This window comes from Ictidomys tridecemlineatus, chromosome 4, assembly GCF_052094955.1.
Source record: "Ictidomys tridecemlineatus isolate mIctTri1 chromosome 4, mIctTri1.hap1, whole genome shotgun sequence".
Classification (NCBI taxonomy): domain Eukaryota; kingdom Metazoa; phylum Chordata; class Mammalia; order Rodentia; family Sciuridae; genus Ictidomys; species Ictidomys tridecemlineatus.
This window is the reverse complement of record NC_135480.1, coordinates 194,029,885-194,101,973: the sequence shown is the minus strand read 5'-3', so window position 1 is coordinate 194,101,973 and position 72,089 is coordinate 194,029,885. Positions and strand designations below refer to the sequence as shown.

At 41.3% G+C, this 72,089-nt stretch overlaps 1 protein-coding gene across 3 annotated transcripts; it reads right to left on the bottom strand.

Annotated features, from left to right (window-relative positions):
• Nucleotides 1–57,266: 57,266 nt before the first annotated feature.
• On the bottom strand, nt 57,267–70,275 carry Tlr4 (toll like receptor 4). 3 transcript variants are annotated; one of them, XM_013356765.4, is made up of 4 exons: nt 69,886–70,275; nt 64,668–64,834; nt 64,511–64,554; nt 57,267–61,308 (listed from the first exon to the last, which is right to left on the bottom strand). In XM_013356765.4, exons 2-4 carry the CDS (start codon nt 64,809–64,811, stop codon nt 59,046–59,048), a joined length of 2,451 nt encoding a protein of 816 aa, XP_013212219.2. In that variant the 5' UTR covers nt 64,812–64,834; nt 69,886–70,275; the 3' UTR covers nt 57,267–59,045. The 3 variants fall into 3 exon arrangements, with proteins under 3 accessions (XP_013212219.2, XP_040142145.2, XP_005320949.2); XM_040286211.2 differs by having other exon boundaries at nt 57,267–61,237; XM_005320892.5 differs by lacking the exon at nt 64,511–64,554 and having other exon boundaries at nt 69,886–70,274.
• Between the last annotated feature and the right edge of the window lie 1,814 nt (nt 70,276–72,089).

Below are 72,089 nucleotides of genomic sequence, written 5' to 3'. Positions count from 1 at the left end.
GGAGCCATGCGTTTTGAAAATGCTCCATCATGCTGCCCATTTTGCAACTGGTACATTCTTTAAGGCTCATCCAAAAAGCAATGGGACCCCCAAATCTGGATGGGAGCAAATACCTGCTCTGATCCTTCTGAAGGAGGGGGTTCCTGTGTGTAGCACCCCAGCTGATCCTGATGGTTCTATTTAGGATCTTCAACTGCAGCGAGGATCCTTGAATGAAAGAAAAAGCTAGGCTAGACTTGGAGATCACATGAAATCTAGCATTTTATGCTTTCATACGACAATCAATGATGAGGCGATATCAGTTTTTAAAGTGTCTTGCCATTGGCTAGTGTTTTGCAACATCATGTGCATTTGCTCATGCAGTCTTTTGATGTCCTTAGTGCTGTGGATGTGACCATCTTTCTTTGAGATGAAGCAGCTGAGATGCTGGGATATTATTTACTTCTCTTTTGTCCTAGCTCCTCATTTTGAGGGTTTTCTTTCCTCTATCATTCACTTTCTCCGACAGTAGAGAACGAAATTGTCCCCATCCCCTAAATTCAGAACAACTTCCTCCTGAGAAGTGGAAACGTCTTCCTGAGATTGGAAGTTGAAGGGCTGCAAACCCTAGCCTGACAGGTGCCAAGAAAGCTGGGAGCAGAGATCGCCCCCTGCCCAAGCCTGTTTAGTAGAGGCTAATTATTTTGATCAGCTTCTGCATGGCTATGACAAAAATAGCCCAAGAAGAACAATTCAAAGGAGGGAAAGTTTGTTTTGTTCACAGTTTGAGGGGCTCAGTCCATGGTTGGACAACTTCATAGCTCTGGGCCCCAGGTGAGGCAGAGCATCATGGGAGAAAGGGCATGGAGGAGGAAAACAACTCAGGACATGGAAAGCAGGAAGTAGAAATCTAGCATTTAATGCTTTCATTCGACGAACTCACCAGAGACAAAATATATACCCCAAAGTCACACACCCCCAGTGACCTACTTCCTCCAGTCATACCTAACCTGCCTATAGTTATCACCTGGTTAATCCATATCTGTGGATTAGTCCACTGATAAAGTTTTACCTGTCCTAATCTAACCCTTTCCACCTCGGGACATTCTTGCTTTGTCTCACACGTGAGCTTTTGGGGGACACCCCACATCCAAATCACATCCCTAACTAAATCTGCATTTATGTGTTTCCTGCCTTTTGTCCTGTAGCCTCCTCTTTAGGTCAACTAAAACCATCCATGTCTTTCACGTAGCTTTTATATCTGTACATTTGGAACCAGGGAGAAGCAAACTACCTGCTTCTTTCCAGTTTGATCAAATGGCATAAAGCTCACTTTTCCTTTTTGCAACTTTTGTCTTTTTCTTAATGAGCGCAGGCTGTGGAATCCAGCCAGCTGGAATCCAGGCAGGGTCCCGGGGCTAAGCTGCCAATAAAAAGATGGTTAATGTTCACAAATATCTCATCCTTCCCTTCTATTGCACACGTAGAAAGACTAGCTTCCCTGGCCCCTTCTATTTAGGAAAGGCCATGCTACTAATTCTGGGCAATGAGCTGTTAGCAAAAGGTATCTAGGGACAAAAGCAATTTGTTGCTGGTATGAGGTCTCCAGCACTCCTTTTCCCTGTTGAGGTCACGTGTTCCCTTCTTTCCTCCTGGGAAAGTGAAGCCACAAAATCATGTTGCCCGAATAGTTAAGCTACTGTCCTAAAGAAAGGAATAGAAAGAGCAAGAAACCTTTGAGGTTTTAATCCTAAAATTTCTGGAGTTCATGTTCATTTATTAAAGTGAGGTAACCCATTCTCCTCCGATAAATGTAGATGTTGCTATGAAGTATTGCAGACCTATGCTTTGGCTTCTGAAGCCTTCCTCAGGCAGGGTTTCTGTACTCTCCAGAGGCTTGTTTTTTTTTTTTTTTCTTTCCCATTCTCCACACTTCTTGTTCTGCTGGTGAGCTTCTCTAGACCATTAATCATGGCTTTATAATCATCTCTGGAGGTGCACTTAAAATTCAGTCCCTGATCAATACTCCTCTTCACTGCCCCAGTCCTACTCCTCTCCTCTGAATCATTGAAACACACTTGGTGGGCTAACCCCCAGGTGGTCCCCACTCCATGCTGCTGTACTTGCTAGTTCCCCATCCAGATCACTCAAACTCACTGACCTAGAAATTGCAAAAAAAGACCAGAGTCAAAAGATCTGTTAAAAATTTGAAGACCTTTGGTGCTGGAAGAAATATCCAGTGGTAGAATTAAAAATATAGAGGATAAACACCACCAATCAAATTCCTGCATGTCCTTGATAGCAGAGCTTCAAGATGTCAGTCAGCTTCCCACATAAATATCAGAAAGATGGGGATATAATTATTGTATCAATAAGGCACCATGGAGGAGGTACCCTTTGGACTGGGCTTGTATATGGAGACAAGTAGCATCCTGGTAATTAGGTAAAGTGTGACTATAGGCCTGGGGCAGCCATCATGCGTTATGTTCACTGTCTCTGAGAGATTTTTGTTTCCAAAGGGACATAAATAAGTGCTCTCCTCCAACAGCAAAGAGAAACCCAAAGCATTGGAAAGTCTTGCAACCAAAAGTCCACATTGTTTGCCAGTTGGTAATATCCTCTAATGACTGCTGCCCATCAGGCATGCAACTGAGCTTGTGACACAAGCCAATCACTGGCAGACAGAGAATGGAAGAAAAAGGGAGAAATATCTCAATTTAGAAGTCCTGGGGAAGGCTGAAATACTCTGATGAGGTAGAGAGTGATGGTAGCTAGGACCCATTGCTCAGCTGCAATGGCCTCTTGAGCCTCTGGGTAACTAAAATTAATTCAGAGAACATTGTCAATGAGAATCTTGGGGGATTTTCTGGGCCAGTGGTGTATCCTGTAAATGAGAGTCAGGCAAAAAGTCAGGTTCAAGCTTAAATCATAAAGGAAGAAATCTTCATGGAGATTTTATAAACACCCGGTGAAACTACAATATTAGTCCTCTGTGTGTTACTATTTTGGGTAGAATAGTTTTTGCACTGTGTATTTGAAACTAGTATTAGCATGTAGGAAAGGTATGATTTCACAGCAGCGGGCACCTACATCTTAGCCCTTTGTACTAAATATGTACTTACTTAGTTGTTTGTGGATTATCATTCCCAGGAGAATGCAAGTGCCCTATGGTGAACCATTTGGTTTTGCATCCTCAGCACCAAGAACAATGCTTGCATATGGTGGCCACTCAATGTTAAATGAGTTCCTAGGGACAGGAAAGGTGACAGACAAGTCTGATACTGTGACCGTTTTCCTACTCTTAGGAAGGTACCTCTAACCCTATAATATCATCTTTGAACCCAAGGTTTGGTTTCTAGCTACACACATACAATTTCATATTTCTATATGGAAAATTTGACTTCAGACAAATTTGAGATGCAATTTCTATTTAATAGTGGTGTGGCATTGGCTTGTCACTTAGTGTTTTGGAGCTTTTTTAGGAAAAAAAAAATTTTCATTTGTTGTGAGGATCCAAAAAACCATGAAGGTATTTTGCTGAGAATGAGGTGGTGGCCTCCTTCATCCAGTTGGAAAAAAATCCAAGATTACTTTCCTAAGCTTGGATAAGAGAAGGAAAAGGACACGAAAAATAAGAACAGATTCAGAAAAAAACAAGGGAATAAACAAGAAAAAGAAAGAGTCTAGGAGACAGAATAAAGAGAAACTTTTTGTTGTTGTTCTTTTGTTTTGGTGGTGGTGCTGGGGACTGAACCCAGGGCCTTGTGCATGCGAGGCAAGCACTCCACCAACGGAGCTAAATCCCTAGCCCCAAAGAGAAACATTTTTGAAAAGAAATTTTAAAATGAAACTAGGAGAGAAAGTAGAAGGAAAAGGATGGGCCATCTAGGAGGTGTTAAAAAAAAATCAGGAAAAATGAAAAAGGAAGGGAGAAGGTTGAGGAGGAGAGTGGGGAGGGGAGAAAAAGGTAAGAAGCACAGGAAGCAGGAAGGAAAGGGAAAAAAGAGAGAGAGAGAGGAAACTAGAAAATAGCAAGGAAGAGAAAACTGAAAATGACGGAAAGCAATTGGGAGAAGGGGATTATGCGATGAAACTCTCTCTGGTAGAAGGATCCCAGGATCCCCTCAGTAACTTCAGGGTGCAGAGGTCACCAGCCCCCAGATCCAGCCTGTGAATCCACTGCAAGAGCATCTGCCCTCTCTCGGGCCATCCTCACCTTGGCCAGCCCTCCCACAAGGAGCTGTAGCCAGCCAGGGTCCCCAGAGAGGCTGGCACTCACCCTCCTGAACTAATCCTTCATTTCATGCTCCTGGCCTCTCTGATTGGGTCTAACAATTAGCGCAGCCTTGGCTGGGATGCACCTCGGTGTGGATGATGTGGCTGCCGCAGACACCATTAGCCCTGACTTTCCGGGGATTTATTCAGCCTATTATCATGACTCATATTCTAATAATTAGGTCTGTCTTCCAGGGGCTCAGCAATTTGCTGCTGGCACCCTTGCTCCTTGCTTCCTCCAGAGGCTCCTTTTCCTCTTCTCCCCTGGAATTTCCTGGCTTTCCTCTTGGCCTCAACCAGTGTTCAGGAGGGGAAAGGGAGTGACCGCTGTAACTTCTATCTTGCAAAATAATCTCAGCCCTCCAACCCCCCCCCCCCCGCCCCCAGACCAAGACTAAATTCAAGCAGTGAAAAAGAGTACAGTCTGAAGAAAATGGCCTTATTTTCTAGGGAGAAATGAGGGGACCCTCACACCTGCTCCTAAAGATCCGAGACCTGGAAAAAAGTTACTTTTCTTTTTTACCTTCCTTAATGTAACCTAGAGTCTCAGTGATGGAAGAGAACTTAGAGAGAGCCTCAGCACACTGACAGGGACACGGAGCTTCAAAGAGGGAAAGAAAGGTATGCTCACATGCACATCAGATCTTAAATTTGTACCTTCCGATTCCTCTTTCCTCTCCACCCTTTTAATTTATCAATTCATTATTACATTCAAGTGAGTCCTTGAGACTAGATCCAGGGCCTTCTGTACTGGCAGGCATCCTGTTAGCTGGGCCTCCACCTCATGTTGTCCCACTTGAACCCTGTACCCATGCACCAACATCATGGACTTGTCCCGTGTAGCGAGGTATCTCTTAGACTGGGTTTGTCAGCATGATTGGTCTTTCTCACTTGGTAGCCTTGCATCAGTACGTGACCTGGCATAATGCAGATGCTGAATCAGTGTTTGATGAAGGAGGGAACAAATGGTATCAGAGAACACCACCAACTCAGGAGACTGAACTCTGTCCCAACTGCCTTTTGAAATATATCTAAACCTTTGAGGGCAAATGCCATTCCTTTGTCCTGATGCTCAACTTCCCCGTGCTACTTGTGTCATGCATGCCATCTTCCTCTCAAAAAAACTGATTCATACTGATGTAAGTTGTGGCAATTACTTGAACTTCGAGGTGAAATTACAAGCCTTTGGACCTTTGAGGGCTGGGTGACCATTATCAAGGTCTAAAGTTTCCTTTGTCTATTTCAGTGATGACTGAGAGTTCTCCTAGGCAAATTGGTCCAAATGCAGCATTTAAGAGATCATCACTGGGTCATTAAATTGCAGGCCAAAAAAGGGAAGAGAAGGAGCCAGAAGGGTGTTTACCTCACCTGCCGACCTGATTTGAATGCCCTGAGATTTCTTGAGCTCAAAGGTGGGAGGGGGCACTGGGAAAAAGATCCCACTCCCAAGACAAAAACAGGCAGTGGGCTGCAAGATACAAACAGGAAACCATTTCCACCAGGTAGGCTATAAATCCAACCTTTATTACCTTTTATTATGTTGTTTCAACAGACTCTTAAAGACAGCACAACGGTCGGCTGATAGCTGCACTAAATCTCTTTCATTTTCTCCCCATATTACTTTCGCCTCCTGGATTTTTTTTTCCCTCTCTCTCTCTCTTCCTGAGTCAAATTTTATTGGTCTTCTCTAGAGGATGGTGGTAGAATGGAAACATTGTTTATGACAGAGGAACAAAACCCAACAACCCCCAAACCCCAAAACCGTAAGTCGCCATGAATGTGTGTGACCTATATATGTACACATTTTTATTTGTGTGTTTAACATATGCACACACATAAATGAGCACACACTACACATATAAGGCAGAAAAGAAGAGGAAAAGCACAAGTCTAATTATGGAAAAATGGGGGCCAGGGTGTCTATGTGGCAGGAATGAACATAAGAACAATTTACTGCCAAATGTCAAATGCTGAAATGGGATTAAAATAAACTAAGGATCACAATTTTTTAAAACTCCACTTAAAGAACAGAATTCTATTAAGAGCTAAAAAGAGATCCCAAGAATACTGTGAGGTAGTGAAGTGAAGCAGAGAGAGGAGGAGAGAGAGAGGGAGATAGAAAGAGGGAGAGGAGGAGCATAGAGAAGAAAGAAAAGATAGGAGGAGGAAGGAGGAGGAGATGGAGCGGTTAAGGCTCAGATCCTAGGACCCGACTTCATGGATTCTAATGGAAGCTCTGTCCCTTGCTACTGTGTGACTTTTATTGTGTACTTAACGACTCTTTGCTTCTGTTTCATCACTTGTTAAACTACACTAATAATATGCTAGAGAGTTGCTGGGGATTAAATGAGTTAATTTAAGCAAAATGCTTAGAACAGTCCTGGGCACATAGGAGAGTTTGACTAAAAGCAAGTATTATTGTGATTTAAATGAAATGGCACATGAAGGACAGGGGTACCTGGTGGGAGTCATCCAGTGGCGATTCTCATTCAGAAGATAAAGTCCTTCCTTTGCTAGGGTTAAAGTCTGTCAAGCCTAGACAATGCATTACAAGAAAATGGAATTTTTATCTCCCATACTCACAGGGAATGCTTCATTACCAAGTATTTGTTTTTTATTTGTATTCCTTAAGCTTCAATATTTTGTTCAGGTAGAGTACCCCATCAAATTGGTGCCCAGAACTTTTGAAGTTACCATATAGGAAGCTTTTGTTGTTTCTAATGAGGAAACCAATTCTTCAAGCCTTGTTAGAATTACCAAACAGGGTTTCCTGCTGGGTAGCTTCATTTACTTGGCATCTCCTACTGAGAGACACCGGTACTATTCATGGAATGGGGAGCAGAGAAGACAGCTAAATGAGAAATACCCACTCGAATGCTGAAATTTGTGACCAACTTCCAGAGAACAGGAAAAAAATTATTTGTTTGTTTGTTTTCAAGCAAAATGAGTTTTAGGAGTTAGGCAAATTCATTGCATTTATATATTCTGAAAATGTCAGAGTTAAATGATGAAATCTAAGACACTCTATAATGACAAAGCTCCATTTGATTAATAGCCATTGCTGAGAGCAATGAGGAGATAATGATTCTCAGGTTACTTCTATCTCAGTAGCAAAGTGCTGTAATCCATTAGTGATGTCTGCCATGGGCAAGGAGTTGGGCAACATTCGACCAGCTTGCCAGGCACATTCTCTTCCTAATCTAGTCCAACTTCCTAATGTTACAGATGTTCTCAAATTCTCTACACTGGGAAAAGAAGGATTTAGACTATGTTCATTTTTTAAAAATTTCATTTTAGTACATTCAAATTTACTGACATATGAAGAACTGAATATAAATAAGAATGATTTGTGTATTCTTGGCAAGCAATTGGATATGGCTAAACAGATTTTATGAACTCCTGGATAATGTCATTCCACGAATAGTTTAAACTGTCTTTTCCTTATTCCCACTGGTAACTTTGTGTTTAATCTTTACTGCCTAGAAAACCTATTAAAAATAGGCTGACACTTGTTAAAATCTTTACTGGTTCTAAAATATTTTTAAAGTATACAGATAAATTGGACTTTACTAAGAGTTCATAAATAAACCAGACGTGCAAAGAAAGCATGTATGATCAACATGGGCAGCTTTCTAACAGTTTTAACTTAAATAGGAGTTTTTATGCTTGTTTGTTTGCTTAGTTTGTTTTGTTTTGAAGTGGTTCATGGATTCATGGATTTTTGTTATTATTTTGGTTTTTTCCCTAACAGTAATACTAATGATAGCTATTACGTGTTTATGTTTTAAAATCTGGGGATTTTGAAACCCTCAGAATATCATTTTATGGTATAATGCTATCACTTTAGCTCCATGAAGGAAGTATGTAAAGAATTTTTATTCCCATTTAACAGAGGAAGAAATTGAATTTCAAGATAATTGGTTAGAAATACAAATTAAACCCCTCATCTTATTTGAAAAGGAAATCAGAAAATCAGTTAATTGAAAATTAATCAATTTAATTAATTGAACAAATTAATAAATTAATGTCAATGTCTTTATCTAAACTTCCAGCCTCCTATTTCTCTTCCACCATCTCTAATATCCCTGGACACTTAAAAGTTATAATTGCACATTATTAAATACTAGGTGAATGACACAGAATTCTAGAACAAACAAATGAAGAAAGTAACTTCCAGAGACAGAATCAGAGAAGATCCGTGGATAAGAAGGACGTGGGTTGATACTCAACTTAAGATAAACAAAACGAAGGAGATAGGGAGGTAGGGATAAAAGATTCCCCCAAAGTTTCCTAACAGTAATATAAAATCCTTACCTTGAAATTCAGTAGGAAAAGAGATACTGCACAGTTCTTTGGAGTTAAACAAAGACACGTCATTGGAAGGCTATCTCTAGCTTCTGTTTGGTTGTCATTTCTCTAACATGTGATCACCAATGTGAGTCCACCGTGGGTGCTGCCCTTGCTCAGACAGACAACATGGCTTTTAGAGACAAACAGACCCATGTCTTAATCCATTCTTCTTCACTGGCTAGGTATGTAACCTCAAAAGTGAAATTCACTTTCAGACTTTTCTCCACCCACCCCGTTTCTCCCTTTTGCCTAATCTTCCTGGAAAGAATAATGATTTCTACCACTCTGGGGTGGTGCAGGCTCATCACAACCTATGAAGGGCACCTGGAATATACCTTCTGCACTTGTTCTTCTCATTTCTTACTGTCAGAAGCACCTATCTGACTCAAGAGGAAGAAAACATTTGACTTTCCTTAAGTAGAACCAAGCCTGCAGATGAACTGATCAGTGTCGAAAGCCCATGTGAGTGGACATGTGACACAGGGTGGGACATTCCACCAATTTCTAAATTGTTTAGCTGTAGATTTAACATAGATCTATAGGAAAGCATGGAAGTGATTCTAAATTAAACCAGCCAGGTAAATTGCTCAGCAATTGTGATGCCTTACCATTACCACCAAAAAAACCCAAAAGGTTAGGTCCCCAATAGTTATTTGTGTCATGAGAGTGAGGCCTGTACCACAATGTAATATGTATGAAAACAGACCATTCTTGTTAAAGTAGACACTATTTCATAGAATAAAACTAGATTCATATAGACTCAATGATGAAAACTGGAAGTTTAGGATTTCTGACACATACATCTTTATTATATCTGTACCCATGACTGATATAAGTAGATATGTATATATTCACGCATTTATTTTTCATATGTAAGCAAATCTATCTACAATATCAAAATATTTTCTCAATAAAGATCTTTAAAGGATAGATAAGAAATAATATAATTAGCAAATAGCATACCAAGTATCTATATTCCATACATATAGATACTTCTAAATTACAGAGAAATCATTTCCACTACTAAGTGGTCAGATTATTTATTGCACAGATTTTACAATGTTGTATTATTTGCTAAATAAAATTTTTAAATAATGTGTATGAAAGCTTATTTCAACCAGCAAGCAATTTAGACAGGTTGGTCACCACTATTATTCAATGTTCTTTGGGTATGAATGTCTAATCAGATGTTAGAAATAAATTTTCTCTTTGGAAACATAACTTGTTGACCTGTCATTACTCATTAACACCGTAATTTAAAGGGATTTATCAAGCATCCTCAAGACCTAAGTAGAAACTGAAAAAACAATATAATGTCTCTTGGGGAGGGTAGATGGAACATAAAAGCTACCCAGAGAAGGTCAAGTGGCTAGTGGGGCTGAAAGTTTGTAATGCAATTGATCACATGATAACAGAAAAAAGGAGTTAGTTCTGGGGACAGAATTATATGGTGGCACAGGCGACTACAAAGTTTCTTTCATTTATTCAATGTATATTTGGATCTATATTTTATAGCAGTATACATGTTTATATAATAGCATTAGAATGTAACAATAGCAAATGTGAAAAGTGGAATCTTCCCAGACACAGTGTCACACGCCTGTAATCCCAGCAACCCAGGAACCTGAGGCAGGAAGATCACAAGTTCAAGTTCAGCCTCTGAAATTTAGCAAGGACCTGAACAATTTAGTGAGAACCTGTCTCAAAATAAAAAATAAAAAGGACTGAACACGTAGCTCCATGGTTAAAGCACCTCTGGGTTCAGTCCCCAGTACCAAAAAAAAAAAAAAAAATAGAAAATAAAAGCAGAGTCCTTGCTTCCAAAGATTATATCTAATTCAATCTTGCTAAAACTGTGGCCCCTTTACCCATACCATCATCAGTATAACTTAGAAACTTTCCAAAAGGAAGTTCTGAAAGCCTATTTTGGACCTACTAATTTGGAAGCATTGGGTTAGGACTCAGTCATCTGTACTTCAATCAGCCTTTTGGGAGATTTTTGAAAACCACTGTTCTAATGGGAAGTGTTCTGTAACTTCAGACTCTCAAAGCTACCCTGGAACAGAAAGTGTGGATGGAAAGGAGAACTGAAAATGGCTGGAAGATTATTGATGCGATGTCTTGATTTCCTGCACATCTGCTTCCATACACAGGTCAGCTGGTACTTCCATGATATCGTCTGCTGCAAACGTTTTTGCTCACTAGAATTACTGAAGAGCTGTTCATTCATTCACTCCTTCATATAGCCATTCTACAACTATTAGGTACTCTTCCAGACATGCAGATGGAGGGATAAAAAATAAAACAACAACAACAACAAAAAATAAGCATGATCCTTTCTCTTATGGATTCAGAAATGGGATGTCAGAATATTAACAATAATAACAATCAAAAACAATAAAAACTTAAAAAAAATATATTAGGAGACAGAACAGCCTGCATGTGTCGGGTATGTTGCAACTTAATAAGAGTCAGGAAGTACCTTCCTGAAGAAGTGAGATTTAAACTGAGCTCAAAGAGGAATAGACATTAACTGAGAAGAGACTTATCTCCGTGTGTTTGATAGAAACCAAAGCATGCAGCCTGAGAAAGGAAAGTGACCAGGGGAATTTCCATTTAAGATGGTCACCTTGGGTGCAATAAAGTCAACGGACCCCAAAAGAACAGTGGGAGCAGGGAGACAGGTTGAGGGTAGGTAGTGTGGAGGGGGGTGCCATAACTTAAGTATCACACTTAAACCGGACAAATCTCTGCATCTGGAGCAGGTCTTCATGGAATTACTTCCCATCTCTGGAGATCCTCCGCCCCCTAGGCTTGACAAATGGATAGAAACGGGGGTCATTCGCCTAAGGAGTACTTTTCAGTGACCTTGGGCAGGTCCTTGCTCAAAAACCTCTTTTCCCTGTACCACTGATCCACCCTTTTTTCCTCTGTGTTGCCTTCCACTCTTCTTTTAAAGTGCAAATCCCCTGGGGAAGGAGAGCTCTGAACTGTCTTTAGAATGCTGAGTGCATCAGTTCCTTCCTGACAGAGGCAGGTCACAAGTTTCACTGGTTACCAGGCTGAAGCTCCGCTGTGACCCTGGTTTCCCTCTAACCCAGGTCAGGACAGGGCTTTGATGTGACTGACACTTCTTACCCCACACTTGGCCTCTCGTGACTGGAGGTTGACACCTTCCCCAGCCCTCTCCCCAGGGTGCCTCATCATCTCTCCCAGGAGCTGACAGCTTCTTGGCATTGCTGACAAATGACTCATTGCCAGCCACATAAAATGGCTTCAATCTTCTCTTTTTTGATCTCACAGATTACTGCCTCCCGCCCCCTGCTTTCTGACAACTTCACTCTAGCAGTGCTTTATGTTAAAAACCACACTTATTATGCCAGAGTGGGTTCGGCTCAATTAGAGTTCAGTTTCCATCATCCATGCTGATATGCCAGCAATGGTCTGGTTGGCTAGATGCTCCTGGAGACCCGTGATCTGCACATTGAGAACCTATTGTTCTCTCTCTTCTATTTGGGGAAAAGGATTCCTTTCTTTTGCATTCTCTTCGTATTTGATTGTGGGGTACCAATATGAACTCCACCTAACTCCCACCAAGGTGCTAATTCCAATTCTTTCTGCACCCCTCCCTACCAACCAATCACCAGTTTCCCTCTTGCTTTTGCCATCACCCCAGAGCTCATGCCCTGCTCCTGGATCCACAGTACTGTCATCCTGTTTTACAATATTGAAAAAAATCCTCCAAGACCATCTATCTTCAGACATGTCCCTTCCAAAACAGTCCCAAATTAATTGTTCTAAAAGGCAGATCAACTGCACTGACTGCTCTCAACCCTTTAGTAGCATCCCACTGACCTTGAAATCATCTTCCATTTGGAATCAAGGTGCTCTCCCAATGCCTGTCATGCCTTTCTTCTTCAACCAATGTCACCTGTATCCTCAATATACCCTACTCCTGGGCTCCTACAGCTCTTTCCTCAAATTCATTCTTGCCTGGAGTACCTGGTTTTTCTTTTCTTTCTCTAATACCTTCTCATTCTGCAGGTATCATTTCATCCTGGGAACTCTTTGATTGCTTGTCCTTCTCAAAGAGATTAAGGCCACTTTTCAGAGACTCTGACTTTGCTCCTCATCCCTTGGCGTGTATCTCATTAACATATTTGTTCTTCAACTTGTTTTCTGTCCCACTGAACTATAAGCTCCTCCAAGGCAAGAATGGTGCCCCAGGCAACTCTGTACCCCAGAGACATATGCAGGAAAGGGTAATTGATAGTGGAACCCATCTTTCAGCCTGCAGCTTAGCTTTGATAGTGGCTAGTGTGAGTATCATGGCCTTCCACATGTGATATGTTTAGCATTTGCCATCCACTGAATCTTCACAACAAACCTGTAAGAAATTCATTTTAACTGATTTTACAGATGAGAAAACTGAGCCTCAGGGAGTTTAAGTAGCATGCTTATTTTATGTAGCTACAAGAAGGCAGTGAATGCTAGCCGCAGGACATCTACGTAAATTCATATGAAACAGTTTAAGAGTTATAGAGCTAGGCCATCGAGGATCAGAAGGAATTTGTTGGTTTGGAGTGAAATGAGGTATGTGGGAAGGTTATTCCAAGAAAAAACAAGGAGCATGCTCCTAAACCTCAACCTCACTGTGAACAAAGGCCCAGGGCTATGGGGAAGGAAGACAACTAAGAAAAATTCATACTGAGTGTATCTCTACCAACTGCCAGGTGTGATCTGAGGCAGTTGCCCGACTCACCTTCCTCATATGTACAATGAGAATAAAAGTTCCACGGTCTTTAGGCTACTGTGAAGGTAGAATTTTAAAGATAGAAATATAGATACAGATAGGTAGGTAGACAGATATATAAATAAATAGCCCAAGGAACATGCTCTGACAAACAGCAATGTGCAATATACAGTAGCTATTTCTATTATTGCTATTCCAATTATCTATTGGTATGGAAGAAACTGCTCCAAAATTTAGTACTGATAAGCAACCATTTTTCTTAATACATCAGAGAGTTCCACTTGGAGATTTTTTTTCTGACTCATGGGGCATTAACTGGAGTCCTATACCAAGAGGACTTCTTCATTCACTTGGGATGTCAATTGTGTAGGAAGGGATGCCATTCTTCAGTGAGCACTCAGCTCAGGCTGTTGAAGCAGAGTGCCTAGAAGCCCAGAAAGCCCAAAGTAGTGTCTCCAAGGGGCTGGGTTTTTCCATAATTGAGACTAGTTTCCCAGGGGAGAAAGAGGTCTGAACAGAAGCCATAAAGCTTCATAGGAGATAGCCTCAGAAGGCATAGTAAGTCACTTCTAGAACAAGGCCTTGGGCAAATCAGTCACAAGGTAAGTCCACTTTCAAAGAAAAAAATAGGGCCTGATTTTCAATAGGAGGTTACTTAGGAATTTGCAGCCATCTTTGATTCTACACAACTGATATTGTGAGAGGTGCTGCTAGTACTTTGGGGACATTTAGAAGCAACAGTAATAGATATTCCACTACAATGAGCATCAGATTGAGGGATAATCTAGTGAGAAATGACCACACCAGTGTGGTCAAGTAGAAGGTGAAGCCACATCTCATCTCTCCACAGCACCCCATAAAGCTAGTGGGAACTAAGCAAGTAGATTTCCCAGCCCCAGAGTGCACATACAAACCAGGACGTCAGGAGCTACACTTTTAGCAGTTGTTGAGGATGCTGGGAGCACCCCCTGGGATTTCTTTTCTGACTCATCTGAAATGCAACTGCTGGCTCTTCCTGCCTCTGTCTGTCTCTTTCCTGATGGAGGTCACACTGAGCTATTTTTCTAAACTGTAGAGGTAAGAGGATGAAAGGGCTCAGCTATCTCGGTCATCACGAGCCAGAGTTACTCATGGGGAACAAGGCAGGAGGCATAAAGAGGACACAGCAAAGCAGATGTTGTACATGAAAGATGCTTTCTAGCACAATGTAGTTCACATTGCTTTCCTTACTGACTGTGCTCTTTTTTTATTTTTTTTTAACTGTGTGAGTTTTGACACAAGATATGTATGGCCTCTTTTCTCAGTTCATTGATCTGGTAAAAAAAAAAAATTCACTTTGAGCTGACCTGTTCTTACCTGTTAATTCTATTAATGTCTCTCTTATAAGCCTACAGTCTAAGAAAGACCTAAATAATTGAATGGCTTCTCCTGTTCTTCTTTTCTTCTTATAAATTTCTGACACCAATAATACACCCAAAATTAAATACACATAAAGTCCATTCACAGCCTCATTTTGATATACACTCACATTTTCTTATTCCATATTATGAATGATAATGTTCCCTTAACTTTCAAACATGCCCTGTAAACTCTACATCAAAACATACCACCTGCAGATATACATATGAACATATAAATACATCACATTGAATTCCCCTCTCAAAAATAATACGCAAAGATATCCAACCACTCTGAAATGCGTGTGCACACATACACACACTCATCAGAACACAGATGCCCTCAATTTCTAAATGCACATTTTCAAATCATCATTTAAACCCTCTTCCTCATACTGACAGCACATACTCATCCACACATAGATATTAACAGACTCTTGGATCCACCAACATGCAAAACAGAAATCAATGAAAATGATGGCAGAGAGAAAAGGAAAATACACAGAGAAATGTAGACTAACACATTTCTTCAACTTTCCCAACACTGACAGCATGTCCCAGGAGGCTGCAGATAACTCAGGGACACACAAAAAAACACCTAAGTTTGAATGAACTTCTTCACAGGTCCATACACATGCTACAGAAAAGTACCAGCAATGATTTTTTCCCCCAATGGTAATAAAATCGTGCATCAGTTTTTAAAACACAAAGAATACAACATATAGCATACAACACAGGTGGAATATAATGAATGAAAAACACATGCATGCATAATCAGGCATACAAACATACCTGTACCTCTAACTATTTATTTCTCCCCTCAACTCAAAGCCCAGACTTGATTCAGAAGAGCATCAGTACAGAAATCTCTCTAGAAACAGAGCGTCCTCTTGTTTTTAAACATAGACTTCCTAGTGCAGATAATCACCCTCCCTAGATGGCCCCTGCCTCCCTCCTGGCCTGGAGTCAGTGTCCTGGCCACAAGCATGGCCTCTGGAAGCACTCTCAGTCCTTTAAGTGGTCCTGATCTGGACAGAATAATAGCTCTGGAAATATCAGTGGACAAAGAAATAACACTTAAGAAGGATGGCTGCTAATAAAGAAAGCAAAGGGCCATGGGTTTAGTGAAACCCGGTCCAAGAGTCGGGACCTCAGTGCTAGTCTCACCTGTGCTACAAATTTGCAGGGGGCTTGGAACAAATTTCTGTCAGTCTCTGGCACTGGTCTGTTCACCTGCAAAATTTAGAGGTTTGGATTTCATGTCTACCATCTCAGATCCCTAAAGCTAGAGTTCAAGTATGAGAATATTTCTGAACCAGAAAACGCTAGCAGATAAGAGCACTTTAGATTTTTTAAAAGGCACTGAATCTTTCTGCCTAAGTACTGTAAGAAAAACCGTGCAAAATTTAAAGTCAAAAAAAAAAAAAAAGACAACCCTCTGTTCGAGTCCTTGCTCTCCCCAGAATTAATTAATGATTCTATCAATATTTACTTAGCAGCTACCCTATGCCAAGTGCAGTGCTGAGTACGGACTCAGAGACTCTTCTGAAACAAACTCTGTCCTTGCGGTTCAGGTGGAGAGAATGACTTCAACAAAGAATCTGGGTATCGATTTTTTCAACACCATGGCAGAGGTATTATTGCCGTGTTTGCATATCTGAAAAATCAACCCCCATCTTCTTTTATCACATCATCCCGCTTCTTACCCTGGCTTGCACACATCTCCAGAACACTTGGGGCAAGCTCCAAAGCCACTTGCAACTCACCCATGCTTTGGCACCGGGGCTCGACTTCTCATAGGGCAGGAAGGGCTGCACAGCCCAGCGGCCTCCTTGAGGCTGTGCGGTATTGCACGGCGCTGATACTTAATTTCATTACTTTTATTCATCCAGCCTTGGGTACTTCAGCTCGTTGGGTTCCAGCCGCGAATAATTGGTAGAGCTCCCACTGATTCCTGATTAGCTGCTTTTGATTAGGGCCTAATGACTTCATTCGGCCCCTAATTCTGGGGGATGAGTTGCAAAACTGCCAGCAAACTGCTCAAACAGAATTCCATTTTCCCAAGCCCTGAAGCCATCACGGAAACTCTGCCTCCACTCGTCCTCCCTCCCTGCTTTCTCTTCCTTGTGGCCTAAGGACCAACCCACACAGAAGCAAGACAAAAAGGAAGACTGTGACCCAGCTCCTGGCTGCTAGAGCAGATGTCACAGGAAAAAGACCCAAAGCCAAAAGCCTGCCTGCTAGGAGGAAGCCACCCCCTATGGCAACAGCTCCAGCACTGCACCCCGAAGAGAGACAGAGCATCTAAGAGTTTCCCTGGAGTCTTTGCCTTCCAGGGTGGTAGCTTGCCTTCTTTGGCAACATGATCCACACCTGAGCTGTGACTCGGCTTTTGGCTGCAAACACCTGGAAGGCTTCAACTGGTGACCCACAACAAAGGTCACAAGATACTGTGAAAACAGCTTCCACCCTGGGATGCAGACTGATTGTTACTGCTGGTCCCTGACACTGGCTTTGACCTCCCAGATCACAGGCCCTGTCATACTGTACTGAGCAGCAAGATGGTCTGAGAGGCAGAATCTATGCCCATTCATGAGGCTGGCTCTCCCTATCCCAGTGAAGGACAGGATTCAAATACCATGTTTAATATAAAGCTTCCCAAGATTCTGAAGCCCACCTCAGAAGATTCTTGTTTAATTCAAGGTTTAATTTTACATATGTATTTATTTTTTGAAAGTCCACTGTCTACCACAGAGGTAAATCCTTTGAATGATAGGTCAGTACACTATAGCAAGTGTTTGGGATGTAATGGGAGATAATATAACTTATATGTTTATGTAGGTACATTTGTATATATATATAATTTATGAATATATTAAAATGTAAGCATTTAAAATGCTAAAAAAAGAGAAGTATTCTTCCTTCTCTCATCCCTCAAAGTCAACTTCTCCAAGAATCAGCTCTTCTGTTTCCCCTTCAAACATTTTTAAATGAGGAAAGTGAAATTTAACCATTACCCTTTTAGCAAAGTTGAAAAATGCATCTGGCAGGTCCTCAGAATCTGGTACCCACCCATGCCTGGCCTTGACTTCTGAAAGGCCGTTCCTGAGGCTGGCTCTCCCTATACCAGTGAAGGATAGGATTGCATTTACATTAGCTATATACAGTTTCTATCCCCCTGTATGTGAATTCATTATATTTGTGGGCTCTGACAGATCACAAAGACCTCCTAAGTCAAGCAATTGTCATAGCAGTACAATATATATGTGTGCACATGCATTGCACATAATATATATATATATATATATATATATATATATATATATATATATATATACCCTTCAAGACAACAGAATGAAAAAGCATGCGCATCAAAGTCAGAGACCTGGTCTCCAATTCCATTGCATTACAACCGATGAACATTGGGCACATTACAGAACTTCTATAACTTCAGTTTCTGTGTCAAGAAGAGACTGATTACATCTCCTTATCAAACTTTTTCAAGGAATAGGTAACATAAAGAACTTTTAATGTCTAACCTAGAGTGGGTGTTCCATAAATAGAAAATCCTGCTATATTTTCCTTCTGTTTGCTCTTTTATTTCACTTAATAGAGAGCATTGAGGCCTATGACCTCATCAATCATGGATATATGAATGTCCATCTCCAAACAATGTGACTGGTGACATAGTAGATGTTTAATAAACTATCATGAAGAGGAAGAACAAATGGAAGAATGAACAGAGAGGAGTTCAGTTAGTTAGTTCTGTCAATGAAAATGATAACTCTTGATTAGGGCCTTGGAGAAGGATGGAAGCCGTTTCAAGGTAGAAGAAGGTTATAAGAAATTGAGTCAAATTCACTTGAAACTCTTCTTAGGACAAGCTACAAAATGGGTTCATTTTGTGTGATTCCCTAGAACTCCCCAGTGGGCAGACACAACCTATGATGAATGAGTGGAGGTCACACATACCAAGCACTGACTGTCCAGAGAAACAGAGGTGAAGAGCTTGCAGCTGAAGCTGGCCAACGACTAGGCTTGCTTGGGCTCTTCTGTAATCTTCAGCCTGCATTCCAGCTCTACCCGTCCCTCCCTGCACAAGTTGAGCAAGTTGAGGTGGCAGTAAATTAATGAAACGTACCAAATTGCATTTTCTTCAGTTTGCTGAATTAAAGTTTCTCTTTTACCAAAAGAAATTAGGGGGAGTCTAAGCAAGCATGATCCCTGGGGGAATTATTGATGCACTCTTAGCAAATCAGACATTATCTTTGTTTGTTTGTTTGTTTTCCTTTTGTGATGCTTAGAGATGGGTGGGGAAACAAAGCATCCCTGGGAGGATGGGAAAAAAAATAGAAGAACTTGCTGCCTATAAGTTGACTTATGTGAAATCTCCAACTTTATGAATCTACCATGATGCAAGTCTTCTTCAGTACCATTATTTATAATGATTCCTATCATTTATTGCATTTGCAAGTGCTAGGGACTGTGTTAAGAACTTTACACACATTTTAAAATGTAGTCCTTATAACTACCCAGGGAGGAACACATTATCACCTCCAGGCAACAGATTAAAAAATAATAATAATAACTTTAGTTCAGAAAGGCCAGTTAACTTGCCTGGTGTCACACTGCAAACTGCAAACTGGTGATAAATTATGACTCTAACTGGGGTCTCTACAATTTCAAAGCTTGGGTCCTGATCCTTTCACCTTATTTCTTTCTACTCAGTGGCCTGGTGTAAGGCTCTACTAGAGAGCAAAGTGAGGGCATTTGCTCAATGATGAAACAAACAGAGGACGGGAAGAAGTTATGTTTGTCTATATCCTACTTTGTGATCCAGCAAATTTGAGGCAGCTTTCCAAAATACCCACAGTAAAATTGAAAATTACAAATATAAGCAACATAAAAGATCCAGAACAAAGTAAAAAAAATACTGGAACTGAGATAAGCCATGAAAGTTATTAAGTTTAAACAGCTTTGAGCATCCTATCTGCTAAAGTGAAAAGGGAAAGAAAATTGGTTGTTTGATGATCAGAATTTACAAAGAAAAAGCATGCCAGTTCTTCAGAGGAAGCACAAGCTATCACCCATCAAGGATGACAGTATAGTCAACAGACAAGCTTTAAGAATTTACTACATGCCAGTCACAGAGCTAGAAGATAGGAATGTGTTAGGGGAATGAAACAAGCCTGGTATCTGCCTCTTAGAACCCACAAGCCTAGTATGAAAATGACACTGAAAAAATACATATAATATATATTATATATAGTATATGATAACACAATATAATATATCATGTGAATATATTAATATTAATTATAGTATAATATATTATATTAAGATATAATGTTATATAAATATATTAATTATATTATAATATGTATAAAGATATAATATGTATCTATTTCAGCTATCCAAAGGAATGTCAAATAATAGTATTACCTAACCCAGACTAGTAGGACCTGGGAAGATTTCCTGGGCATTTGCAAGTTCCTAGAGGTGTATGAGAGCATATTGTGGCAAGAGTCAGAGTCCAGTATAGCTTTGGCAGAGGAATAGAGACAGAAAAAGGGAAGGATTAGGATACATGGAACCAGGCTATACTGGAACCCTCTGCTGGGGAACAAAACCCATTGTACACATCTCCTGGGATTAGGGTAAGAACTTGAGATCACTCCTAAACTGACTGTTTAGACCAAGGGGATTCACAAACACTATTCATACAGGACTCCTATTTTTTATACCATTATTTACCAGCTCACAATTGCAGAGTTCCTCCCCTTAGAATGGCGATTCTGCCAGGAAAGAACCTTGGAAGAAGAATCAGTTGAACTGGATCAGAGAAGGCTTCTTAAAAGAGATAGAATTGGGGCTGATGATGACAACAAACCAGGGTCCATTTCAGAAGTCTGGAACACTGCATCCAGAAAGCAAGTCAGCAGCCAAAGAGTGGCAGGAACTCAGTCAGTCAAACTTAGAGATGATGCAGAAAGAAGTCTCTGCTTAGTTAGTAGAAATAGCACTAGGGTATTCAAAAAGCAGTCAGTATGGGGCAACCTGGTAAGCAGTTCTAACCACACCAATCAGCAGTCTCATGTTCCAGAAAAGGAATCTCTGAAAAAAGGAGGCAGACTCTGAGACTGCAAGCAAGGCTCAGCCCTGGGGTAATGTCAAAATGGGCAGGACATTTAGAACCCAGGACATTTGGACAATATCTCAGGTCCCAAGTGATGGTCTTTCTCTTAAGAAAATGCAGGAGCCCTATAGGTAAGTCATAAGGGAACAACGTATAAATTAAATGTTGGTTGCCTTTACTCTTCCACATCCCTGTATTTTGTCATCTATCAAATAGGTTGAGGCTGGGTCTGTATATCAGCCTTCACTTTCCCCAGGTGTGTGAAAAGGACTGGCAAAAGCAAGAACGGGCTGGGATATAGAGATGTGTGGAAATGCATGACTGGTTGAGCATATCCATGAATTTAGGGAAGGGTAGAGAAATAAGCAGAGCAGTTTCACATGAAAAAGAATGGTGGTTCTAGGAGATAATATTGGAAAGGCTAACTAGGGTTTCAAGCTGTTAAGTGCCTCGAATACTTGGCTAAGATGCTCCAACTTTATCCAGCAGGCAATACAGAGCTAAGCTGAGTGTCTGAGCAGGGCTGGTAGTCATGTGCCTGGACCCCACTTTGAGAGTAATCTGGTGCTGATTTGCACAATTGGGACTGGACAGGAAAAAAAGCTGGGGCCATGATTTCCTACAGAACTCAAATAGCACACACTAAGAGAGAATTCTTCTGAAAAATATTGGCAAGGACCTGGCACTAGAGCTTGCTGTGCACCGTTGCTATTTTAAATCCTTTTCCTCTTCTCATTTGCAATTCACCCCACAATTTACAGAATTTCTTATCTCTTTCAGGAGATTGTCTTATGAGAAACTAATGTCCCAGAAGGTGGACTGCCTTAAAGTCTTCCTTAAAATTCTCTCTGTGTCATTTTCTGTTTCCCCATCTTAGACTGAGACAAACTGTTGCAGATGAGATTCTTAACTTCCCTATTCCTTCTAAACTGCTACATGGAATGTCCTATTAAAGCTTTACTAAAGTAACCTGTAAGGAGCTTGATCTCAAAACTCCATCCTTGGCAAATTTATATCCCAACACTATAAATACTCATAAGATTGAGTGATGATGAGAATAGTAATGTTTCTGCCTTTGAATCAGATGTTCTGGACTTAAAATTTGGCTCTGCAGCTTTTTAGTTGTAGGATTCACATTCACTTAGGCCTCAGTTTCTCCCGTTGTAAAGTGGGAATGATTATGTCTTGTCTGAGAGGATCAGTTTGAGGAATGAATAAGATAATGCACAAGAAAGCTTTTTATTTTTTCCTTTTAATTCAAAATGCTATTCCAAAGACAAGGTGCCGCAGTCTTGGCTGGGCACAGAATCACAAGCCACTCACCACCTTGTAGATTCAAACAGCAATTCTTTATTCCCGAACTCACACCGGCCTCTACAAACACGTGCTGGGGAAATCCAAGTTCTGCCGCACAATTCACGTCCCAAATACTTTTTCAATTCCACGAGAACTCAAGGGGAACTCAAGCAGCAGGAACGCGCCCTATTCCCAGCAGGAATAACCTTCAACCTGGAACTTCCCTAAAACCCCAATTGTCTTAAACCTGGAAAGCCTTAAACTTGTCTTAAACTTGTCTGAAACCGGGAACGCCCTAAACCCAAGGAGCAGGATACTTCCTCAAACCTGCAGGATACACCTTAAACCTGGATCCAACCTGGTCCTTGATCAGGGTCATCTTTCTCAAAGACACATGCAATGTCATAGCAAATTTCCAAGGCAAGTCCATTTAACATGGGTACGCTGGCAAGAAAATTTCGATGCGTCATTCCTACTTGGCAATGGCCCTCAGCAACAAGGAGCAATTGCATCATTATAGATCTTTTCTTTTGGGGGTCTGCATATACTTTCAAACCCTGGTGGAAAGCCTCACGCCTCACAAGGCAGGTTTAGGCTCATTGGAAGGGTTTGTTGACCTTCTCAATGACTATAGGAAACCATAACTGTCCCCTCCTTCTGCATAGACTCTTTTCTCCTTTGAAACACAGGTGACAAAGAAGAGATGGGAAAAGTTCCTCAGATAAGTCCCCGCTTGCCTTACCCCAGTTGTAGATGGCTAAGGGGGAAATTGCCCCTGTTCTGGAAGCTTCTGCACAGCCTCATCCTTGAAGCCTGGGGGAGAGGGAAGGGCATGGCCTCCAGATCCTGTTTTCTGGCTATGTCTAGGAGGGATGTTGTAATCTGTTTTCCCAAGGTGAGGCAGCTCCGTCAGAAGATCTGAGGGGGGTCTTTATCTTCCAGTGACACACACTAATCTGTCTGCCACAGGTAACGATAAGGGGATAATAAGCAAGAAGTGAAGGGGAACTAGTCTTTTTAATGGACAGGAAGCATACGCTCGGGGTCATGTCCCTATTCATGTCTGGAGAAGAGGGACAGGTGATGCATCATCCTTTAAAGTGCAGGACAAGAGAGGCACATATAGGAAGGCCAATCCAAAGGCTCAAATTCAAGTTTCGGCTTGTTCACGTCTAAGCTGGGTGCTGAGATCACTTTCCTTCCTGTGCTTCAGTTTCCTGGTCCATAACATGGGAATGCTAATGTAGTGATGCAAGTTTCCTGATGTCATTGGATTGTCAAAAATTCAATAAGGTAAGAGGTCTGACAGTGTGCACCTGGATACTTTCCATATGCCTGCTTCATCCCATACCCCTGATGCTATCCCACTCCCTCCACCAAAACTGACTCCTATGTGCAGCTGATAGATATGCCGATCCTTACTGCTGAGTATCTTGGTACAGCTGGTTCATACTTCACACTTCTGATGAAACACAGTTGCCTTGGGCATTGTGGGCAGCCTTCTGATGTCTTCAGTTCTTTAGTTCCTATACTGAAGGGGGTTCTTCACAATCCCTGCAAAGCTACATAGGATGAGAGGGCAGGTTTGTGGAGACTGAATGAGCAAGATTCCTGAGCACAGCCTCAACTCCATCCAACACAGACCCCTTGTCCCTTTTATGTATTGTATTTCCTAACAGAATGTCTACTGAACAGAGAATGGTTGCTATGGGGAAGAAAAGGAAGTAAAAAGGTTATAACACTTTAAAACTATCTTAGACACACAATGTAGGAGAGGGTCAACTTAAAGTAAACCTCTCTCCAGGCCCACCAGTAGCTTGTCCTAAACTTAGAAGATCCAACTTACATATAGTACCAGAGATATCTGTGTAGATATTATATTTTCACCATGAGTCTAATAACTTATTACACATTTCATTCCCTTTGGCCCCATCAATTAAAGACTGAAAATGGGACGAATGAATGAGTGAATGATTGGAGAAATGCATGGATAAATGAAGGAAGGATATATTAAGTGAATGAACGATTGAATGCGTGCAGGAGGCATACTGCAAAACACCAAAGTCCAGCTCAGTCAGTGAATCCGTCAAAATGGGGTTCAGGACAGGTCCAGGAGAATTATGCAAGCAGGGGAGGGCAGTGCTAAGGGAAAAGGAGAAACTCTCACAGAAGTATTTGAAGGCTGAGGACACAGGCCTGAATTATAGGACAGGGGAGATGAATGCAGAGATCACGGCTAGGCTGCTTCACATGTATCGCAGAGATAAATATACACAGGCAGAGCTTTCAATCCTGGTGAAGAGGAAGGGAGGGTGGCAGCTACAGCATCCTGCTTGGAGCCTTTGGCACAGGCCTCACTGTGGGCTTTGCTCCAAACTGTGTCATCAGGAACAGGATGCAGGTGATGAGAGAACCACAGGGCCCAGGAAGATCAAGGCACACGCTTTTATGCCTCAATTAAAGTTCTGCTTGTAAGGCTTTCAAACACAATTTAGCCTTTCTCTGCTGGGCTGGGCCAGACACAAAGACACGCACTGGGTCTTTTTGGAACACAGAGCCCATGAGTGTCTATAATTAACAGTTCCCTCCTGCTAAAGGGGATAGGGTTTCAGTATACAACATGGTGTGTGTGTGTGAGAATGGAAAATGTACTATTCACAGGGTACCAAGTGGGCTGCCTGCCCAAGACTGCCTGTCACAGTCTGATAAGGCTTCAGGACACGAAAGTCGGAGGTAAGGAATTATGAGATAGAGTTCTAACCAGAAGAGAGAGGAAAGAGGAAGGATTCGGAAGACAGCAATTCACTGTGTGTGATGTACTGGAAAGAGCATCCCTTGAAGTCAGAAAATCTGCATTTTCTTGGATTCTGGTTTCCCTGCTCTCTGTGTTGCCTATGAATTCATAGAGATCTTTCAATCCTGTTTTCATATGAGATGGGGAAGACCAAACCTCCCTAGAGATTTTTGCATTCCCTTTCTGGGAAATTTTATTTCAATTTGTTCTTCTGGGCTCACACTGATTCACTGATAACCTTCTTATGGAACTCTGAATAAGTAATGATCCTTCCAAACAAATCATCTTTGAGTACATGCATTATCTTTCTAACCCAGTACCATCTGCTAAATGGCTTTGTATGCCCTACGGGTAGGACCATGCTTCTATAACAGAAGCTGGAGGTGCCCTGGCAGGACAGGGATAACTTAGAAGAAGTTGGGTTTTTAAAAGTACAGGTAAGGATGATCAGGCAATTGTACCAAAAAAAAAAAAAAAAAAAGGGGGGGGGTATCACAGGTGGGAGTCAGTGTTAAGGAACTCAGGAGAGATTTGGGTACTGTCATACCTTCAGGTTTAGTGCAAGGAAGGACTGACCCAAACAGGAGTCAGAGGTTTAGTTCCCTTAGCATTATGCCCTCCGGGTTCCACAGTGGTGGTGGGGTTGAAATGAAAGGATTTCCTCACCTCGAAATATGTCAAGAAAGTAGATCAATGTTAAATGCTTTGCCACAAATAATAGTAATATCCATAAAGTAGGTGGGAGGAGGAGACTTTGAGAGGTGATGGATAAGTTTCTGACCTTGATGGTGGTGATGTTTTTTGCAGGTGTTTATCTATCCCCAAACTCACCAAGGCATTTATATGAAACATTAGTAGCCTTTTAATGCCAAGCACACCTCAATAAAGAGACAAAGAGAATAAAATGAGCCAGAAGAAACAGGAACACATTTAAGGCAAAATTCCACCCTCTGTTGACGCAAAAAAAAACCAGGGTGGCACCTTCACAACATTAAGTGACCTGCAGAAAATGCAGACCCCAACTGTCTGGTTGTAGGTCAAGTTTTCTCGCCCCTGGATTGCACCACCGCACCACCTCCTTTCCTGTGGCTTGGAAATTCTGATCATTCAACCCAGGGCTAAAGGCCTGGGGAAAAGCAGGAAAAAAGTGAGGGCAAGGTCGCGGGGTGGCAGCTACTCCCTCCCTCCTCTGACTAATAGACACTTAATTTCTCCGCCTGGAGCAAGGTTTGAACTATCCCGTTTAATTTTAGACATATGTCTGTATGGTTTTTCCCTCCCACATTGAATCACTAAGTAAAATGATATCACCGAGTTTTGAGGGCGAAAGGGAGAGAGAGGGGAACAAAAAAGGAAATATCCCAAAGAAAAAAATTTCACTATTTTCACTTCAAATGCTCCATTCATCCCCGATGGCCAGTGAGAACTCCAGGAGTCAAGGCTTCCTCCGTAAATAAAGGCTTGCAAGCGTGCGCACGAACACCAACCAGAGCTGACTTCCTTTTATTCTCTCGGAAAAGCAGGCGAGCACCACCGAGGCGGGCACGTGTGCGCCAGCAGGTCCTCCCTGAAAAGCGGAGCTCGGTCCCCCAGTGCAGAGTCACCGGAGCCCACCCTTTCAAAGACCCATTTTGAAAGCAGCCGGCAGCTTAAAAGGCTGCTCAGAAGTCCTTCGCGGGGCCTCGCGGGCTGCAGGATCATGGGCGCCGCGCGCTGAGTCCCCGCGGGGCTGCGCAGACCTGGGGACTGCTCTGCAGCCTGGTGGCGAGTCCAGCCCGCCGCCAGTGCAGCCCTCCACTGCTCCAGGCCCGGGCGCCGGGAGCCTAGAGGGGCGAGCCTGACAGCCCAGGATCAGCTCCGCCACCAACAGCGGTGTAGCAAAGCTGCCCGAGGGATCGCCAGACATCTCACTGAGCTTTCAGTCTTCTTTTAAGTTCACTTACTTCAAAGTTTTCCATTTGAAGCTGCTGAGAGAGCCTGATAGATGCAAGAGAAGAAAAGAGCAGTGAGGAAAAGGAAAACACTTGGAGACAAAAAGAAAAGAAACTCAAACAACTGAAAAGAACCAAGAGCTTCACTATCCCCTTCCCTGACCTACCACATTCTAACTACAGTAAAGGAGCTAATTCCGTGAAAGATGGAGGTCTTGGTCTTACCAGGAACGGAGGTAAATCAAACCAGAGGAATTCAGAGGTAAATCACCAACGGAACTGCGGTGACCTTCCCCCTTAGTAGCTTTTTTTAGGTTGACAAGTAAATGTGCAAATTACTAACTTGGGAGAAAGCGCTCCAAAGAATTCACGTCCCCAATATCATTGCTGAATCCCCCCACAGCAGGTTGGCAAAACCAAAAGAAAAGAAACTCAAACAAAAGTCCAGAGAGATCAGGTCACTTAGTTATTATGTAAACCAAAACCAAAACCCAGAGAGATTAGGTCACTTACCTATGTGAACGCAGCCACTCTACCTGGAAATAAATAAGTAAATACATAAATAAACAAATACAGAAAGAAAAAGGAAAAGCTGGCCATGATAGAGTTCTAACCTAGCACACTAAAGGATTGGAGCAGTAACGAAGAGCCACAGACTGTTGTCCAGGTAACATGGCCCTGTTGAGTAAATGAGATCATTATACTACTCATCAACTCAGCCAATAAAGAAACAGCATCTATCAAATGCAAAGCCCACATAAAGCTCTATGGCAAAAATTCTAAGAAATCAAACAGGGTCCTAAAAACTCAGCTCAGGCAATTTTTTGTGCAGTAGACAAGTAGTACGGGCAGTCACAGGTAGAGAGGAATGAATAGAAACCAGTTGGGAGAAAAGTTGGAGTTACAGTAAGACAAAAATGATGGTCATCATCATTTTTGTGATGCTTGTGAAGTAGCTGTCAATCTGCAATGGAGAGCCCTGACCCAGAATCCCAGTGCTACCATCTCTTTAGCGAGTGGCCTTGGGCACATCGGTTACCCACTCAGTCCCTCAGATTCATTCAGCAATAAAGTTAGCATGAAGATTAAAATAAATGTGTACAAAATGCATAGAACAGTGCTTCAAACATTTCATGGGCTGAATAAATGCCTGCTATTCCTTTCAAAAGTTCTGCTGTGTTTTGTATTTATAACTTCATTGAGTTCGGGAGAAGGTTTTGAGGAAACTGAGGCACCCAGAGTTTATGCCACCAGCTCAAGTTAATTCACCTAGCAAACAAGGAACTAAGGTCTAGATCTGGGGCAGTTTAACTTGGGCTCATTCTCTTTATAACTTGACAAAATCACTTCTGAGGACTCAAATCAGAATGCAAGTTTTAATTTGACTCAGTGCTTACAAACACTTCATTAATCCTTCCCTTGTGTAGGTATCTGCTAGGTATTGTGAATGCAAAAAAGGCAACAGAGTTCCCAGCCTGGCTTTATATATATATATATATATATAATCATATTCCTGTGACAACTAAAGATTTTTTTAAATGTATTCTAGTATTAGTTTCCATAGTGCTCTAATACCAACCTTTATTTTTTTTTCAAACAAATTCTAAACTTAAGCTCAATTCTCTCTCTGTCACTAGTTTTTCTATATAGCCTTTGAAGTAAGCCAAAGGCATTATAAGAAAGACTCAAAGGAGGGGAAGTTAGCTACTCAAAATCATTTAAATAAGCCTCCCGTACAATCCAAAGATTTATTTATAACATCCCCAAAGTATTCTTGAATACCACCAGAGATAAATCTAACTTCATTTGGGAAAGCAGCTCTTTCTGCAAGTCCACCTCCCTGATATTTCTTCTGATGTGATAGTGTAAATTCCACACACAATTCTACTTCAGTCAGCTGTGATATACAAAATATGTTGATCTCTTTAATTATGACTTTTAAAAAAGTTTTACCCTCCACATTTTGCTTCTCTCAAATATCCTTTATATGCAAGATCTTTCCCCAGAGAATATGATTTTTAAACACATCCCAGTAACTGTCAATGAGGTCTCAAGTGTGTCTGAGACCATCTTAAAAATGCCAGCCAGATGCAAAACTTTTGCTCTCACCAGGGCCTGATAGCTGAACTATTTCGGTATTCCACTCTCATGAATGTTGTCTGAGTTTGCGTTAGCTTTCCTCCACCTTGGGAAGGGAGAATTTGGTGCCAGCAGCAATATTGTTAGTTCATCTGCATCTCTGTTGGGGACAGGAGAAGCAGGTAATTAATTGTTTCTCTTCTGTGTTAGGCAGTCGGCTTTCTTTGGAAAAGTTGGGCATTCCTCATCCAGCGATGGTTTCTGCAATTAAAGCTATCCACAGCCAGGAGTTTGATTAATAGCTAGGAGGTTTCTCCTTTGCTGACAAATGAGAAAAAGAGAAATCAGATAGAGAGAAGCCGAATGCATTTGCTTAGCACAGGTCCCAGCGAACGTTCTTTCCAAAGAAAGAACAGCAGTAATTTCCTAGGAACTGGGGGCGGGGGAAATCTCATAAAAGTATGAAAAGTAATGGATCCAAAAGCCAGATGTGCCTGCTCCTCAGGAGCTGAGCAGAAAGGCCTGACATTGGTGATCTTTGGAGTGGGTGGTGATCTTGTCATTCACGTGGCACCCATGGGAAAATAAGGCCCAGAAAGGGACCTGACTTTCCAAGGTCATATCACCTGCCAAGAAGATCAAGGGCAGCTGCAGCCAAACTTTTTCACAAAGTCATAAAGACACTTTGCTCAGGGCAGAAGGCAGAAATGGAACAGTTGGGCCCAACTATTAAAATGGGACAGACTAAAGTCCTGGGAAAAGACTGAAGTTCAGACCCCCATCTAACCTTATCTCCACGGCATCACAGCTGCCTGTAGCAGTAGGTATATTTAGTGACCTAGAATAATATCTGTAAGACACAAATCAGCCACTTTATAAATTCTGCTCAGGATTCCTAGTTTTTCTCTCTGCGACTGTCCTGAATAATTAACATCTCCTGCCTCCTTAGAGATTGGAAGACAGTGATCTTCTTCCCCAGCTTTGGGGCATTCTTCTCTCCTGACTAAGCATCCCAAGTCCACAGAGCCTCTCCTCAAAGTGCCTGCAGAGGATGGAGGTGGGGCAGGAGGACTGAGAATAGCAGGCCAGTGATGGAAGTCTGTGCACCCAGGGGCTCCGCTGTCAGCATCAAGGCAGCGCAGCAAGGAAAGGAGGAAGCAGAGGCTGCAAAGCTACGGGAGGCGGGTGAGAACATTGAGGGCTCTTCCAGAGTCAGGAGATGGTGAACATGACTATGCTGTCACTTAGGCCAAGGCAAAAGGCAAATCAGGGACTTGGACCAGCAGGGGTCCCACTCCCACTGAATTCCCATGAACCCCAGATCATTGCACTCATTGCAAAAGGAAGGTTTTTGACAGTCCTGGGCTGTACTCACAGGTGAAATTTTTAGGTTTGATGGTCCGACCCTCTGAGAGTAAGGCCCAAAACGTGGTGGATGCAGAGACTCTCCTGGGTTAAAGGCTGGCAGGTCAATAATACTTCTATAAATGTCAGCCTAAGCATCTCAATCTTTTTTCTCATCTGTGAAGTGAGTTTTGGTAATGACTAAATAATATGAAATACGCAGAACTTAGGACAATTCTTGATAGACTCAATAATAAAAATCATAGCCAATAGTGGCAGCAATATCTAATGCTACTAAAATAACAAATGTTATAATAATGATAAATTAAAAGGTTATGAATTCATAACAAAACCTGCCTGTGTGGTATGCACAGTTGTTGGCAGAGAGGAATGCGAAATTCCAAACTATAGTCTATGGCTCAATCCAGCTTACCACCTGTTTTTGTAGAATCCTTGAACTAAGAATATGTTTTACATTTTTAAATGGTTGGGAAAAATAAAGGAAAAAATATGGCATGTGAAGCATATTCTAAATTCAGATATTAGTATCCATAAATAAAATTTTACTAGAGCATAGTCTACCCAATTACTTGCATTATGTCTGTGACTGCTTGTATGCAACAGTGTAAGTAGTGGCAACAGAGACCGCAATACCTTCAAGCCTTAGATTTTCCCTTTATAAAGAAAGTTTGCTGGCCCCTGGATTAGATCCTCCTCTCTTGCCTACTACCTAACAACTCTTTTAAGCTCAGTGCAGCCCTGGCCTCCTGGCCTTACTGGCTGTGCAAAGGAGTTCTGCTAGCTCTGGATGTACACTGCACCCACTGGGCACTGTGTCTGCATCCTCTGACATGGGGACAGTGATAATTCTCCATGTGGATGTGGAATGATTGACAACGATCTCCAACTCCCCACAGGGAGCTGAAATCACTATTTTTCCCCAGAGTGTGTCTTCCTCCTCCCCTGTGCAAACGCACGTGCTGTTTGCAAAGTCCTAACAATTCAAGTCATAATGGAAGGGAATCTCACCCATTTTATTGCCATAGTTACCGAGATTGCAAGTTTAGATGCTGTATTAGCAGTAAGTGCACGGTAATAATAGAAGTCAGGGAGGAGGGGACGAGAAGAATTCTGGCTCCTGTTTCTCCCTACAGCATCCTTCAGGGCAAATATACCAGAGACAGTTTGCATTAAATTGCAAAGTTGGAGATTTTCTATCTTTTTTTTTTTTTCAAATCCAAATAATTGCTTTAAAATCTCTTGTCTTTCCCTGACTGGTTAACCCTCATGGAGCCCACCTTATCCTGAAACAATGAAAAGGAGGTTAAAAGAAAAATAAGTGGCTAGGGTTACTATGGAAACCAAAGTGGAAGGCAAGTGAAAGTCAATCTAAGGTTTAAATGCATATGAAGCAGATGTATGTGTGCGGACATATTTGCATATAGATATCTATCTCTCCTCCTCTCTGCTATCTATAATGTGTTCTTCCTTCGGGCCCCACTTTGGGACCCTCCCCCTCCATCAAGGTTGTCCTGACAACTTGAAGCTCCAGGAATCTCTCCCTTCTAGAACTCCATTTGAACTTTAGTTTGGACACAGAATTGACCTCTTAATACACATTGCCCTGATAAGAATTCGTTAAAACCTCTGAAGCCTCTGAGTAATAGTATATGCTGCCTTGTTTCTGTACCTTCGTTCTTGCTCTGTGTGCCACCTGCAATGTCCTGCCCACTCCCTTCTTCTGGTTATCTCTTATTATGTGCTAAATCTCCATGTAGACAGCAGTTTCTCTGCAGGACTTTCTCCATCCCTTTGGGTTTTTCCATCTCCCCATACTGTTTTAGGGACACCTCTTCATTGCTCCCTGAAGCCCACATGCTTCTATCACACTGAGCTGTAATAGCTGCTTCCAGGATTACGCACCCCCTCCAGACCTTGAAACATAGGCAGGCAGGGGCTGTGCTTTACTTTGTATATCCTCCTTGCTAATGAATAAATACTAGAATAAATAATTCAAATCATACAACCCAGGTCAAAACACCCATTTCCATATGCCAAGAACAGTTGCTAAATGTTATTATTATTGTTTCTAATTATTATGATTATCTTCAAGAGTGCATTGTACAAACCCCCATGTTGATTCTGAGAGGAGTCTGGATGTATTAGGCAGGTGCGGGAATGAAGAAGAGAGTGGGTGAGGATGGGAGAAATCATACATATGAAAAAAAATGGTTAGAGGAACCTGGAACTTCTGGCTCACATATGATGTTTTTAAATCGTGTTTCCCTGAAATCACTTCTGAGAAGTGTCTTGAGACAGAACATTTTCTGCAGGGCAGGTGCAGGAGCAACAAATAATAGTTATGCAGCAGAGTTGTGTTTCATAAGCAAAGACATGCAGAGCTTTATAGCTGCTCAATATTAGCAAAGGCTGCCATGTGAGAAAGTGAGTCCTGCAGCATAGGAGGCATCTAAGCGAGAGTTGTGTGAGTGGGCACCCAGGGACGTTAGGCGATGAAAGTTTTGGTGTATGTTTAAACTATTGCAAAGAGGAAATTGAAGTTTGAGGTGGTGGTTGCCAGAAGTGATTAAGGAAATGTTTAGGATCAAGTGAGAGAAGCCAAAATTATAGCTTATAGACTGAGCACAGGTATCAGCTGTTCTGCTTTAGCAGTGTTTCTGCAGGAATGGAGGCATGGAAGGCTTGACGTAGAAAGTGACATGATCATTGATATCGTTGCTTTTTTTTTTTTTTTCTTTTTTTTTTTTTGAGGATCACTCTATTGACTCTGAACACAACGGAATAAAGAGGGACAAGCCTGAAACACATTTTGCAGCTGTTACATTAGCCAAGTGATGGAAGTGTGAATAAAGGCAGAGGCAGCAGGGGTGATGGAGAGCAGGGGTTTTAGGGACACAGCATCAAAGCAGAAGAGACAGGCTGCATCCACAGGTCCTTCCTAGCAGGTCCCACTCACCATCTGCTGCCCCTCTGTCTGCCCTCCTAGCAAACAAGCCAGGCTTCCCTGTCTGCAAGAGCAGGCTGAGCCTGTCAGCGGGCCGCGAAGGTTGCAGTCACCTTGAGTGGATTCCCCACGCAGCTCAGCGAGAAGCGAAGCCTTTCCTCTGCTGCTCTGTCAGCTCCACTTTGCATCAAAACTGCTTTGTATGTCACCAAGTTATTAAAGTTGCGGATTGCAGTGCTGTGTCAGGCAATGCTGTGCTGAAACTGGGTCAGCAAGGGCTGCCTCTCAGGCAAGACAGGGGCTCCTGGTGTCCCCACTTGCCAGCTCTGGTTGCAAGATACCTTGGCTGCCTCTCCCAGGCAGCTCGGAGAGGAGGACATTGTGACCCCATCGCCTGGTCTTTGTATTCAGCAGCTCTGGTGGTAAATAATTCCCCACATAAAGATTTGAAAGGGGCTCCTCTGCTCTCTTGGTCACTCTTTGCACTCATGGGGGTGGCAAGGTCTGGCTTTTTCAAGTCTCTTTTGAATCTTTCCTTTTTGCAGATAGAATAGCTATCAGCAGTGAGAAGTCAGCTGTTTGAAATCTTGGGCATCCAGGGTTCCTTTGTGCTGCTCCAGGCAGCCCAGGGGATAAAGTGGGAGCAGATGGGGGCACAAACAGAAGTATGGTCAGGCAGAGTGAGGAAGAGACCAGAAAAAAAAAAATCTACACCAAATTCCCCTGAAGAAGAAATGGTTACACAGCAAGGGGGACACAGACATAAATTGGGGGTCAAAAGAAGGAAGAAGTTTCTCATGGCATGTTCAAAGACAGAATGGGCAACTCTGATTCAGTTCTTTTCAACTCAATCCAATGCATATTTATTGAACACCTACTACATGGCAGTTGGGATACACTATGAACAAAGAAGAGAACATAAGGATCCCTGTCCTCATGGAGTTTATATTCTAACAGGGAGAGAGAGATAAGTAAATAAGTTAAATAGTATAAATTATATACATTTACTATAACCTGGGGGGGAAATTGTAGTTGAAAACCTATGGAATGCCTGTGGAAGGAGAGAGAAAGAGAGTCAGATAAGCAGAAGAAGAGAGAGAGTAGGGGACACAGAAATGCCAGGGGTTGGGGTTATAGGTTTTATAGAAGATGGCTGGGATAGGCCTCATCAAATAAGTGATATTTAAACAAAGAAAACAAAGAAGGTAAGAGAGGTAACAAGTATATTAGCTGAAGGAAGTGTGTTCCACAGAGTGAAGAAATATTTCAAAGTTCCCAGTGGGCCATAGTGTGTCCATCAGGCCCAGGGAAGAGCCAGGGGGACACAGGTTGGAGCCACATTGGTAATAGAAAGGATGGTAGGAAATGAAGTTGGGAGAGGTCAGGAATGAGAGCAGTATAGTTCCACATAAGGACTCTAACTTTCACCAAGGGTGATATATGCTGTTAGAAGATCGTGAGCTATTAGAAATAGAAAAACATATAGAAGAATATTCTAGAACAGCAGTTCTCAACTGGGGAAGATTTATATCTCTCAGGAGACCCTTGACAATGTCTGGGACATTTTTGGTTTTTGCAGCTGGGACAGGTGTGTCACTAGCCTTGAGTGAATAGAGTTCAGGGGTGAACAGGACCACAAAGAATTATCCAAATACGCATAGTGCTGAGTCTGAGCAACCCTGCTCCAGCAGAGAGTCAAACTTCAGTGACTGACAGTGGCTGGCATGCCCCATGAACAAAACTTACCATCATTTTTAGGAGATGCCAGCAAGCCATCTTATCCATCAGTTACAGGAGGCACGGTGTCTGTGGTCCATGATGCTTTTTAGAGGATCATAATATATTTTAATGTTCTTTATGTCAAAAGAAAAAAAAATAGTTGTTGCCGCATAATATTCCCCTTTATACCAATGCAGTGATATAATATGGTGGTTGGTTTGTTTAATGGAGGAAGAAACCCAAAAAGTTAAATGTGCCTAGGGCTCCAGAATTCTTAATATGACCTGGAAACCCAGCAGCCAGGTTGGGTTTTGAACATGAGACTTCTCTGCTTTCTTGAGCCCTCCATCCATCAGGTGGGTTCCCAGGCCTAAAGAATTCAACCTTGCCACCTGTCCTTTCCAGGTGAGCAAAGTTAGATAACTTACTAGTAAGTTCAGACAAATGGTAGACATTGTCATGAAATCACAGAAGGAAGCTAGAGGGGACTTCAAAGCTGGTCTGCTTCAGCCACTTCATTTTTTAAGATGAGGGAAACTGAGGCCAAGACAGGGGGCGGGGTGAACTGCATTGTACCAGAGTCAGAACATGGGGGATCATCTCAGGCCTCCTTTTACCAGCGTCATTCTTGAATCTCACATTTGATTTACACCAATTTCCTCAACGTGCTGCCCATGATAAATGATGGGAAAATAAACCAAAGCCCTTCATGTCATTCTTTGTAATTTTGTAACACTTTTCAGTTTTCAAAGCTCTTCAATACATTGTTTCTCTCAACCTTTACAACCATGCTGTGAGACAGAGAGAAGGCAACTCTTATCATATTGATTTCTTGTATGCAAAAACGGGGACTCAAGGGGCCCACATGACTTGCTACAGAGCTAATAAAAAGATAGAGCCACAGAACAGAATTTCAAGCCCTTGACTTCTCTTTCAGGACTGTCTCCCAAGCCATCACTTTTTATTATTCTCAATATGTCACATGGTACCTAGTACATACTTTGCATCCTACTTTGCATTCAATAAATGCTTATGGAATGAATAGTTGAACCATTCTGTTTCTTAGATTAAATTGTGTTCTTAGAAACAAGACAATCCATGTGATAAAAGCCTGATACATCTTAGTCAGATGGTACCGGTCTTATCCTCAGAAGTGTCAGCAAAGAATGGCGAGTGGAGAGGCCTTGCAATTTTATGTTCACTTTCAAAAAAAAAATCCCATTATACTTTATTTTTTCCCCTGTGTCATTTTCATAAGTATGAAAAAATAAGTAGAAGTATAAGGAAATAAAATGAAAGATGATACAGTGTCAAGACTCCAAATTGTCCAGGAATTACTGCTTGAGAGAGCCAAATAAACTAGATTACTCTGCTGACTTGTCTGCCTTTCTGTACTTGCTTTCATACTCCAGACTGGAGCCGTTTAACCCTGTGCTTACACTTGGGAACAAGTCTGGTGTCTCCTGCACAGACATATAATAGGTCCCAGATCAGCAGCTCTGAGCCTCTGCAGCAAGTCAGGATGAGGGGCCCAGTCTGACCTGCTCCTACTCTGTGGGTTGCTGGCTGATGGCTTGTGCTTTTGCCCTCATCTTGTGGCCTGATTATGGGAATTGGTCTCTCTCCTCATTAATTTACTCAATATAAACTTAGAATGACCAACTATCATTTGTCCTTATCACTTCTTCCACATAGTAGCAAATATATATTGAACATCTATTATTTGTTGGCCATTGTTTCTGTGATTAGAAATTTAAGAGAAAAAATAAAAAGATATAGCTACCTTTCTACAAGTTCAAGGATGAGATTGATGTCCAAGACGTGGACCATTAAATAAACATATCTACAAAGTAAGGTGATTAAACCTATAAGCATAACCCAGACAAAGTCATAGAGGACAGATAGTGGGGGAGGATTGATGCTGTTTGGAGCAATGGGGTGACTGGAGAAGGCTTTACAAAAGATGCCAAGGGTGAGTCAGGAAAGTCACTTTAGCAGGTGGAGAATGGCATGAGCAAAGTCAGACATGTCAGACCCATGTCACTTCTCAGAAAAGTAGGAAAATCCAATAATAAATCCCAGCCCTGAGTGCTTGTGATGAGTGAGGCAATGGGTTAGGTATTGTACACCTGCCATCCCACCAAATCCTCCCTTCAGCTCTGAGAATACCTGACTATTTAAAAGAAGAAGCTCTTGTGATGGAGAGGCAGGTGACTTAGATTGCATAGCTAATAAAATGAGCTAGTAATAAACAGTGTCCATCCCTAAGCCCCTCTCTCAGACTCTACCTTGCTGCCCCTCATTTGGTTGATGGAGAGAACAGGGCTTGAGGGTGAATTCCAATGCCCTCAAATCACACAGCTGCGACTTGGTCTGAAACTAGATCCACAGCCGTGTTCTTCCCACTGCCCCACACTGTCGTTCTGCACAGGAACTCACTAAAGAGATTTTGGGTAGAGACAGAAGTGTTTTTCTTTGTTTTGTTTTGTTTTTCCACAAGTCAGTGACAAGAACTGAGCTCTGCAGCCTCGAAAAAGAATGTTACCCTTATGGTGTGAATAGATATATCAATACAAATTGCCTCTGATTCTTTTGCATCATGAAAAGGAAAATGTGCTCAGCCAGAGGAGTTTCAGGGGAAAAATGAAAGGGAAAGAAAAAATAATGGGCTGATGGAAAAGGAAACAGAAGTCCTTTGGGATTGAAATAGGAAAATAAAGGCAGTGGATCTGAGGTTGAAGCAGAGCAAGCCCGGGAGTGGAGGGAGAGGGTAGGCAAAAGCTAGGGATGTACAAGATGCTAGAAATAAAGAAGACAGCCAAGACTGCTCTTGTATAGAGAGGCAAACAGAATACACTTCAGTGAAGAGAGCTTTGTCTGAAACCCACAGAGGAGAAATGGGGAGGGGTATTGTAAGAAATTAATGGAGGGAAAAGCAAAGTGTTGAGACTAAAAGTCCCACTGGTGATTGTGCACACATCCCAGAAGAAGGAGAAATGCGTGACTGAGGAAGTTGCAGCCTGATGGAAGGAAAAATGCAGAAACACAAAGAAGAAAAGCCAACAGGCTTAGAAAGGGAGGCCTGAAGGATGAAAATGAAATCGCACAAATACAGAGAAACAGCGTTGGGAGCATCCAACACAAGAAGGAAAGGAAGGATGGGGGCTCTGAGCAAACAGCAAGTGGAGATAACTTTCATAAGAAAGAAGCAATGTAGATGGAGAAGACATTAAAGATTCACGAGGGAACTTGGGGCTGGTAGCTAATAGTTGTTGATCATCTGGAACGGGCCGGGTATTTTACGTAGGGCCTGTTAACCAATACTCCTAATGATCTTGTGTAGTCAGCATGTTTAGACATGATTCCAGAGGCTCAGAGGGGAACCTTCTTTATTAGAACATTCTTATAGAGCTGGGGCTTAGACAAGGATGATGTGTGCCTAAATCCAGAGCACTCACTGACCCCGATTTCAACCTGCCTCTCTCACCATTGGCAGGCTCTCTACCAGTCCCAGGAGAAGAGCAACAGGAGTTTGGAAATCCTGGTTATCATCCTCTTTGATGTTACAGTACAACAGGTGGCAATGTTAAACTCTATCAAGTCATTTTCACAGTGCCTCTGGAAGAGGGATCACTCCATAAACATTCGTCTTTGTGATTACACGTAGGCAGAAATTGGACCTGGAAAGTTGATGTGATTTATGTGAGCAAGAATAGAAACTTCAGAAGACAGAAGGAAAGATGCTATAATTTCTGAGAGCTGACTGTAAGCATCTTTTGCCAACTCCATGTTCATTGACATCACGTCGGAACTTTGAAATGAACCGCGGTGGGAATATCTACACCAGGGAACTGGGCAAACACTGTCCAAGTTTTCTACTGCCCCTTTCTCATCCCAGAATATTGGTTGTAATATTGTAATAGTGGTTGTAAATATTCAGTAGATCACCAACAGATGTACTCCATCTGGGTGGAAAATGTCTGATCTCAGTTATATAATGGAAAAGGGAAAATATCATTTTAAAAAAAAATATATTTAGCTCTAACCAAAACACACATGCACACATACAATTATAGCTGTATAAACACTTTCTTGTAACAGTACAAAGGATTTATTTAGAAGAAGATTTAAGTTGTCTTAGAGAAAAACATGATGTTGGGAAATGGCTGTGTATGACCTATGAAGCTACATGTCCAAACATGATCTCAGACAACAAATATTCAGCTATTTGTGTTAAAATTTGGAATTTGTGAGAACAGATTTTGGAACAAGTACATCAGGGTTTAAATTTTGGCTTTACCCCTCACAAGGAACTTAGTTCAATTAATTAACTTCTCTGTTGCAATTTCATCTGTAAAATGAGGATAATAGCAAAATTTCTCAGAGGAATTCAGGAGCACTCAGTGAAGCAATGCAGGTTGAGTGGTTTGTGTAGGGCCTGGGACACAGAGATTTTTCAGTGCATACTGCCTTCTATAACTACAGCTAGCTAAGAGCTGGGCCTGGGGGATTGGTACCAGATACATGTGCCAGCCTGAACAGAAAAGGCAAGTGTTAGAGGAAGCAAAGCCCCCTTTTCTGATTATTCTACCATAATAGCTAACATGAATACTGCAAACGCTGGAACATTTGAACATAACATACATGATCTCCTCTTAGAACAGAAGAGGACTGACAGTGCAGTATGGAGATCTCAGTCTCCTTCTTGTGGAATAAGATGTATGGGTGTTATAAATTCTTCTCAAATATGCTTAATTATCAAATCTCTGGAGCTGCAAAAAATAGGTACTTCCTGTTCTTAGAAAAGTTTTATTCAGTCCCCATGGATTAGGGATCCACACACCTTTTTCAAAGCAACCCATTCCTTGAGATTTTGGTGGCCAGCACTGAGGTTTGGTGACTTCCAGATTATATCCAAATTCTGTATCTGCCTACACTCAGATTATTTTGCACTCAACTGCAGGACCAGCCCTATCCCTGGATGTGTCCTTTGAGCCATACCCTAAACTGCATTTAGGATCAGTGATAATAAAGGCTAAGCACAGTTCGGGACATCAGTACCTTGCAAGGAAATTCATTCCAACTCTGATCAAGTCTGGTTTCCATGAAATCTCTGGTTTATGCTGAATCCGTATGTGCCTATCCTTCCATAATGTCCATCCATCACCATTAGCCCATTTCTCAGGGTCAAGCACAGTAGACTATAATTCAGGTCAGCACCTAGCATCATGCAAGTGCTTGGAACATACCCAAGAGCACCTTAGAGACCAGAAATCCTACTGGAGTTCAGTGTCCCCGCACACATTACTTGCCGTTCTGGTCCGGGAAGTGAAGTTTTACCTCAACCTCAAAGGACTAAAAGATTTTAAGGAGATGGAAATTGGGTGTTGAGAAATGGTGAAGCCATTTACTCTAGAAAGGGACAAGATCAGAAATGAGTTGTAGATTGGACCCTCCTGGGATGGTGTGGCAGATGGATTAAATGAACAACCCTGGTGTCAAGAAGTCACCTCTGCAAAGGCTTGGCAAACAGGAAGAAGCCCGTCGGCATGGTATGGTAATAGGATTTTAAAGCCATGAGGGTGTAATAGGAAGCATCCTGTCACTGAGTGGGATCTGGCATGTATAAATCCAAGCTGAGTACAAGAAAGGTCCTTTGACTTCCTCAAGGCCACCTGTACAGAAAATAGGAAAGATCAGGATTTGGATGAAAGTGAGCCTGCCTCTGTATCTCAGGAGTTTTGCGACATGTAATTGATTCCCAGAAAAAAAAAAAAAAAAAACATATCTACACAACAGTCCATGCAGAAGAAACAAAGAGAATTTGTGGATAAAAGGGTGGGGGTGGGGGAAACTCACAGAGGAGTGTGCACAAGCCTTTATTATGATCTAAGTGAGCCTGTCCTGGAGCCCCTGGCAAATATATTCTGGGAGAAGTCCTGGGGATACAGGAGAGGATGACTTGTCAGCTCAGAGGAAAGAACAAGAACTTGAAAATTACTGAGAAGCCCACTCTCCTCTTTGCATCCTCCAAGGGACCGAGAGACAAGTTTTTTTTTTTTTTTTAGTTTTTTTTTATTTTATTCTTTTCCAAAAATGGTTTCTTTCATAACTACTGGCCTAGATTGTGTCTTTTTTCCCTCTGGTGTTTGGCCAAATGCAACCAAAGATGTGACAAGATAAGCCTTTGCTGGGGGATATAAAAATAATTTAAAAAAGAAAAAAAAACAAGTCGTGCATATGAGGCATTCCCCAAGTCTCTCCCACTCGGGGCCTTTGCTCAAATTAAATTACCTTCTGTCTGTTGTCACCACGGTTCTATATATATATCTAGGGCTTGAACTATTGAGATAAATGAGTTGAGCCCAAGTTGTTGGGTCAGGCCACAGGAGACATCCCAGTTGCTACCTCCTCCCAGAAAGAACAGATTGTGTTTCTGGCCCTGAAGTTCCCATGCTATCCTTTATGGGCAGAGCTGAACAAGGCTAAGGTTTCCACGACTCTGTATCTTTGAATTCCTTCTGTAACAAGACCAGGAGTCTCTGTGACAGTCAGAGCAGTAGCAGATTCACTGTGTTCCGACGGGTCTTTGGCTCAGTCTTTCCCCCAGTTTGATCTCTCCACCCTACTATCTCTTAGGTGACACACATAAAACTCATTTTTTATTTTGTCCCTTTCTATCTGTGTTAGTGAGCTTTCCATCATTCTAACAAAAATGCTTGAGGCTATTGCCTTATAAATTTAAAAAAAAAAATGTTTATTTGGTCCCATGGTCTGAAAGTTTTAGTACAAAATCAAATGACCTAATGGTTCTAGACCTTTGTTGAGAGTGGAGCATCGTGGTAGGAAGATGTGTCCAGGCAAAACATTCTTCTCGAGAGAGAGAAATCAAGAGGAAAGGAAGCGCCCAGGGTTCTACAACTTCTGTCAAAGGTACAACCCCAGTGACTTATTAGAGTTACTCAACACTAGGTCTCACCACCTAAAAGTTCATCCTGAGAGTGCACCCTGGGAAGCAAGCCTTTACAATGTGGGCATTTAGGGGACACTCAATGCCCACACTACAGCCCTAACACAAAGAACTTCACCATTTCCCGACACCTTAAGAGACACTGAAGTCCTTTCTGGATCTGCTTTCCTGTATTTTCTCCTCTTTATCTCATCCATATTTTCATTATTAAAAATACTTGTAATAAGTAGATATTGCAAATTATGTGACAGTGTGCCAGTAATAAATAGATATTGCAAATTATGTGATGGTGTGCCAATTATTTTCTATTCAATGTATTTATTTATTTATTTATTCCAAATATAATTCTCTGAGGCAAGTATCTGTATTATATTCATTTTACCAGACCAGATGATGCAACTTAGGAATAGAGGGTTTAAGTAACTTGTCCCAGGTCAGACACACAGCTTCTAAGTGATGAATATGAGAGTTAGATCTGTTGCCAAATTCTTTTTTCTTTCTTCTTTTTCTCTTTTTTTTTTTTTAATGTGATATTAGGTATTGAACCTTGGAGCACTCTACCACTTACTGTATCTCTAGACCTTTTTATTTTTAATTTTGAAACAGGTTCTCACTAAGTTGCCCAAGCTGGCCTGGAACATGAGATCCTCCTCCCTCAGCCTCCCAAGTCACTGGAATTATAGGCATGCACCACTATGCCTAGCTGTCTCTCACTAAATCCTAAATCACTCAACATTATCTTGTTCATATCGCAGCATAATGTAACCACATGTTGGCATGTCCGTCTCTCTACCTCAGTCATCAACTTCAGAGCTATTTCTTGTTTTCATCTTTAGCTGGAACAGAGCCATGGTAATCAGCCAATAAATGTTTATCAAATTATGAGATATTATATTCTATTTCCTAAACGCAAATAGAGACATGCTAGGAGTGTAAGTATAGCTCCAGAGTAGTTCAAATCATGCTTCTGCAACCTCTGGATCTATAACAATCTAGAGCTAAATTCTTAGCCACTCCATGCCTTGCCTTGGTTTCCCATCTGTATGATGGAGTAAATGAGCTACCGCCAATTAAACACTTTATAAAGTGCTGGGCATGCAGGAAACTTTCCACAGATATAGCCATGATTGACAATTGCCTTCCTGATGGTCCAAAATACTTTGCACATGCTTCTATAGATAGATGTACCCCTCACAGTGCTTTTCCATTTGCTTGACATGAACTTGACCCTCCTAAGCATGGAGGTCATGATGCTATATTTAGGTTCTTGCTGTGTTTCCTCCAGGGCCAGGCAGATAGTTAAGTCAAGCTTTTTAAATAAGTAGCCACAGTGTCCTGCATTATGCCTGTAATGCCATCTGGGCTAGAGGGTCAAGAAGGTTACCAGAAAGAGACTCACGGTTACCTTTCTAGTGTCTGTGCATATCAGAAAGACATTCTGGGGCTTCCCCATGTCTTGTTCAACATTTTCTCAGTGGCAACTTATTGACACTAATCACATGTTAGGATGATACAGGCCCCCAGTACCAAGCACCGTGCTGAGTGTGTGCTGTAGGGCAGCCTGTTTAATGGAAACATATTACAGCTGCCCAGTGTACTGGGGACACACTGGTGAACCCAGGTGACCACATTCCTCATGGAGCTTCCAGAGGAAGGAACCTACTTGGGTACTCGTGTAGCATTTTCTACCTCCAGGTGAGGGAGTCTCAAGTGTTCCTTACTGAGGGAGAAACAGACAGTCTAGAAAAGGAAGTAACTATGACCAGGCACGAGAGAGCACACCTGTGATCCCAGTTACTTGGGAGGCTGAGGCAGAAGAATCACAAGTTCAAAGCCAGCCTCAGCAACTTAGTGACACCCTGTCTCAAAATTAAAAAAATAAATAAATAAAATGAAAAGGGCTTGGGATGTGGCTCAGTGATTAAGAGCCCCTGGGTTCAATCCCTTGTAACAAAAAGGAAAAAAAAATAAAAAAGAAAGCAAGACAAAGAAAAGGTAGTAACTCTGCAGGGAACTTTTCCCAACAGGGTTGTAGTATCCCTACCCCGGGGCAGAAGTTGTTTTTTGTTGTTGTTGTTGTTGTTATTGTTGTTACTGTTGTTTTAATTAGTGAGATCTGATATTTCAGGCTAGAATTTAAAAGCCCTGCCTTTTTAAAAAAATGTATTTATTTATTTAGGCATATATGATAGCAGAATGCATTTTGGTTCATTGTACACAATTGCAGCACAACTTATCATTTCTCTGGTTGTACACCATGTAGCATCACACCATATGTGCAGTCATACATGTACCTCATTCCACCATCTTTCCTACCCCTATGCCCCCTCCCCACCTCTCCCTCCCTTTTGCCCAAAGTTCCTCCATTTTTCCTATGAACCGCCCCCACCCCCCATCATGGATCAGCATCCACTTATCAGAAAGGACATTCGGCCTTTGGATTTGGGGGATTGAAGAGCCCCGCCTTTGCCATCAGGCACATATAGGTTCTACTCTTTCATTCAGACCACAGCGCTAAACACTTAACAAGAAGCTCAAAACGCAAAGTAGGTTTGAGCAGAACAGCTCCAGACACCTCCTTGTTTCCCCTTTCCTCCGTCTTTCTGTTTTTCCATCATTAATGTCAGCAGTAACAGTATTAATATCTCTGCTCTCCTGCTTCTGCCTTCACAGTCACTAGTCCCTTTTATACAGAGCCAGCATTGCCACGTAGGAACAGGCAGATCTGCCTGACGACCAGGCCATACCTCTTGCCACCCCTGTGACAGGAGGCAGCACAGGAAGCTAGCTGAGAGAGGCAGGGGGCAGCCGGAGACTGTGGTACCAATGTCCCCCTCATAAAGAAAAACCTGCAACGTTTGATTTTCTAGTGTTTTTATTTGTTTGTTTGTTTGGGGATTTTTGTTTGTTTTGGTACCAGAGATTGAACCCAGGGGTACTTAGCCACTGAGCCATATCTCCAGCCCTTTTTTAAAAAATTTGAGACAGATTCTCACTAAGTTGCTTAGGGCCTTGCCAAGTTGCTGAGGCTGGCTTTGAAATTGCGATCCTTCTGCTCCCACGCCACTGGGATTACAGGCACGCCCCACTGCACCCGGCTTGTTTTTCTGGTGTTTCTCATTATCTCTGTAAATCACGTGGTATCTTTAGGAGAGTGGGGGGCAGTGGTCTCTTCTGTTTGAACCTTCAGCCCGTAGGGAGTAGCACTTTGTGTTCAAGGAATAATCTCTGCTGATTCAGTGGAGGCAAAGGTCCAGGTGTTCTGCTCAACTGGGCTGTTTACTCTGGGGAGCAAACTGCCATGTCACAAGATCTCTGACATTTTGGCCCAAAAATAGGGAAGGAGAATTTCATAACCCTTTTCTGCAACTAACAATAATTTTACAGCTAATAAGGCACTTGCTTTAAAAAAAAACTGTGCTTCAATCCTGATGTTGTAACATTCTAGGATGTGTGCCTATTTCTTGAAAGGGTGGAGTTACCCCAATTCCCGGAAAGTGTTTAAAGCAAAACAAATAGCAAGTGATAGGATTTCAAAGCTGAGTTATGACTTACTGGGGAAGTTATCCCTGAGGACACACAGCAAGTTGGCATCAACAACAGGATAAGAATTTGGGCCTCTTCAATTCCAGGCCTCAAAAAGTAGCAGACTGAGTAATAAGAAATTACCTGGGCTTTCATTCAGGTTGCATCTTCTCTACCTCATGACATCAAAAAATTACTAGTTTTGTTGAGTGTGATGGCACATGCTTGCAATCCCAGTGATCTGGATAAGGCAGGAGGATCATAAATTCAAGGCTAGTCTGAGCAATTTAATGAGGCCCTGTCTTAAAATGAAATAGAAAAGGTCTGTGGATGCAGTTTGGTAGTTTAGTGCCCCTTGGTTCAGTCTCTGGAACCATTAAAAAAAAAATAATGTTTTTGAGTTATTTCTTAGTGCTTTGCACTGTGTTGATCACTTTGTGTAAATATTCACATAATACAGTACCCTTAACAGATAGATAAGCAAATTCAGACGAAGTTGTGATAAATGTCTTTTCTGGCATCAGTTAATGCCAGTTAACTATTGGCATCTACACAATTAACTATACTGTCCCTTTCCTCCACTGTTACGGACAGGCTCTTAGACTTGCTCTTTCCCAGATTTCTCATATTCGTTCTTGCTATTCTCAGGCCTAAGGCTATGCTACCCTTTCCTCATCCTCTATCATGATCCAGCTGCAAAGGTGCCCTTTTAAAAATTCCTAGCTCAACACTGTCTCCTCTGCAAAGCCTTCTGTTTGCTCCCCACCACACACCTGGGTGAAAGGCGTGCGTGTGTGAGTGCACACGTGCTCTTTCGCTTCTCCTTGCCAGCATAAATCTGAACTTCACAACAACTTCAAGGGCATGTTTTGTCATTTGTCTCTGTCACTTCATGCACCTTACAGTGTACTAGCAACAGAGTGGCTTTTCCCTAAATGGTAGGAGGCAGGATGAACCAAATGAAGACAACTTTCTAGGAGGAAAAAAAAAAAAAAAAAAGAAAGTGAGAATTTTATTGAACTGAACTGCCAACCAATCTAAGAGGAAGATGTTATTATCCCCATTTTACAGCTGAGTCAAACGAGACACAGACGGCGATACCTAGGATCAGACCGCAGATCTGTCTGGTTCTGAGAGCTGACGTTCGCCCCAGTACTTTAGAAGAGAGGAAGTCACATTCGTTGTCAGTTGCAGAAGCCGTTAATGGGGTTCACCGATAAGAAGGGAAGGCAAAGCTCAGAGAGAGTGAACACCCAAAAGCAAGGGAGTAGGAATGCTGATGGTTCAAAGCAGAGAGAGACACAAAAGTTACGAGTGAAGAACCAACTCTGTGCCCAATGAAGAAAGGGCAGAGAAAAAAAAAAAAAAAAGGCGGTGGCAACATGCAGACAAGTTAGGATAGTGACAGAACGGAGCTTCAGTGATTTGGAAGAGCTTTCTTCAGAACTGCGTGGGAGCCAGAGCAGAGGAAAGAGCTGAGACAGAGAGTTCAGTCGGCGGAGAAGGAAGAGTGATTTAGAGGCAGGTGCCACAGCTCAGGAAGGGAGCGGCTTGACCCTGCTGCTAGGGAAGGGAAGGGCCTCTGACTTCTGGCAGCCTGGCCCTCCAGTGCACCCTCGGTGGCTGTTTACAGTGGCATATGGATGAGGGATGAAAGCAGCCCCTTAGTGATATAAGGGACAATCATGGATGGCATTTAAAGAAAGAAAGCAAGAAGGAAGGAGGAGCCAAAGGTCTCCGCTATTACCAATCTCCAATTGTGAAATTTATGCAGAGTTTACTCTCAACTGACAAGAACTCACAGATGGTGAGAGGCACGAGGGGTCGGATGGCGCCTGCATAGCTAGCAGTGGAGGAACCTGCAAGTTATCGCTTTAAATGTCAAGCGTGGGGAAGAAGAAGGATAATTGCGAGCATTAGTCCAAAAAGTGCTTGGATTTAGACAAGCTGCATTTTTCTCTTTAAGATCATTCAAAATGGCCAAGTATATAAATTGCTAAACTATAGGAGAATCTTTTAAAAATGACATGTAGACTCATTTAAAAGCTTTTTAAATACATATGCAAGATGGAAGGAATCCTTGTGATTACACCCTTGGGCAATAGAGGGCCCCTTTCCTGGGATGGAGTGTGTGTGTGTGTGTTTCAATCCAGACAGTTAAAAACATGTCTCATTTACGTAGCACCCCCTAAATTTCTTGAATCCTGCATCCCATTGGACTCTCAAGGCTGTCAGAGAAGTGGCTCATAAAGGCTCTCACCCCATAGACAAAGAAATAGACCATGGGACAAGGAGATCCAGGGACTTGCCTTGTTAAACACCTTCAGTGGTGGAGGCAATTTACTCTCCAGTAGACTCGACCCCTGCTTCTGTGTTCTTGCCCCAGCCAATTCCCCAACTTCTCCACTGAATTGTTAGATAGATCCCTTTGGAAACTGGGGAAAATTATTAATACACTAGTAAACTACCACTCCATTAAGGATTCTCCTATTGTCACATGGTATCACGAGGTTTAACGTACCAGGACCAAGAGTTCAGGCTCTGGAACACCTGTCTGATGGGGCTACACCCCTAGTCATAGAGCAGAAGTTCTGGGAAGAACAGTTGCTCCAACCTTGGCATCTTATAGCTAAGGAAGCAGTCCTGGAGAGGTGAATGTTCTAGAATGTCAAGGAGGTGAGCCAATTCTCAGCGGCCATTCAGTTCATTGCTTTCTGTTTGGCAATCTTTCTCAGGGCACCCTCAATATTTTTTCCACATATGCCTATCTCTGATAATTCATTTGATTGTCTGAGATGTTTTTTTTTTCACTTAAAAAGGTCCCCATTGTAAATTTGAATATATTTTAAAGAGACCACTAATTATTAACAATTTACAAAACTTGCCGTAAATAGGAATAACTATGAAAATAAACACATAGCAATTAAAGAGAACATACCATCCCTCAACCACACAAAATCATCTCATCTACCAACATGACACACTCAGGAAAATGGCCATCTTACCTCAGAGTCCCATTGTACAGCTGAGATAAATGATCCCAGAAAGGGGCTCCCAGTGACAAACCTGCACACTGTCACACAGCTTCCAAGACCTCTGCTGACTCCCCTGATCTCAGCAGTAACTGGCAGAGATGTTTCCTGCACTTGATGCTGCTGGGCTCTCAGACCTGGATGAGAAACTGAGACTGCAACAAGCCAGTTAAAGAGAATGTGCAGAAAATCCTCAGCAGGACCCAGCAGTGAGCCTAACACAGCCAGAGCCAGCAACTCAGCCCTGCAGCCAATTTCAAAAGTGCTCTTTGCAAGTGGCAAGTCTCTCCAGCAGGTGTTTCCCACTGGGGAGCCACAGGCTCCTCCAGAACACTTGAGGGTTCACACTTAGAGGCCAAAACTACTGAATTTTGTCTGTTCACTGCCTCACCTCTCCCAGCAATAATAAAATGGGATTCACAGGAAGCCTAGGGATGACCCTACAAGCCTTTAGTCAGGAGATCCTAGCACTTCCCAGACAAAGCCATTTCCCGAATCTTCATGGTCAATGGCAAGCTGAATACCCCGTTTGCAAGTTGGAGCTGAGTTATTTACTTTGGATTGAAATATCAGAAAAATAAAATTGATAGCAGATGCCTCAGAGCATTCAGGGAAGGCTTTGATGCTCTTCTGATACAGATTTATGCTGGGTCTCTGCTACTCAGGGACTGATGGGAAACTGGCAATATACTAGGTAGAAGCTTGGAAAACTAAACAATTGGCAGCTTATAACATCTGGGTGGATGTAGCAAACTCAGATCAAACAGACCGGACTCTTCCCAATGAGTCTGATCTGGTGGGATGGAGCAGAATCAACCATAACACTATAAAAGAAAATGAAATTATCTGATATGAGATGTTGCTTTCCTTTAACAAAGATGATGACATGTTCCACACTGTTGACCCTGCCTTGGCTACCACGAATCATAGCAATAAGTTCCAAGGACAAAACCTACAGCCAAATTAAACATGTGGTGCTATGCTTCATTTTCTATTAAAACAATCATTCCCAGATCTATCTTTGCTTGAAAATTACTTGGGGAATATTTTTAAAATACAGATTTCTTAATCCAAAACTCTAATTTTGAATCAGAATTTCTAGCTATAAAGGCCACAAAGATAGATTGATAGGTAGGTAGACGATTGATAGATACATAGAGTCAGAATCTTTGAGTGATTCTTAAGCCAAGTGTTTGTGTAAAAGTCACAAAAGTTCTCCCTTCTGTTTTCATGGGATCCCCCCATTTTCCTTATTTTGGTCTACCTTCCACATAAGAAATAAAATACCTTTATATATCTATATCTATCTATCTATCTATCTATATATATATATATATATATGCATCTCTAATTTTTAAAAATCTATAATTAGTAGAAGAACAACCAATAAAATACAAGAAGGGGAGCAGCGGATGGGAAGAGAAGAGGGAAAAGGGAAGTACTGGGGACTGAAGTGGAGTGAATTCTAGTCCATGCATGTATGACTATGTCAAAATGAAACCCAATATTATGTATAACAATAATACACTAAGAAAAACATTAAAAATGAAAAAGTATAAGAGTTTTCAGAAAATGAAGAGGTATATGTTTCTCTCATGTGTTGAAGTTGGAGAGGATCAAAGGAAAAAAAGGCGGAAGGATCTCATGAAAATAGAAACCAGACTAGAAAAGAAGAGGAAGGGGACCAGGGGAAAGGAAGAGGGGAGGGAAAGGGGAGGAACTGGGGAATGAAAGGGATCAAATTATGTTTCGTGCATGAATGCACATGTCGCAGAGGATCCAACTGTTGTGTATAATTATATTGTGCCAATAAAAATCAATTAATAAGACGTCAGAATTTGCAGCCTGGTAAACTCTATCATCTTGCCCTATTTCCATTTTTAACAGTTCTATTGGAAGGATCTGGGTGGTACTCTGCCTGAAGTCCTTGTTGAAAACAGAATACAGACACAGAGAGAAGATACAAAACAGAGTAAGTGGCTGAGAGGCACGAGAAAACAACTTAGATTAAGTAGCTCCACTGAACTTCAGGACCTTGCAACAGAAAAGACTTCTCTTACCTTTAAAGAGGAACTTCATTACCTTTGACGGAAGTGAAGTCAGAGACAGCTTCTTAAAGTTTTGTTTTTATTTATTTATTTTTAATGATTGCTCTATGGCACCTCCCAGGAAATCCCCGACACAGAAGTACTCATTCTTTTCTGTGGAGGTAGGAAGACGTCCAAGGAAGAGTCTTTCAAAGAAGACAGAGTTGCAGGAAAAAGAGGGTTATGCAATAGAATGCCACACTCTGGCCTTGGAGAGAGAAGGACAAGAGCTGGGGAGTCCGTGGGTAGGAGTGGGGCTTGGTTACTTTAGGTCATTCCTGTCTCGCTTTGCTCATGGGAGTGGGGTGTTGTGTGTGAGACAAGACCTCAGATTGGCAACTGACAGGTTTTGATTTAATTACATGGTGAGATCATTTCTTAGGAGCAAACAACACGATACTTTCCCCTAAACGTGGGTTTAATTTTCTACAAAACGCTTCTTCCATAAACACCATGTTGTTTCTAAACCCTTATTGTCATTCCCAGAACGGCTTGCAGCCTTTCAGAAACCCATTATTTTATAATTATAATCAAGACTATTAGGACTGGACAATTTGTGCCAAAAAGCACATTTACCCTCAGAGTCATCACTTAGCACTGTCGCAGGAGGGATCATCTCTATTTCTGCAGAAATCAAGGAAAGTTGCAAACCTTGCCTTTTAAACTCTCAATTTCTAGATGGTATGGGAGTTACTGACCTTGTCCTAATTATTCTCCCATCACTCCTCTTACTACCCCCTCACAGATCAGCCCAGAACTCCACAGTAAACCGTTACATGAGACAGCCCCAGGAATCAGGCCAAGTTCTGCCTCTTCCAATTGGACACTTCCCTCTCTGCCCCTCGGTTTCTTCATTTGTGGAATGACAAACCTACCAACACTTGCATCAGAGGGTCATTTAAATAATCACATGAATTAATGCACCAATTAGAAGAGTCGCCACATGTACCCAAAGCTTAGCCAATGCTCATTATTAGTGTGATTAATACGTTGTGAGCCGTGTGAAAGAAGAGATTCATCCACTCTGGGAATCTCTTCCCTCATTGCTAAAATGAGGAGAGTGGACCCCAATTCGCAGGGCGGCAGCAGCAATCAGAAGAGCTCACGTTGCACTCAGCGTATTTGGTGTCTTTTCATCAAGCACTTACTCCACAGAGTTCGCTTTGAGCTGAGCAGTTCAGTGATTTCCACAATGTCACCCAGAATGTGCAATCCCATTCCAGCCATCTAGAAATTCCATAGCTTTTAGAGCTTCCCCTGCAACTTCTGTTCTTAATCAAAAGTCTGTGCTGCCCCTCAGGAAGTCAGCCCAACTAGAGACATGTCAGGTCCACCTGAGTGGGTTGTCTAAAGAAAGGCCTCCGTCTAGGCAGGCTGACTGGCCCATCGTTAAAGATCTTTAACCATGTGCATCTTTGATTACCTTTTCCCCAGATTTTTATAGATTATAATATTAATAAGTAGCAATGGTAATAATGCTCTTTGACATTAGGATGGTAAAGATAGGAGGCTTCATGCATTTCTGTGGGGGTGGGACAATCATGGCATTGTAAAGTGTTGACAATGGACACATTAGAGTGTAGGACAAGGGACACAAAGCCTCAGTCTCCTCCTCTGTAAACTGGAAATAATTAGTATCTTCCTAATTATTCCTCCTAATCATTGTCCCCATTTTATGTGTTAAAACCTACCCCTCCAGGCACTCAAATGGCATGCTGGTGACCTCTCAAGTCAGCAGAGGATCTGGGATGGACCTTGGTTTCCACACTGGGAAGCACTTTCAATGCATCAGAATTCTGCTCATGATCAATGGACAAGGTGTGGCTTTTGTACTTTGTAAAAAGAAGCTTCTTGTGATTTAGGATGTATTTCGGAGCTGCGATCCTCTGTCTTTCCATTTTGTCTTTCCTTTGTCTTTCCATTCTCCCTACCTGAGAGTGATTCCCTGAGTTTGATTCTGGATATGAAATCTCCCACCTCAGAGGTTTCCACACTTTAGGTTACTAAATCAACTTTATGCTGGGCCTGGGATCATTCCTATTCTATGACAGTCCCTTCAAGCAGGCAGATTTAGAATTATGCTGTGTCTCCACACCTCTCTCCATTTTATCTTTATATTAGACCTATAGAACAGGAAAGAATGGCCCTCACCGTGGGGCTGAGCAAATTCAAGTTAAATGAAGAAAAGTGTCCAATATTATATTTGAAAGACATGGCAGAGCCAGAAGTCAAAGCCAAATTCACTATATACATAGACTAGACATGTAGTCATAAAAATGAAGTCCGTATAGCATTTAAAAAACATGCACCCTCATAATTTTGTGGTGATATCAAGAATAATCTGTGTTAGGAATATAAAAATCAAGCTTTCTGGATGCTCCTGATTTTCAAATTCAGAAAAGAGATAATTAGGATTCTAGGTACTAGGCTGAAATTCTAAGTCCCAAACACTCAGTTATTGAGAGCCTCCAATCTAGCCAAGCTGAAAGAAGAGAGAGTACTGGTGCCAGGAGAAAACTCACTTCAAGGGACATACTATCCTGCTCCTGCTTCCCACAGTCCAACTTAAATCCTGAATCAAATTCCATCGTTAATGTCAATATGCTCAGTCTGTATCGGCTTAACTTCCTCCTTGAGTTAGCTTCTAATGACTCATCACTGTCATTTAATGGAGGCATTGAACATCCTTACATAAAACCACATGGTTTTAATACATGTGAATCAGAAGATTGAGGCAGTAGAATCACAATTTGAAAGCCAGCTTTAGTAATTTAGGGAGATGCCTAAGCAACTTAGCAAGTCACTGCCTAAAAAACAAAAAACAAAAAACAAAACAAAACAAAAAAAACAAGATCTGGGTGCTGAGAATGTAGCTTAGTGGTTAAGCATCTCTGGACTCAATCCCTGGTACCAGAAAAAAAAAATCATATGGCAGAATAAATAAAGGATGTTGGGAAATTTCTGTTAATACAGAAACTGATTCATTATGAAGCCCATTTGCCTAGACCAACTTTTATTGTTTGTTTGTTTGTTTGTTTGCCATAAGTGGCCTGGAAGTCTCATGGAAAAGAATACTCCATAAGCAAAGAGAATTGAAGTGATCATCATCAGAGGAAATAGTTTGTTTCAGGTATTGTGTGATGTCTTACACAGCTCAACTTCAGCCTAACACCCATCTCTTTGTTCCACCTTCATATCTGTATTCTAGTTTTAAGCCCTGGCCATGGCAAAGAGAAAATAAAAATAAAGAACTAGAACACTCAAATCTCTATACAAAATAGGAAGAAGGCATTAGCAAAACCATCAGGCATAGCTGCCTTTTTTAAAAAAAAGCTTATATATAAATGCATATATGGACCTGTAAGATTTCATGAACACCCATGAAAGTATATGGGTTGGGGTCTATCATGGCGTTATATACCTTTATATTTTCAATGCATTGTAGTTATATGTAATAGTGAAGTTTATTTTCATATATTCATAAAACATATAACAGTTTTCTTCATTTTGATCCCCTTCCCCCCCCACCCCCGCGTCCTTTCTCTCTCTGATCCACATCTTCTACTCTATTGGTCTTCTTTCTATTTATTTATTTACTTTCAATTAGAGCATTATAATTATATGCAAATTTGGAATACCTGTGTGGCATGCACATGGCATAATTTGGTCAACTTTTTTGCTCATTTCTTCCTCGTTGCCTCCCCTCCTCACCCATCCTTGTTCCCTGTTTCTACTTTACTGTTCTCCCTTTTATTTTCGTAAGAGCCCTCTTTTAGTATTCCTTTTTCTTTCTAGCTTCCACACATAAGAGAAAACATTTGACCCTTGACTTTCAGAGTTGGGCTCATTTCACTTCGCATGATGTTCTCTAGTTCATTCCCTTTACCATGGTTCAACCTTCATACCTACCTGATTTCAAATGCCATGATTTCATTCTTTGTGACTGAGTAGAGCTCCATTGTGTATACATACACCACATTTTGATATCAGAGAGACTTGATTTAAATCCAAACTCTGTCATTTAATACTTGTATGACTGTGGATATATTACTGAAAATCTTAGAACTTTGGTTTCCAAATACGTGACAATGCTAGCTAGCATCACCAATATCCATCAATATGGTATGTGAATGATTATATCAGATGTCATTCATAAAAAAGTAGAAAATAGATATTAAGGATAACTATTGTAAGAGAAGTCCTCCCCATCTTGCTACAAAGTTAACTTTAAAATACCTGGAGTCAAGGACCCAAGTGGAGACCATGGTTGAGAACAGCCATGCAGATAACAGGACCAAGGAACAGGATATTTAAAGGTCTAGAAGCTGCATGGGCAAAAGAAAACTGTGGCCTGGGACTTGGGAGACTTAACTGGTGGGTACAGAAGACAATGGGGCTTTGCTTATTCACCTGTTTTGGGCTGATTTGAACGTTAAGTCGGGTTGATCCCATTCTGCTCAGACATCTCACCCTGTGCAGAACTGCCCCCCCTTTCTACATGAGCCCACTCAACACACAGATGACATTTCCACCTTCACCTACTTGTACCCTGTACACAATATCTTTAAATTATGGAGCAAACCTTAGCTTACTTCCTGAGTATGTACAAAAGGTGCAAATTTCTGAGAAATGTGTCTTATGATTGTACTTGCCTCTCCCTCCCTCCTCCTTTGTGGTTTTTTCCATTTTTAAGTGGTCCCCCAACTGCATTCAGTGTGTTGGGCTGCAGAACTGTCTGCTTTCTGCTCCTTTGGCAAAGGCCAGAATAAACAAATAAAAAACAAAGGTCTTTGCTTCAAAAAGACCCAGGCTTTTATTTGAGATTTTGGAATAGCCCCTTAACACATCTATGCTTTGAATGAACAGGTGTCGCCTGTCTACAGTGTTTCAGGCATGGTTATCAATGCTGGGGAAGCCAGGCTAAGTAGACCTGCTCTCAGAGTTCCCAGGGAGTTTTATAGGGACTCTTATGAGTTCACATGTGACTCCCTAGGAACCTGCTGGTGATTTCTAGAAAGGGTATGGAGTCCAGAGGAGGCTGGATTCTGCCAACCCAAGAGTGGAAGAAATTCAGAAAGAAACTGCCTAAGTATAGTTACAGTAATTCCTGTGTTCCCACAGGCTGCTACTAGAGAGAAAAACTACTCAGTGCTTCTCCCCGTCTCCTCTTTCTAAAACACCAGAAGAATATTCACTCAGAAGGATATTGTGTTGAACATATATTATTTTAAATTTTTGTAATAGTCTTTTAAAGTAGCATTCTTATCCTTATTTTACATTTAAATCAACTAGACTCTTGCAGGCCCTGTGGTGCACACCTGTAATCCCAGTAGCTTGGGAGGCTGAGACAGGAGGATCACAAGTTCAAAAACAGCCTCAGTAAATTACCAATGCCCTAAGCAACTTGACAAGACCCTGTCTCAAAACTTAAAATAAAAAAAAAATTTAAAACAGGCTGGAAATATTGTTCAGTAGTTAAGCACTATTGGTTCAGCTCCTGATAATAAATAAATAAATTATTTATTAAATTAATATAAATTAAATTTATTAAATAAATAATAAATAATAAATAAATTCTCAAAGAAGTGAAGCCCAAAATATAAAGCAACTAAGTTGAGAAAAGTGAGTTTTGGCTTTCTCCAAAAGCCACACTATCCAAAATGCCAAAGGCTCTCTCTGGAGCTAGAAAATACTAGCTAAGACTCATTTTGTGTCTTTCCTTTCTCATTTTGTTCTTTTTTAAGAATCTCTACTTTTAATTGAGTAACTGGATTGTTCATGTACACTTTGAAGTTGACTCAAGTCCTTTATGAAAGCAAATGTGTTACAAAATCACTTGGTTTATTATATAAACATGCATATGTATTTGTTTAATGATTCATGGCTTCGGTTGAAAGCCTCTTGACTAGTGTCAACCACAAAGGGAAGTGTAAGGTTTCACTTCTAGTTTTGCCAGCTTTAGGCATGAAGCAATGGGGTGTAATGGAAAGAGCTTCCGAGTGGGCAGAAGGCCCAGGTGTAGACCTTGACCCTGCTCACTCTGTGATCTACTGACAATATATTTATTTCACTGAAATACAGGCTTCATATCAATTAAGTGAAGAGGTTCATTCTTGATCTGCTATCTCAACTGGCTAATAGGAGATCATAATCATGTGAATATGTTCCAAGTTGTAGAGCATTACACAAATTTAAGACATTCTAATTAATATTAATTTCTCTGTATTCCATTTATATTTCATTCACAGGAGGTAAATGACTGCAAAGAGTCTCTCCTGGCCTAACTTTCTGATTTCTTTACTTTCTGTTTTTGCATATCAATTCTTTTCCTCCTTATTCATATCATGAACAATTTCCAGAAGTCCCGTGCCTTCTGAGACTGGCTGGTTTCACTCAGCATAAAGGCCTCCAGTTTTATCCATGTTGTCACACATGGCAGGATTCCCTTCTTTTTAAGGCTGAGAAATACTCCATTGCATATATATAGCACCTTTTCTTTGTCCATTTATCTAGCAATGGGCATTTGGGATGTTCCATAACTTGGCTATTGTGAATATGGCTACAATAAATATGGGAAGGATCATGTTTTGTGATATTTATTTCCATTCATTTGGATATAAAACCAGAAGTTGGATTGCTGGATCATATCATAATTTTATTGTTGTTGTTATTATTATTATTATTTGGAGGAAGCTCCGTACAGTACAGTTTTACATAATGTCTGCATCACTTATATTCCTACTGTATAGAAGGGCTCCAATTTCTCCTTCTCCGTCTCCTTATCTTTTACATATATATCTTTTACATATAGTAGCCATTATATATCACATGTAGAATGGCCATTCTAATAGGTTTAAAGTGGTGTGTCCTCGTGGCTTGATTTGTTTTTCCCTAATGCTGCCCCCATTTCTCTTTCTTTGAATGTATCATTTCTAAGGAAGTGGGCTTAATGTGCTTTTCTGGGAAGTCCCCTTACTATGAGCCCCATTAATGATGGGCACATTGTTTTCTCAATGATAACATCTACACTTTGCTAAATGTAGTCAGGAAGTGACACTCCACAGGAAGCAGCAATGTGCAGTCCCTACCTTGAATCATTTCATAAGCAGGTCTGGCCAGGGGATAGTGCAGGGGAGAGAATTCCAGCCTCCTTCTCCCTGATGGTATGTAACATTTTATCAAGCTACATTCATCCAAAGAAGAAACTTGGGCTGCAACCCATTTCATGGAGTCACTCCAATTGTATTGAACATGCTTTTAGAATCATCAAGAACAGGTGACCTACTAAGGTCATCTCACTTCTTTCGACATCTAACTCTAATTGCTCTTTGTGAGTCAAACAAGTCAGACTTTTCTCCACCTATTAACAAAATATCCCTTTTGGTCAAATTATTTCAATGCTGCCTCTATGACAGCCATAACTTAGTGGTAATAACTTAAGAATGACATTTAGTGCCAAAGTGACAGAGTGTATTTTACATACTTGCTTGAAAAATAGTGGTTAAATACGGATAATTCCAGCACGTCTCTAACATTCTTATTTATGGTGTAAGTTTATAGACAAGACATGAAAAATGAGGACTGGATTTTTTAAAAAATAAAAATATATCAGGAATTCTAACTTAATAAATAGTGCATGCTAAGGAATGACCAGGATGTTGATGAGTGTATATTAATCAGCTTTCCTTAGGAATTAGTTGCAAGACTAAGGAAACTGACATAAAATGGAAGGGGAATCCTGAATCAGGATCAATCTGAGTCATCAAGTAGAATTTAAGTTATGTTCAAAAGAAAAGAGAAGCTGGGCACCATGGTGCACACATGTAATCCCAGCACTTTGAGAAGCTGAGGTGGGAGGATCCCGAGTTCAAAGCCAGCCTCAGCAAAAGTGAGGCTCTAAATAAAATACAAAATAGGGCTGGGGATGTGATTCAGTGGCCAAGAGCCCCTGAGTTCAACCCCTGGTACCAAAAAAAAAAAAGGAAAAGTAAGCAAATATCCATTTCCCTTGAAACTACCAAAAGTCTTTCAAGATAGTTAAGCATCATGCATGAATTGGCTTCCACTCAAAAGGAGCAGGAGAAGAACATTGTTCCTTTCTGTTCCCACTGAGATCCAGTCTCTTGATTGTTATTTAATTTTGATGAGGAAGTAGTTGAATCAACTTTTCCAGACATGACTCTGGTTGAATGGTTGAAATACACACCTGGAATTCCTGAATTTTAGCACAGTATTGATTTCCTTTGCACTGTGAGCTCCATGCAATTAGCAGTCCTGTGTATCTCATGCACCACCGATTCACTTGCCCCTAGACAAATGACTGACAGGCTGTAACATTTAATGTGTGTTCGTTCACAAGGGTTTGATCCCACTAGGCAAGTCATGCTTCAGGGTTTTGTTTTGTTTTTCCTATTCATATACACGTTGTGGCTTCCTGCTGGTTGTTTCCTGCATCTGCTGTTGCTTCTGGACTCCAGAGCTTTCCATCCATCAGGGCTTTTCTGAGTCTTCTCCAGAAGATGTGGCGCCCCAGGATGCTGTCCTCCCATTCCAGGTAAGTGTTCCTGCTGAGTAGACGGTACAACTCTACCTGCTTCCGGAGCAGCGACTTCTCCACCTTCTGCAGGACGATGAAAATGATGCCAGCGTGGCTGCTCAGGAACTGCCAGGTCTGAGCAATCTCATATTCAAAGATACACCAGCGGCTCTGGATGAAGTGCTGAGAGACCACCACTATGACCTTCCGGCTTTTATGGAAACCTTCCTGGATGATGTTGGCTGCAATAGCCACACCAGGAATAAAGTCTCTGTAGTGGAGGCAGAGCTGAAAGGGGGGTACCCCTTCTTCTAAATTCTTTACCAATTCATTCCTCACCCAGTCCTCATCCTGGCTTGAGTAGATCACAAAAGCATCATAGGTGCTTTCGCCTCTGCCATACTTTTTGCAACCAGCAAAAAGCATCAAGTGAAAATAGAACTTGTAGACCAGAAACACTATCACAGATACCACCAGCGCACTCAATACCGACACCCCGATAATGGTCTTCTTTATTTGACAGGTGTCATTCCTAAAACTCAGAGCAGGCAAGCCCTGTAGATCTGAAGGGGTTGCACACACCAGTTTTTCAACCTCCACCAAGGATCTCCTCTGGTCCTTTATCCACTGCAGGAAATGCTGGTGTTCACAAGTACAAGCAAGTACGTTCTGAGTAAGATTTATGGTTAGATTACTTGGAAAATGCTGTAGTTCTTGCCCTCTGGAAGATTTTATGCTATTAAAACTGCAGTCCAGAATCTCGAGGGAGTAGAGAGGTTTATAAGCAAGTTCATCCAACAAAAACAGGTTGTTGTGACTCATATTTAGGAACTTAAGTTCAGGGAGAGCGTCAAAGGCTTTCTCAGACACCTGTTCCAGTTGACATTTGGAAAGATCCAGGTAAGTCAAGTTTCTCATGTTTGTGAAGATATCTGGAAGGAGGTTGTCCTCAAAAGAATTGCCAGCCATTTTTAAGATTTGGAGACTGACCAAGCCATTGAAGATGCCATGGAAGGCCACCTGGATTTTAGTGTAAGAAATATCAAGGTAATGGAGTTTGCTGAGCGACAAGAATACCGAAAACTCGTTGATCCTATTCAAAGTGGAATACTGAAAATCCAGATATTCTAGTTGTTCTAAACCCATGAAGTTTGCAGTCATTGTAATAGCCCCATTGAAGCTCAGATCTAAGTACTTCAGACTGGTTGTTCCAAAGTGATAATGAGAACAGCAACTCTTAAAGCTCAAGTCATTTCCACTGAGATCTAGATGCTCAAGTCTTGGCGCTTTAAGTTCTCCAAAACTGTCTAAATCTTTGTTGGCAATGCAAGTAAATCTTTTGAGCGATGGGAGCACTATCTTAGGAAATTGTTTAAATTGACACTTCACCAGTTCTAAAGATTGCCAGTTGAAGCCTGTAGAAATTTCTTCTACCCTATTCAAATTCAGGCTTACCAGAGACATTGCAGAAACATTTGCCAAACAACTCAATAAGTCAGTAACATCTCTTGCCAGATTATCTATATATGCTAACTGGAATTCCTCAATGGTCAAATTGCATAGTTCTTCCAGGACAGATTTATCAACCATTTCCACATTTCTTTCGTTTTTAAATTCTCCCAGAACCAAGCGATGAACTTCTAAACCAGCCAGACCTTGAATACATGTTTTCATTGCACTTTTATTATGAAAATTGCTTCTCAAAGTCAGTTCATGGAGCCTAATTTCTTTAAAGGCACCGGGTTGGATGAAATCTATTGGGTTCAGAGACAGGTCTAAAGAGAGATTGAGTAATGGCATTTTGTGTAGAGCCTCCAAGTCCATATTGAAAATATTTTGAATCTTGTTACTGGAGAGGTCCAAGTGCTTCAGGTTTGGCAGGTTAGAAAAATATTCAGGTAACTTGAAGGAATGAATAAGATTGTGAGCCACATTAAGCTTCTCCAAGCTTGTGAGATGTTCAATAGGGAAATTTCCTAGAGAGGCCAATTTCGTCTCCACAGCCACCAGTGTCCTTAAACTTGATAGTCCATGAAAGGCTCCTGTGCCTAAACTCTGGATAGGATTTCCTGTCAATATCAAGGTAGAGAGGTTGTGTAAGCCCTCATATGCATCATCTTCAATAGTCTGAATTTCACACCTACACAGGGAAAAGAGACAGTTTATGTAATATTTCTGCTGAATAAAAATTTTAAAATAGTATAACAATCTCAGTCACCCAGTGCTTCTTCCAAATGTGATCAGCATCTTATGATCTGGCAGAGGCACAGGCATGAAGCAGGGTCCAACAAGGTCCACAGATTCAGTATTTTCACATTGACAACAATTGTGAACCCTTTTTATTACTCTGAGCACACATGCTGAGAAGAGACAGCAGATCCTTCAGAAGAAAATCAATGAAAGATCAATAATTGAGGCACATGAAGATGGTGCACTTGATAGAGTATGTCGTAATCACCTTAGATCAGGTTTGGCCATTTCTTGCTGCACATGATTGTAATTATGCATTTGATTGGAAGAGAGGATAGGAGTAGTTTTTAGTTGTTAGTCATGATAAATGAATGGTGAATGTCAATTTCAAAATTATAAATAATCACACCCAAGTGTCATGGTATCTTTAATGTTTATGAAAAGTTCTGCACATATGACAGCAAGATATTTGAAAGTTGCCATCATCCCAGGTGAATATTAATAACAGGAGGCTGGGGTGGTTTTGTGGAAGGAAAGGAAAGTGTCCTAGGAGAACCCACATCAAGGAACTGACCTAGACTAGAGGAATCAAAGCAGGCTTTTCTAAGAATATGTAAACTGAAATTTGACTGATGAATAAGAGTTAATAGGAAAAAATATGGTGATGTGCACAGAAGATTCAAAAATCCCAAGGTTTGATCCATAGAAGGTCTATGAAAAATAGTCTGTGGCTGCAAAGCAGAGAAGGTAAGGTAAAATGGAGTTGTGAAGAAAGCGGGGTTTCCAGATAAGGCAGGAGCTTATGAGTCAGATAAAACATTTTGAATTTCATCCTGAAAGAGATGGAAGCCATGCTACCTAGAATCTTCATCCAGATATCCCAGAGACATAGCTTCTATGCAGCCCCAAACCAGAAAGCATGTGAGCAACCCCTGTTAGCCATGTAGGTGTCTGCAAGTCCCAGCTAATGAGCAAGTCCTCTCCTGAGTTACATTTACAGTGTCCCCACCTGCCCTATGCCCTCAGGTGGTTCATAAGTCATAAAAATATTTTAGTCCCAACTTTTGTTATTTACTGGTAAATGCATAGAGAGTGGTCAAAGAACCAGGAAGAGAAGTCAAGACAGTGGAATTTTGGTGCCCCTGTCGTCCTCCTTGACTGCAGGAGCTTGAGAACTCCCTTTTTTCTCTGGGTTCCATCATCGCATTTCTAGTTGAGGCATCTAAACTTGATTATTTCCCATGTTTCTTCTTGCAGTTGTATGATTTCATGATTTATAGTCTTATGTATATGGTGATGTATACATCAGGCAAGAGTGAAAGGTCTCCATCTCACTCCACATGGCTCACTGCTTTGCACAGGTAGTGTTTAGAGGGAAAGAACACTTAGATGGAAGAGATGTGAACCTGAATTTCTGTTATGTTGAAACAAGCCAAGTGAATGCAAGTAAGTCACTTAAATCCTTCAAACCCTTCAGTTCCCTCATCTATAAAAGAAGGAAATACATGTGTATTTTGTTAGAAGATAATTTGAGTTACTAGATGTAAACATTGTATAAACAAGCAATGACATCTGTTTTCTATTGTCTGTCCTTCTGTCCATTCAGAATTTCCAAAAGGTTGACCAGAGAGGAAGCTGGCCCCTTTCTAAGCACATGTCTAAGTCTTCTGAGGAAAGTTCCTTGGGTGTGTGTTGGATCAAAGATGTATCACATGGGACTTTTTTTGATGAAAAACTACTTTTTGTTTTCAAAAAAAGGAGGAGCTTGGTAGGTCTACTTCCAAACAAAATTCTCACTTGGAAAACCAAAAGGTATTATCTAATCAGATGTTGTGATGATGATATCTTATACTTTAAAAATATACTATAAGGCTTTTAAAACAGCATGCTGATACTCATTATTACAAGTAACCCTGAAGGGTAAGCTTCAGCATTTCCATTTAATGAATATGAAAGCTGAAAGTCAGAATGATGAAGTGACATGCCTCAGGTCACATGGCTGTATATGTGGAGGAGGACATGACCGAGGTCTTCCTACACCCATGAGGCTCTACTCTCTATGCCACTGTCTTTAAAATACTCCATTCCTCCTCTGTCTGGCTCTCCCAGTACCTAAGGGAGAGGATAAAACCACAACGAGTTCCTCTCTTTTTTATGGAAGTATCTTCCTGGAAGGGGATTTCTCATTTCATGACCTCAGTCTTTCTCAGGAATGTAGATAATAATTTAAACATAAAATTTTTGTTTTTACACAGACTATCATAGAGAAGATAGTATTTTATCAATTTCAAATTGTGAATGAGTTCCCTGATGATGAGAACACTTCCAAAAAGCAATTTCCTGGTATAAAAAAAAAGGAGTAACAACTTCACTTGCCCCCCAAAAATGGTATACTTTTGTGCTTCAGAGAAGGAAATCTTGGTCACCGTTTCTCCATCTACAGAAAATGTTTTTGTTTGTCCTTCACATCTTTCTCCTGAGTTACTTGTTTCTTGCTAATCCCTACCCTGCACCCTACTTTCAATACCTCTGAAATTATCTGAATCCCATTCGGTTCACAAAATGTCTCTTGACTGCCCACCACAGAGAAGCCCTTGTTCTGAGCAACTCCTTTTGCCACCCATATTTGCATTTAATTTATTACCTATTGCCATAGTTCATTATCCTTATCTCAGTTTCAAAATCAAAAAGTCAGAATTAGAATTTATTCAATGTCTATTAAACACTCAGCAACTTGACTAGAACTTCAACATATTCACTCTTTTAAGAGGATGTGCTCTATTTACTAATGGGCTGTATGTTATATATCCACCAACAATTGTTTCCTAGCAGGAGGTAGGACATAGGAGGGTAGGTAAAAATATAAGTGCCGATGAAAGAGTTTAAGTTAATTTTCTCTCCTTAAGAAAATAAATATAAAGGTAGAACTAACCGTCCTTCTCCTACATTCATATATAAATACATGACCAGTGAACTCCACATGATGCAAGAATAGGATCATAATTAGAATGAGTTATACTCCATGTACGTATAATGTGTCAAAATACACTCTATTCCCCTGTGTATATCTTAAAAGAATATATAAAACAACAACAAGGTGGAAAAAAATGGTTTCATAAAAGTGCCCATTTCACAGATGAGGAAACAGAGACCTGGAAAATGGAGGTGGCTTGTCCAAGCTTCCACAGTGAGACACCTGTTGAAAGAATGAATAAGTGAATAAAGGTGAGACTTCACCAGCCAGGCTTCCTGGTTCAAGACTGAAGTGATCACCTCAACTTCAACAGTATGGAAGAGCTTATTCATTACCTGGATAAATCCAGCACCTCCAGTTCTGGGAAACTGGAGAAGCTGTGACTGTCTATGCACTTCAGGGGGTTGAAACTCAGGTCCAGATTCTTGGCTGAGGAGGGGATGCTGTTGGGGATTTTGGAGAGATTCAGCTCCATGCATTGGTACGTAACATTAGGCTCCACCTGCAAGATCACACATTAGATGCAGTGTCTTACTAAATGCACTCCAAACTGCCCTATCCTACAAGCAGAAGATCCAGACAGATTTCTTCCATTCATCTACCCATTCATTCACTCACACTCATTCATTCATCCACTCGTTTCATACTTATGTCTTCCTCTAGGTCAGGAAGAGTTCCTCCTATGTACTCAGTGTTCTAGCCTCTTTTGCAACAGTGACAGCTTTAAGTGAGAAGCAGCGGAATCAATGGACAAGGGCTCTGAAGTCAAAAAGCCCTAGGTTTCATACCACTCTACCATGTGATTTGAGGTGAGGTTTTTAAAAAAATCAGTGAATCTCACTTATCATATTCAAAATTCAGGTATTAAAATACCTTGTATCGTTCTAACTATGACCTCCATTGTGTACAGCTGTAAGGATACTGCCAATCAAGATGTCTAGATGACAAAATTACATATAAGAGGTTGTGAGGGGAATGGGAAAATAAACAAGGAGAGTAATGAATTACAGTAGATGGGGTAGAGAGAGAAGATGGGAGGGGAGGGGAGGGGGGATAGTAGGGGATAGGAAAGGTAGCAGAATACAACAATTACTAATTGGGCATTATGTAAAATTGTGGATGTGTAACCGACGTGATTCTGCAATCTGCATTTGGGGTAAAATTGGGAGTTCATAACTCACTTCAATCTAATGTATGAAATATGATGTGTCAAGAGCTTTGTAATGTTGTGAACAACCAATAAAAAAAAAAAAGATGTCTAGATGAAGCCAGACTTGATGGTGCATGCTGTAATCCCAGTGGCTCAGGAAGCTGAGGCAGGAGGATTGCAAGTTCAAAGCCAACCTCAGCAAAAGCCAGGCACTAAGCAATTCAGTGAGACCCTGTCTCTAAATAAAATGCAAAATAGGGCTGAAAATTCGGTTCAGTGGTAGAGTTTAATCCCCTGTACCACACACACACACACACACACACACACACAAAAGATGTCCAGAGGTCCTCTATCACCAGGTTTTTGACAATGGTATTCTCTCCCTTGGTTCTTTGATGGTTAGCAGAATGATGCAGAAATGAGGGGGAATGAACCTATTAAATAAGGTCAGGTGCTTTTTCCAATTTTGATTCTTGAGCTGGTTTCTATTCTACTTTTCCACATTCTTGTAAGCCTTATTCTCTAACCACCCATTTAATTTCAGAATTCTCTGACTTTCTCCAACAAAATTCTCTGCTTAAGCCAGCCAGCTCTGGTGTTCTGCTTTTAAAACCAGTAGAATCTGTTCAAAGGATTAAATAAGATAAAGTATTTAGAGAGCTTTTCTAAAAGCCTACTAAAATGTAATTGATCAATAAATGTTAGCATTAATTATTATTAGTTATTATTAATCCTTTACTATAAGTCACCATTCTCCTTGTATGTTATATACTTGAACTCGATCATCTAAGCAAACTTTTAAAGATGAAAAAAACAGAAATTGAGACAGATGAAATCATGTGTGTACAGTGACAGAATTTATACAAGCAGAGCCTCACTTCATTCATGTCTGCTTAAATTTTTTATGCACTTTGACATATATATGTATACATATGTGTATACATATATATATACATATATATGAATATAATTTCTCATTTTTCTGAGTGTACATGTTATAGAATCATATTGGTCATGCAGTCACATATATACATAAAGTAAAAGTGTCTGTTTTCTTCTACTATCCTTCCTATCCCCACATCCTCTTCCCTCCCCTCTCTTTATTTTCCTGTACCTAATCTAAGGTAACTCTGTTCTTCTCTAGTGTGACTCCTAATTGTGAATTAGCATCTGCAAATTAAAGAAAACATTTAGACTTTGGTTTTTTGTGATTGGCTTGTTTTATTAGCATAATATTCTGAAACTCCAGGCATTTACCGGCAAATGCCATAATTTCATTCTTCTTTAAAGCTGAGTAATATTTCATTGAATATATATATATATATATATATATATATATATATCACATTTTCTGTATCCATTCATCTATTGAAGGACACCTAGTTTGGTTCCAGAGTTTAGATATTGTGAATTGAGCTGCTATAAACACTGATGTGGCTGCATCACTGTATGATGCTGATTTTAAGGTTTTTAGGTATAAACTGAGGAATGGGATAGCTGGATCAAATGGTGGTTCCAATCCAAGTTTTCTGAGGAATCTCCATACTGCTTTCCATAGTGGTTGTACCAATTTGCAGTCACACCATCAATGTATGAGTGTACCTTTTTTACCATATCCTCGCCCATATTTACAGTTTCCTGTATCCCTTATGATTGCCATTCTGACCTGAGTGAGATGAAATCAGTCTAGTTTTGATTTGCATTTCTCTAATGATGTTGAACACTTTTTCATATGTCTGCTTAAATTTTACCCAGCACAATAGCCTTGAAGATACTCTCTACCAGAGGACTAGGCTAGGAAGTCTCCCCTCACCCTTTTTTTATTTTGCTTCACAGTTTGCACCATCAGTGAACGTCATCTTTCCTGTGCAACTGTTCGCTAAATGTTGTTCATTTTCTGTGCTAGACTGTAAGCTTTGATGGTTTTGGTTGCTCCTTGGTCTCCAGATCTCAGAATGGTGCCTGGCAAATGATTGAAGCTCCATACGGATTTGTTGAAAAAGAATAAGGAAGATATTGAATGAAGGTTGGCTTAACCACCAAAGGACAGGCATTTTCTGCTAAGTACTGCGGGCCATGCAGAGACAAACATGGCATAGTTCTAGACTTTAATGAACTCACAGTTTAGAGGAACTGTTGAGACAGGAGTGAAATTAACACTGTCTCCAGAGCCATGAAAAAGGCTCTGAAAATATGTGCTCTGGTTCAGAGAAAGTGAGATCAATTCTGGACCCAGAGAAGTCTTTCTAGAATGGATCTTGAAAAATTAGGAAGGTTTAGATATGTGAAAGGACAAGAAGGACATTTCATAAGGAGAGAACAGGTTGAGCAAGGAAGGGTGGAGATTAGCTGACAAGGGGCAGGCATGGTGAGGCCTAGACCAAAAAGAAGTCATGGCTGGATCAGGAGGACTTGAAACTTTGTTCTGCAGCAGTTCTTTCAACCCTTTAACACATATAAACTGACGAGCAACTGTGTGCTAGGCACTGGCAGTAGATGAAATAAATAAATAAAATCAGTAGTGATTCTACCTTCTAACCAATTCCATTCCAAAGAGAAAGACAAAGAGCAAATTAATATAAAATATATACTGATGCGCTCTAGAAAAAGAAAAACAGCGCAGTGTAAAATGGAGTAGAGACACAGAGGAAATGTGGAGATCTCCATGGGGCTATCAGGAAAGATCACTCTGAGGAGGAAGTACTTAAGCTGAAGTCTGAATGAATGAATGAGTCAAGAAGTGACAGAGATGCAGTTCCAATATGGCAGCCCTGGGGAATGGGAAAGGTGGACAGTATAAATTGCAAAGTGTGGTAAATGTGAGATGTGTATTAAATTTCAAAGATATTGTACTAAAGAAGGAATGTAAGATAGCCTTTTAATAGTTAAATCTATGGTACATTTTGAAGAGATATTTTGAATATGTTAGGTTAAATTAAAATATCATCAAACCGAAATTTACTCTTTTTTTTTTTTTTTGCTTTTTTCATTGGCTTCTAGAAAATTTAAAAATCCATATATGATTTGCATGATTTTGCCATTGGACAGCACGGATCTCAGGGAAAATGATTCCAGGGGACAAAAGAATACAAAGGTTCGGAGGTAAGAAACCGCCCTAATAGCAATGGATTGTTATTGAAGAGTTTTGAGGAGAGTAATTTGTCATATCCAATCCTCCAGAACGACAGTAATAATAAACCACAAACAAAAGTGTGCAGAATGGATGAAAGAAAGGAGCATATGAAATCAGGAGACTATTCACCATCCAAGAGTAGAGGCCAAGGGAGAGGAGGACTGGCATTAAGTTTTCACTGGGACATGAGAAGGGAGAGTCAGGCTTTAGGGGCTGCCAGAATATGGTACACGGGGAAAGGGGAATAGTCCAGGGTGGTTGGGCTTTTATCCCAGGGGGACCCTGATTGTAGGCTCTATCCTCATTAACCTAGCATCAGGAGGTGCACCAGAGGACCATAATGGGTGAACAGTGGGCAGGAAATTGAGACAAGGGAGGACAGAGGATAGCAAGTTAGTATTTGTTGCATATTAAAGTAAACCACTTTTCCCACTTTCTCAAACTTAAGGCTCCACCTGGATACACTGCTCCTCTTCTGACCCAGGCTCACCCTAAATCATTCACTTGGTTTTCAGTTCAGCTGCGAGCTTCTAAATCCTCAATGTAGTCCGTGCAGGGGGGAAAGGGGGGTGAATAGGGATTACTCACCAATTGGTAGGGATTTCATGAAGAAAGAAATCATTGCAATAGCTGACAGTTTACATCATTCCCTTTTTTTCTCTCTGTATTTCTTCATATGCTTCCCCACCCACACACACACTCTCTTTCATTTTTTTTTCCATTCTCTGGAATGAACTGTATGCAAAAATTTGAAACCCACTTAAAAGAATTCTTTCTCTTAAGAAGAAAACACACACACACACACACACACACACACACAAACAAAAACACTTTCCTCCTGAGATTGAAAGGGACAGAACAACTGCTTGAAGCTGAGTGTGCAAACCAGCAACAGAAAGGCAGGAGACCGTAGCAGCCCCCAAACTCTTAGTGAAGTATTACTACAAGTTGAGTCTCAAGAGAGTTTAGTAACTTCTTCAAGGTCACACAGCCAGGAGGTCACAAAATGTTGAGTTTAAGGCAGTCTTACTAACCTAAAGTCCCCATCGCACTCAAAAGTCCTAAATGGGACAAGACACCATTGGTAGCCTGTCCGTGCCCTGCTAACCATGAGTCATTTCGTCCCTGTAGCTTTTCAAGTCTTTAGTTCATTTAACTCTGTTTTGCTAAATAAACCAACCAGAACACACAGCAGGAAGTTCCAGGCAGGGAATCAGTTTTTAGTAGCAAAGGAAAGATACCAGAAGATGAGCTGACCCCAACCACGTACCTCCACGCAGGGCTCCCAGCTCTCGGGTCTCAGGCAGGAGAGGAAGGCCATGGCTGGGATCAGAGTCCCAGCCAGGCTCCGGGGAGGTATCATCCTGGCATTTTCTGAGACCAGCAGTGGCCCTGTGAAAACATGATGAGCTTTCACTGCAGGACCCACGGGGCAGAGTCTCCGTGGCCCTGGCGTCTTCTCTTCCTGGTCGGTGCCCCGAGGCTACTGCTGTGTTTAAAGCAGTAAGGGGTGAGAGGAAGTGAGAGTGGCAACCTTAGCATTCTGGGCTTCAGTTTTTCTAGTACTTAGCTCCCCTGCCCCAAGGAAGGGAAGTTAGAAGCAAATGAAGAAGCCTTGCAGACCTGCGGCTACAGGAACAGCAAGAGGAAGCTGGCTCTTATCCCAGAAAATCATCTGACCTCCAGACTTGGTGAACTTAGGAAAATAAACAGGCCTTGTTCAAATACTTGGCATAACTAACCTAGTATTACAGGGGTTTTCCAGTTTTGTTTTAGCCGTGGAAACTTCCTGCTCATACTAGCAATCCACCACGTAATTAAGTCGGTTGAACTACAGAAATTAATTTTCTTATACTTCTGGAGGCTAAAAAGCCAAGATCAAGACATCAGCAAGTACGTCTGTGATCTCCTCTTCCTAAAAAGACACCACTGGTACTGTTGCTTAATAATAATAACAAGAACTCACATTGATGAAAGTTACAAAATAAAGTGGTGTGATGATAGTTAAATGACACTAACAAACAAGCCTTCATTTTTCTGGTCTTTAGAATGAAGATAATCACATTTGTCTCGTCTCATTGAATTACGTTACCTTATCAACAATGCCTAGTCTAGTGGATGGCTTATCATTCCGTTCCATAGGTGACAGCTAGGATAATTGAACATGTGGGTAAAGGAGGATCATCATCTTACCCAGAGATGGGTCATGGGATTGAATGAGCTGACGTGTGTACAGGTTTTTGGACAGTCTGGAAAGAGGCAAGTATAATATAAGTCTCTGTTGAATAAAACATTTTAAATTTGGGTCTTACCCTAATAGCATCCTGGAGAGTTTCATCAAGAGATCCTGAAAGCACCTCAGATCCAGAATGTGTAAAATCAGGCTGCACCAGAGTAACAGTAGAGTCTCTTGTAGATACTTCAGCACCTGTAAAACTAAGCCCCAAATGGTCCTGCTGTAGAAACTTTACTGGAAGGATGAGTTGAGCCTATTTATGCACAGATGGAAGCCACTTTGATTTGACGCCTCCAAGTTCCTCGTTCCTCACACTAGACATGTTTAAACGCTAATTTCCCATATTTTGTAGCCATGTTCCTCCACATATGATTGGGCTACAACCTGAAAAACCCATCATAAATTGAAACTATGCTAAGTCCAAAATGCAATTTATAAACCCAATCCACAAACACCACAGCTCAGCTGCACAGGGCACTGCAGAGCCTGAGTTCTTGGCCCTCCTGACTGAATAGTTGAATCAGAGCTGTAGCTTCCAGCCACCATTCAGTATAACAAGAGTTCATATTGCTAACCTGTGACAAGATCAAAATTCAACATCCCAAGTTTCTACAGAGTGTGTGTTGCTTAGCACAACTGTGAAGTAAAAAAAAAAAAAAATCCAAAATTGAGGGACAAAATGTATCCTTGATGTGCTGGTATTGGGTCCTCACTGATTGGAAAGAGACTGTCCCTCCCAGAGCTAGTTAGCTGGGAGAAATAATAAATGACTCACCGTGGAGCACAATTTTCATGTGCAAATTTCCCAATCCAGGGCCTACTCTGAGCCACTCCTCTATCTGGCTGTTAAAAAAAAAAAACAAAATTTGTGCCCTAATCAACACAAGGCCAAAGAGAGACCCTGGCCCTAAGGGACTGCTAAAATAATTCAAACTAGCCAAACTTTAGCTTACTTACCTGCCTTGCAGTGCTTTTCCCCCTAGAAACCACAGGAATGGCTTGTGCCCATAATTTCCCTGGGATCTTTCTGCCACCTGACTGACCCTGGTGCCTCCCCATGTGGCCCTGCATTGTGTAGTAGGCTCCCCACCAACCCCCACAGACACCCCAGCCTTGAGAACTCTGAGTAAAAATCCACATTCTCCATGCAATCATCTTCTGATCTCCTTATCTCTTGGTCTTACCAATCATTAAAAATAATAATAATAATAAAGTTCTGCCAAATCCTAGAAACAGCA

Coding starts and splice junctions, on each gene's coding strand:
- Tlr4 (XM_005320892.5), bottom strand. CDS start 69,978: ATGATACCTCCCCGGAGCCTGGCTGGGACTCTGATCCCAGCCATGGCC. Junction 64,835..69,885: donor GCTGGGAGCCCTGCGTGGAG/GTACGTGGTTGG, acceptor GTGATCTTGCAG/GTGGAGCCTAATGTTACGTA. Junction 61,309..64,667: donor GAGGTGCTGGATTTATCCAG/GTAATGAATAAG, acceptor TTCCCTGTGTAG/GTGTGAAATTCAGACTATTG.